Below are 72,089 nucleotides of genomic sequence, written 5' to 3'. Positions count from 1 at the left end.
GTGGCTCTAACTAGTCTGCCCTGTCCTCAGTTGTTGTGTCACTCCTTCAGTGGTTGGGCCCTGCCCTCTTCCCTCCTGTCTCACTCTGATTGGATAATTTTAATTGATCTATCTTCAAGCTTCCTGTTTCTTTCTTCTGTTTGGTCGATTCTGCTATTGAAGCTCTCTATTGAATTTTTTAGTTCAGTCCTTTGTCTCCAAAATTTCTGTTTGGTTCTTTTCTATGCTTTTATCTCTTCGTTGAACTCATTTTGTTCTCATATTTATCCCCTGATATCATTATAGTTTTTAATCTGTTTTCTCTTGAAGCTCTCTGAGCATCTTTTGAATTCTTTTTCAGACAATTCTTGAATCTCCATTTTTTTGGGGACCAGTAACTGGAATTCACTGTATTTATTTGATGGATTATTTGTGATCCCTGTAGCTTTGCGTAGGTGTTCTGCACGTTTGAAGAAGCAGTCACCTCTTCCAGACTTTATGGATTAACTTTGACAAGGGAAGGCTTTTGTCTGTGAGCGGAAGCATGCTAGAACTTACTGTGACTCTGGAATTAGTGGTGCAAGGTGTCAGGTACAAGATTGTGTGGTGGCACCAGGCCCAGGGCGTTGTGATTTCTTTTTGGCTCAGGCCAGTAGGACCCATAGCATCTACAATTGTCTGGTACTTAGTAAGTATTTTGGGTGGGTTTGCAGTGCTTGCAAGGACTGTTGGGGTTCTCAGCAGAGCCTTAAGTTCCAGTGGGTAGGGTCCAGGGCAAGGTCCAGGTTGGGGCCAGAGTAGTGGTATGCATAGATTCAGTTGTAGGGGACAGCTACAGGTACCTGTGTGGTGGCAGTCGCCAGTTACAGACACACATGTAGTGATGGGGGTCAGGGCAGGCACCAGGACCCACTAGCAGCTGCAGGAGCTCTGACGGTCAGTATGCATTACCCTGGTCATTGCGTCTTGCCACAGGAGCATGACAGTGGAGGCTGTTGACAAGGATCAGGCTGGGGGTGGCAGTGGACAGCTGGAGGTGCTGGCTACAGTGGTGCAGCCCAGTGACAGAACACAGGGCTTGGTCCAGGCCCACAATAGCTATGAGGACCCTGGCAATTAATGTGCTGTCCTGTGACCATGCAGCCTCCCCCCAGAGGTGTGCACTGCAGTGGAGAGTGGTGACAAGTATCAGGACAGTGGCATGCAAGTGCACAGCTGGAAAGGCTAACCCCTGGTTAGGCTGATGGGGATCAGCCACAGTGATCTAGGTGGTGTCTTGTACTCATGCGGCTGCAGAGGCCTGGCCTGGATGCCTGTGCAGCTTCTGGGCTCCAGTGGGGCTGGGGGGCAGGGAGTGAGGAGGTCCTCAGATGGTGAATGTTAACACCTGTGGGGCAAAAGCTGGTGAAATCTGCAGAGATTCGTAATAGCTACACTGACCATTGGTTTCCTCGGTGATGAAAGCTGCTGGGTTTGTCTGCAGACCAGGTCACTGTGAACTCCTGCTGAGTGGCTGCTACTTGTAGACCCTGTTTTACTTCCTTGTTTCTAGCTGTCTCTATACATCTCAGCTTTGCCAGTCTGGGTCAGATGAAACCAAGGTAGGACCATCACGTGGTGTCCTGAATGGCTCAGGAAGCTGGTTGCTCACCCCACTTTTCTCTTCCCAGTGAGGAAAACTCTTTCTAACTGGCAAGTTCCCTCTTGGCTCTGAGCAGTGCTGGCTTGGATAATGGGGTGATGCCTTTCCTTCTTATTCAGTTATTTTTAAGGTTTTTGTTGTTGAAATTTCTCAAATGGACTCCCAGAGCCTCCCAGTGCTGTTTTTGTTGTGGACAACTCTCTAATTGTTCATCTTTTGAGGGGGATGCAGGCTGGGGCCTCCTACAGTGCCATTTTGGTGATGTTCAGCTATCTTCCTCTCATTGTATACTTTTTATATCATGCCCTTCTTTTATCTAGGAAGTCTTACTATTTTTATATTACTTTTTAGTGCTGAAAAATATTTTCATAGATCCACGATTAGCTTTGTCCAATGGTGCATATTTGAATATAATTTATTAATCCTTTTGAACAATAAATATATTCCTATTTAAATTATTTTACACGGATTTAATGGAAGGAAAGTTTTGCCACTGCTCCTCATTCAATCATCATTACTAAAGCTGCAAAATCTACATGTGTAGTAAACGTTTTAATTTTTATTATTAAAGTTATAATTATTAGTATTAATTATAATTTTGAGCCATAAAATTGTAGACATTTCAAGCTTCTTGATTTGTTGGCACTTACTGAGTGCGGCCTTAGGCTGGAATGCTCTGTGCAGTGGTGCTTTGCTTGTGTTTTGTCTGTTCCTTCCCTTGCACTCAGTCTGCATGTTGCTAAAATCATCCCCTTCCTTTCTCCCTGAACAATGTTGAAAGTGTCATGTGTTATAAACCAAGAAGAAGTTAACTAAATTCATTAGAAAAATGTATAAAATATGAGTCTGGGGTTCTGCATAAGAACTTGACGGCCTATTCTTAAATAAGGTATGTAACTTTCAGCAAATGAACATTGTCACACTTAGTGATTCTGTTCAGGAACCTTATTTTCTTATTTATTCATTCTCTGCTACACTTTAGATGATTGGGATTTCCAGATAAATATAATGTTACTATACTGTTTTTCAAACGTGTTCTCTCTGGCTTGTAAAGTGACTTCTCTGTTGATTTCATTACACAAAGAGACACATCTTCTTTGACAGAGAAGCTGAATCTTCCTTTTAACATCTTGAAAGTTGAAGGGATAATAATGTTGCATTTAATGCTAATTCATCCTGACAGTCTTACTCAAAATTTGGAGATGAACATTTCCCAGGGGGCAAGGTGGTTCTGTGCCCCATGAAATATGCTGGGACTTCTGGACGTTCACTTGATACATCAAAATCACTCAGCTAGGTATTTATAAGGAATGTTTGCTGTCTTCTGGATGAAAATCATATGTCCAATACTTGAAGAAATCTTGTGTAAGGCCCAAGAGAAACTGATAGTAAATCATCAGCTAGTTTTAATGGAAAAAAAGAGTGAAGAAACCCAAGGCCACTTAAAAAAAATTCCAGGGCTAATGCAAAGAATATCTCAGATGGTTTCTCCTAAGGGAGTGCCTTCCTTTGGAGGCATTTTTTTTCCCCCTGGGCTACATTTAGCATATGAAGAAAGGTCCTGTTGAATAAAATGCCAATTGTTCTAGTAGCTACTAGTTAATGAGGTCATTAAAGATCAATGATGTGGTTTTTCTAACACAAAATGGAAAAAGCTAATAAATATGTTAATAGTGGAAAATGACAGCTGGTTATGGATATTATATATCCCATTGGTTTAACTAATTTTACCTGGTGTCATTAATATAAAAAATTTCAAGGATACAAGGTACATATAGGAAAAAAGAATGACAAGATTACTGGTCAGGCTAAGAGGTTGAGGATGGTGGGAAAACACTAAGACGCAAAGGAAGGTGAAAATGTGGACAATCCTGGTTAGTCAAAAGATCTACTTATAAAAACTAAGGGAGATGAAAACATGTGAACTCTTTGCATCACATCTCCTATTAGCAAGTCGATTTAGCATGACATTTAAGAATATGAGTTTTGGAGTTAGACAAAATTATATTTGAATCACAGCTCTTCATTGAAGAGCTTTGTTATGTTAGGGAGTGTTGGGAAGGTTAAATTAAGTCTTTCTCTCTTTTTTTTGTTTTTTTTTTGGTATCAACTAAGATTTAAAAAAATCTGCACACAGAAAAATTCCATCATAAGTGCCTTAAACATTAAAGAAAATTTTACATAACAAGGAATATTGGAGACAGGGTCATTTCAGGGTTGATTAATTCAGTGGCTTACCAGAATCATCAAATTTCTCTGGTTCTTTTCATCTTTCTGTTTTGCCATTATCATCCTTTTGGCTTATTTTCATACACTGTCACCACAATCCCAAGAGGCAACTGCAGATCTGAGAGTTGCATGAAGGTGAAAAATGTCCAGAAAAGGGGGTGGTTCTTACTAAGCGATTGCCAATGAAGACAGTCTTTCCCAGAATTCCCACAGCAGATCCCCTCTGATCTTATTGGCCAGGACTATGTCAAATGCTGATTCCTGGCAAGGTCAATGGGACTGCCTCAATGAGCTGTGACCAGTCATGGTATTGCCCCCATGCTTGGAGAAGAGCCCAGCACCCTATGCACATAGTGACGGCGGGCCAATATTCAAACAGGTCATGTTTCTGTGAAGAGAACAGGCTGTCAGAGAGGCAACAAAGAGTTTCCGTCATGGTGCGTAGGCATGTGATATCCTACTAAAGTGCCTGAAATAATCAGCAGGGAATAACTACTAGATATTATTATAAATTTGGGACATACATGTTTTGGTGTTTTATTTAAGAATATTCAAATCTGCCGTAGGGAGTAAGAAGACAAATGAAACTCAGTATTAATAATTAGTAAGGGAGTAGATTCTGAGGCATTCTACACATAGCTCAATCAAAGGAATGAGTAAAAACAGCATACATGTACTGGACAAAGATACAAAAAAAGGAAAGGACCCAATAAGGTCTTTGAATATTTATGACTTGCAGGTTATATCACCATAGAAATCCATTGGTGGAATCCATTCTGGTCCCAGGTATCTTTCCTGAAACAAACAAACAGAACAAAGCTATCTATGGCTGCTCAGCTAGTTATTGGTGAGTTATGGCTATGGCAAGTGTACTTGTTCATGTGTGCTTCTGCTAGAAAAAGAGTGTGTTTATTCCAGACATCTTTCATTGGCTGAGTTCTCTTGTTCAGTCTCAACTCTAATATTTATAACCACACTGGCTGCTGGAAGGGGAGATGAAGTGGGTAGAAGGTGAGGTAGTCAGAGAGAAGAGTGTATATTGACTAACAAAAGACTCAGGTAATGTGATGCTTTTACTCCACATGCACTCTGTTTCTGTGTGTGCGTGTGTGCGTGTGTGCGTGCGTGCGTGCGTGCGTGTGTGTTTATTGAGGTATAACTGACATATAACAATTATATTAATTTGCAGTGTACAACATAATGATTTAATATTTGTATACAATGTGAAATAATCACCACAATGTCTAGTTAACATCTGGTCCCAAGTGTTTTAACCTACCCCATTGCTTTCTCCTTGCTTCTCACTATGTGTTTTAAATTGATTCAGTAAGCTGTGATTTGAGCATCTGAATTTGGTTAGTGAATCTTTCAGAACAGTTTGTCCTAGCTAGTAGTAGTAAACTCAAAGGCTACAATACATCAGGGTAATTTTCTGTTGAGACAATAGTTTTATACAGAGAACAAGGAGGTCGGGGAGGGGACAGTAGAGATTACCTACCTCAGCTCCATTATTTTATATGTAGCAGTGGAGGTATTTAAAAATGTATGCCTGCCCATGTCGAGCATAAGCCATATGATAGTAATTCTAACTAATACATCACTTTTTCACTGATATTTCATTGTGGGCATAGAAAGGAAGGAGACAAATTTAACAAAGTGATAGTGTTTTGGGATTTAAAACCTTTTTGGTAACAATTTATACAATGATTCTGTTCCTTTTATAAGTACAGGGTATTACTTTCTGATAGGGATATGCTATTTAATGATTTATTATTCTTTCTGGTTTTATAAAATCAGAATTTTTAGTCTAGTTCATGTTTAAATTATGGGAATTTCAGAGAAAGAAGTCTGATTGGTCATTAGGGATGTATTCTGGTCAAGGTGGCTCAGTGACTTCATGCTTTGCTCCAAATACAGAGCAATAAAAGATGAAGTATGAAAGAGTTAACCAAACACTAGAGAAACCTTAGAAAAATGATGGGAAGGGCTGACCCTATTGGGCTTCAAATACTCAAGTATGCAGTAGTAGCTCTGAGTTCTATTCACTGCAAAGGGGACTAAAGTGTTTGTGGGGACAGTGATGAGGGCTCTACACACTGTTTCAGTTCTGAAAATGCGATGACTGTAAGGTGCCTACGAAGACCCTTGTGATCATGCATGAAGCAAGGTACCCACATGTTCTGTGTCTAGATCTGAGATATCGCTGCAGGACAGATAACCCAAAATATCACTACAAGAGCTAGTACTGGAAAGACAGCCCTTGGGCTGAGTGGAAGAGGCACAGAGGAAACAAAAGTGAGATCAAAGTAATAAAAACTCTGACTCACAATAGCCTATTAACAGAATTTTAAAAATGTACAAAGAAACTTAATACTAAGCAAATGGTAAACAAAAAATATAGTCAATATGTAGATTCATTTTAGCTAAAATTAATTTTAAAGAACAATTTACAATAAGTCAATTTAGATGTTTTCCATAATAGACTAATTGGTCCCAGACTAAGCACCCAACAAAAAAAGATTATTAAACAGGACAAGTTATATGAAATTAATTTTTTTTGGACCCTAGATAAAAGGCTCAAGAATATAATCCCTCAGTTGTGGGTAACACACGAAGTGAGCTCTGTGATGGCCCTGGCTTTCTGTTTGGAGACACTTTCTCATCCACTGTGCAAGGAAAGGAAACCTAACTAGAGGACAGTGGTCTTGCTGAGCTGATATAGCAGAAATTAGAGTTTGGGAGAGTAAAGAAGCTGGATTGTGTGAGAAGAGTTGCCATGGAGGACACTGCAAAGAGGAGTTCATGAAATCTATATTGAGCATGCTCAGGGCAAAACTCCACAAGAATAAGCAAAAAAAACACAAACAAACAAAAAAAAAAAACGATGAAGATGGAGAGGGAGAAGGAGAAGAAGAAAAACTGCTGGGAGCTGAGAAGGCAACAATTTCTGTAGTTTGTAAAAGGTTGGGGAATATTCAATTCCTAGCTACCCAGAGAGGAGAGATCTCAGCGAGTGCTCAGGATTTCAGTAGCGTTCCCAGGTAGGCCGCCCCTTAGGAGTAGAGCTAATTTCTCCTTAGAGTAAAGAAAACTCGAGACCACCCTAACAAAGTTTGAAAAGAAGACTTGAAAGTATTGAGAAAAGTTACAAACAAATTAACTACCTGGCAGAACAAACCTTAAAATTCAAGGAAGACATGTAACAATGTGTGCCCATATGTCTAACATAAAGTAAAAGTTACTAGATATGTGAAGAAGAGAAAAATTTGTGACCCACAGGTAGGGAAAAAGTGAGCAAAAAATCAAAATATATGCAGCAATATGGATATAATGTAGTTAGCATACAAGGACTTTAAAATAGCTATTATAAAGATACTCGAGGAATTAAAAGCAAAGATAAATATAATCAGGGAACAAAAAGGAATCTCAACCAAAAAATCGAAACCATAGAAAAGAACCAAATGGAAATTTCTGAACTGAAAAATATAATATGTACAATGGACAATACCATCAGTTCTATAGCTGTAAACTTTAGTGTCCTTTTGGTTCTAAATAAACAATTACATAATCCCTTCTAAGTGCACTTAAAAATGAAAAGGAAATATAAGAATCCAGGAGTTAATCATACCATGAAGGACTTGGGATCAGGAACTGAAAAATCAGAGGCAGCCATTCACTTAATTTCTCTAACTGTGGCCAAATGATCTTGTATCTCAATTTCTTTCTGTATATGTCTTCAAAACTCACTTTCTCTGTGTAGCATGGTTTTCTCTGCCAACATGGCTGTCCCATACCACCTACGTTTAAATACTTAGATCCACCTACAGACTAAGGAACCTGTTTTCTCTTAGTCTCAATTAATTCCTGTAAAAGAGAATCTAAGTCAGGTGTCTACCCCTGGTTTCATCTTCCACGGCTACGGGAGCCAATTAGTGCTGCCGGAACAAACCTGATTACCATGGCCACCCAGAAGTACCTTTCTGTGAAGAGGAACATTTGTTGAATGAGCCCACTGCAAAACCAGCATTTTGAGGATATCAAATATATTCTGGTAATGAGTTATAAGAAAAATATGCATTTCACAACTTTAAAAAATGACATTTACTAAATGCCATATTATTAGTGAATTTTGAAATCTTTTACAAAATACAGTGAAGTCCTTTTTTCCTGTGAGTTCTTTGAAAAGTTTAAAAATAATTTATGCAATTGATAAAAATCAACAGCCAACCTCTGTGTTGATTAAGAAGATAGAAAGCGCTTCCTTCTCTTGGGAATAATGACCATGTTAAATCATTTACTACAACTTCATGTCAAATGACTCTGCTTTTTAGGGTCTAATCATCAAATGTAGTAAGAACAACAGCAAACTAAGGATTATATTTCTAAATCAGACTAGTTTGGGACAATGCAATTTTCTTGAACAAGTATAACTGTCTACATTTTGTCTACAAGGCTGAGAACTGAACTGCCATCCTCTGTTGTATGAGTTTTGGACCAATAGTAAGAGCCATTAAGTACCCTGTGTTACCAAAGAAAGAATGATTCTGAAACATGGAGAAATAAAGGAGACAGGCTGTTGACTTCCTGATTTTCTTCTTTGTTCTTATTTCACTGATTTGGGGAGAAAATGCAGGAGTTCAGACAAAAGCCGAAAACTATTCATGGCTGTGTAGAGCAACCCGCAAGAGGAAATCATAGGAATTAGGGTCTAGAGATAATACGTAGATATTTAAGTAACTAGTCATAGTAAGTAACTAGTAACATATGGCGTGATGAACAAAGGATGCCAACTGGATTAATTTAAGTGAAACACAAGTAGTTCAGGTGAGAAAAGAGCATATTCTTCAGATGTCTGCTGGTTGGAAAGATGTGCTGTGGTAGAATTAGAAGAGAATGAACATGATTCAGTTGTGGGTTCAGATGCCCAGATGAGTAAAGACTCAGGGCGACAGTGTTAAAGGAGAGATGAGATTCAGTTATTTAGGCCTCACTGTTTTGTCATGCTTACCATGTGAGATCACTTCCCCTTTTAAAAATGTCTTATTTAGCTCTGCCTTGCTTGGTTTGCACGTTCAGTAATGCTGCGCATTGTCGCTTCATTTGGCACTAAGAGCGACCATCAACTGTAAGCTGAAGATGAACTGCCCTTTTGTGAAGAGGTTTGGGCTGCCCTTATTTTGCGAATAGAAAGAGTATTGACTTCTAGTAAAACTTGGGAAGCCCTTAGTAAGGGCTTTATCGTCTCATTAAAACTTCAGTAATTAGGGAAATCGGTCAGCCATCGTCTCACTTTTGTGTGTGTGCTCTCTCACTATGCCAATTTGTCCATTCGCTCATGCGTTTGACGTGTTCACAGGAACTTCTGCCTAAAGCAGTGAGGAGGTTGAAGCATAGATTCTTATTAGGCTGATAAAATTAGACAGGACAAACCGTGCAGAAAAATTCATTCGAAAAAAGTAGGTAGTTATTCTATAGTCATTCTGTTACTCTATAGCAGGCTTTTGAGAAAAGTTAATTGACTTGTTTGGGTGTCAAAGCATTTATTTTCAAATAAACTGTTCTCTCTGCTAAGTTAATTTGCTTATATATTAATGTAAACTATGGCCACTTTTTCACAACAAAGGATAATACCCAAATTGCACTATAATCTTCCTGGGACTATTGCAATGGTAATCATGATAATTCATATTTATACCCTTGATCTACAGTTTTCAAAGTATTTTCAAATAACCCAAATGGCTAACAGTAAAAGAAAAAAATTAAATTATAGTGTCTAGTTAAAAATTATTTTAAAAATGTGATCAGAAGAAGTGAGACCTTTATTTCATTTTGACTTCTTTTTTATATTGAAGTATAGTTAATTTTAAATGTGGTGTGAATTCCTGGTATACAGTATAGTGATTCAGTTGTACATATATATATTCCTAGAAAAATCATTTCTAAAGAATTTTTATTGACAGAAAAAATGTTTCTTATGGAATTTTAGTTTAAATGAATATATAATTCTAAATATTGTATGGTGCTAATTATATACATGAATATGCATATTACCATCTTATCCTAGTTTCTATGTATATATTTATTTCTATAAATACATCTATATAGCCTAGAAGTACATATACCAAGATGTTAAAGATTAACTCAATACAGTTTTTATTATATTTTTTATACTTTCCTAAATTTCTCATTTGCTACAATCAATGAGTATTTATATTTTATAAAAGTGTTATTTATAACTAACTTAACTCTTGTACTTAGCTAATGTAATGGTTGAAAAGAGTAAGGGAGTCTTGATATCTGCCACCAACCCAGGAGAGTGGGCGCCTGAGAGGACCTGCACTTGCTTTAGGCAGTAAGATGTGTGACATTCACACTCCTCACGCGTGGAGCACCAGAAGAGTGCACAGTGAAAGCTCACTGCAGAAATAGAGAACTGGGTAATGTCATTAAGATGGCAGCATAGGTCATTTCCAACCTCAGTCCCCCTCACAAGGATGCCAGCTAGCAACTATCCATGGATAAGACACCACTGTGAAAATCCCAGAACCCAGGGGTAAGGCGGAAGCACCCTCTTGGATCACAGGGACAGACAAGGACATCATTAGAAGGGTAAGAGAGGCAATTTCACTTTCGCCATATTGTCCCTCCCCGAGGCTGGCACAGCACTGCACTGACAGGGCAGCCATGGGTCTGCAGTTTCTCCAGTGGCAAAAGAGCCTGAGATGGACATTTAGTTACCTCAGCATTAGGGGATGCTTCCAGCGAGGCCCACCTGAGATAGGGATTACTCATGGGAACCACTGGGGGAGTCTATGAGGCTTGACCACTGGGGATCAAAGAGAAATGGAGCAGGGGGCCAGGGCTTACATCAGCCAGCACTCAGGTCTTGGCAGACTGAGTTCCTGCTCACAGTGGTGTCTGAGCAGAGACCCCATCCAGCAGCTCAGGCCATCTACAAAGCCAAATTGGTGATCCTGTCTGGCCAGAGAGCTCACCTGGTGGCACTGCCTGATTTGGTCCCCAACCAATGGCCATACTGGCCATGGAGCCAATTCTAGACCCCCACTTGGGCAGAGGAGCAAATTTAAAGTCACACTCAACTGCTAAACAAATTGTCCAGTCCTGCCCCTTGGAAAGTGTGGCCACAGATGATACTGAGCACCCATGGAGCACATCGTACAGCCTCCTTGATCCTGAAGACCAGCCTACAGCCCTGCTCAACTCTGGAACATAGCCTATGCTCTGCCTGATACCAGACCGCAACCTGAGGCCCCATCCATCTGAACATGACGTGCAGCCGAAAACACCATCTGGTTGGGGAACACAGCCTGAGAACCCACCCACCCAGGAGCAACTGCAGAGCTCAGCCACAGCTCTGCCCAATCAGGGGGTCCTAGCAGGGCCACCGCCCTGCCAGGGAACACAGCCTGCAAAACCTCATCAAAGAGATGACTGCAGAGAGAAATTGAAGAATACACAAATAAATGGAAAATGTTCATGGATTGGAAGATTTAATATTGTTAAAATGTCCATACTACCCAAAGCAATCTAGATTCAATGTAATCCCTATCAAAATTCCAATGGCATTTTTACAGAAATGGAAAAAAAAATTCTGAAATTTGTATGGAACCAAAAAGACCCCAAATAGCCAAAAGAATCTTGAGAAAGAAGAACAAATCTGGAGGCATCCCACTTCTTGATTTCAAACTATATAGTAATCAAACAGTATGGGTACTGCCAAAAAGAAAAAAAAAAAAAAGAAAAAGCCCAAGCCAAACCAAACAAACAAAAAACAGACACATAGGCCAATGAAATAGAATAGAGAGCCAAGAAATAAATCCATGCATATATAGTCAAAAAATGTTTGACAAGTATTCTCAATACTTAATGGGGAAAGAATAGTTTCTTTAGTAAATGATGCTGGGGAAACTAAACATGCACGTGAAAAGAATCTAAGTGGACCTCTATCTTACACCACACACAAAAATTAGCTCAAATGGTTAAAGATTTAAATTTAAAATCTGAAACTATGAAACTCCTAAAACAAAGTTCCTTGACATTGGTCTTGCCAATTATCTTTTGGCACTTAAAGCACAAACAACAAAAGCAAAAATAAAGTGGGAGTATAGCACACTAAAAATCTTCTGTGCAGCAAAAGAAAAAAGAAAATCAACAGCGCGAAAAAGCCATAGAATGGAAGAAATAATTTGCAAACCGTATATCTCATAAGGGATTAAAATCCAAAATACATAAGGAACTCACACAACTTAAGAGCACAAAAATAAATAATCTAATTAAAAATGGGCAGAGGACCTGAATGGACATTTTTCCAAAGAAGACATCCAAAGGGCCAATGTTACATGAAAAGGTGCTCAACATCACTAATTATCAGGGAAATTCAAATCAAAACCACAACGAGATATCACTTATATGTGGAATGCAAAAAACAAAAACTAAAACAAAGACAAAAAGACACCAGACTTATAGAAACAGAAAATAGATTAGTGGTTACCAGGGTGGAGGTTAGGGGAAATGGTTCAAGGTGGTCACAAGGTACAAACTTCCCGTTATAAGATGAGTCACTTCTGGCAAGGTACTGCACAGAGTCGTGACCAGTTAACAATACTGTATAGTATAACTTGAAAATCGCTAAGAGAGTGGAACATAAAATTTCTCACCACACACACACGGTAACTGAGATGATGGGTGTGTTAACTAACCATATTGTGTCATCATTTCATGATATGTATGTATATCAAGTCAACATGTTGTGTACCTTAAACCTATGCAATATTATATGTCAATTACATTTCATTAAAGCTGGGAGAAAAAGAATAAGAAGAGTCTTAGGAAAAGTTAGCTGGATTTCAATATTAAGCAATGTGAGGCTTACTCAAAACTCTGTCTGTGGTGCTTAGAACAATAATCTCCCTTTCATTTTTTACCAATGATTTACTCTTAGATTTAAACCAGCACTATCTTATTTGGATTTGGCAAATGTAGAGCTCATTCTCCTTAGGAATGCTATCACAGGACTGCTGGTTTTGAGAACTATAGATAATTGAAATTTGGAAGATGTTACTTAGGATTTAATCAAATTCAGTCTTATTATAAACTTCTCATTATCCTGAAAAAACAGGTATAATAAATTTGAGTAGGAATACCTGAATTGAACAATTACTGATCAGGTGGATGTCCTGTAGCATAAATTTGGAGGATAAGACTAAGGGAACCCAGATTCCAGTTGAGATAGGCAAGCATTTTACTGCTCAGCTGTGAAATCCCTTGGTGCTTTCCCCTACTGAATCCTAGAAATAGTCCTTTATCTAGAAAAATTAATTTAAAAATAAGCGAAAGTGTTGTTTGAAGATGTTCTGACTTGGAGCTGTTGTAGACTTATAAAGACACAGTAAGTTAGATATATACCTCCAGCTCAATGTCTATCTCAGCTGACAGAACTAAGAGGTTCTTCAGTTCTTTGAGGATGCCATTGGACTACTGTGAACTTAAAAGTGGCTCAAAGACAATTTACTTCCTGTTAAAAATGGGTTAAGTTCAACTATTCCAAAATCAAAATTATAATTTTTAAGAGCTGTCTCCAGACACTTGCTTGGCATATATCTAGTAGTTCTGTATACCATATTTCTAGTAGGTCTTCATCCTGAGACCAAAATGTTTGAGAATGCCTCCTCTAGGTAAATACATTTACAATATGCCCATACCTACCAGTAAAGAGCTGGTACCTGCCCCACTACTTCTATTTGACATAACAAGAAGTTGCTTCTACTGAACTGTGATTCGACTTTGTAACCCTATGTTGGCCTATGCTAAGATTCATGACAAGAAACAGTCCTATGGAATTCATCATTTTATGGATCCAAGGAAGTATTTGGAAAGAGGTTGACAATTTTTATTTGTAAAAGTGCACACACATTTTTTGAGGTCAACTAGAGAAATTTCTCTAATTGTTCAATATCATAAAAAACTTTGATCTCATCCCAGCAACTGGTTTGTTTTTATAGACACCATGAATCTTGCCATTTCTCCTGTTTCTCTCTCTCTTGGCTTTATCTTTACACCAAATGTTCAGCCCTCTTCTAGCCACAGTTTTGTATTTTTTGTCATGCATTTTCACACATTGATCATCCAGCTTTTTCTGACTTTGGTACTTTCATTTTGTCCCAATTTCTACATTTATTTCCCTCACACGTATACACACAAATTCTTTCAAGGCAATAGAAATGTCTATTGCTTGGTTGCCCTAGGAGAACATTGCTGAGATTTATGTAGGATAATGTTTTGCCTAAAGCAAAAATAAACAAATGGGACCTAATTAAATTTATAAGCTTTTGCACAGCAAAGGAAACCATAAGCAAAACAAAAAGACAACTTACAGAATTGGAGAATATTTGCAAAAGATTAAACTGTGAAGGTCTTAATTTCCAGAACATACAAACAGCTCATACAACTTAATAAGAAAAAAACAAAAACAAAAACCCAATCCAAAAATGCGCAGAAGACCTAAACAAGCAATTCTCCAATAAAGACATACAAATGGCTAATAGGCACAAGAAAAAATGCTCAATATTGCTAATTGAGAAATGAAAATCAAAACTACAATGAGATATCACCTCACACCAGTCAGACTGGTCATTATTAAAAAGTTCATGAGCGATAAATGCTGGAGAGGTTGTGGAGAAAAGGGAACTCTCCTACACTGTTGGTGGGAACGTAGTTTGGTGCAGCCATTATGGAAAACAGTATGGAGATTCCTCAAAAAATTAAAAACAGACTTACCATATGATCCAGCAATCCCACGCATGGGCATATATCCAGAGGAAAATCTTAATTCAAAAGACACATGCACCCCAATGTTCATAACAGCACTATTTACAAAAGCCAAGACATGCAAACAACCTAAATGTCCATCAATAGATGACTGGATAAAAATATGATATATTTATACAATGGAATACTACTCAGCCATAAAAAAGAATAAAATACTGCCATTTGCAGCAACATGGATGACCCTGGAAAATGTCATTGTAAGTGAAGTTAGCCAGAAAGAGAAATAAAAATACCATATGATATTACTTATAAGTGGAATCTAAAAAAAAAAAAAGACAACTTATTTACAAAACAGAAACAGACTCACAGACATAGAAAACAAACTTATAGTTACCAGTGGGGGAAGAGGGTGGGAAAGGATAAATTGGGAGTTTGAGATTTTCAGATACTACTATATATATATATAATAGAAACAACAAGTTTATACTGTATAGCACAGGGAACTATATTCAAAATCTTGTAGTAACTTATGGTTAAAAACAATGTGAAAACAAATATATATATGTTCCTATATGACTGAAGTATTGTGCTGTACACCAGAAATTGATACATGGTAAACTGATTACTTCAATAAAAATATATATGAAAAATAAAAATTGAAAAATGAGAGAAAAAAAAAAGAAACGTCTAAATAGACTTTTGATTTGATTCTCATAATCCTGTGAGAGAATTGCAGTTGATAGTGTCCCGAATTTGCTGAAAGAAACTAAGTACTGATTGGTTTAACCAAGGTCACCTGGCTGGTAAAAGTAGCTAAGGTGAGAACAGATTCTAGATCTTCCAATTTCAATTCCACATTCTTAAAACTACCAATTACTTTTTTCTGAAGCCACTTTTGAAGGAACCATCCAGTGAGGTCTCTAAACTCTTTATGATGACTAAGGAGCATCTCTGTAGTAAAATGGACACTACTAACTCAACTGAGTTAATCCAGCTCCCTGAATTGCTGAAATTTGAGGAATGAGAAGTTCCAACATTTTGTGGTTCAGATTATATTTACATCTATTCAGCATTAGAAAAATCCTAAATTTTACATTTATTTTAAAGTTAAATAAAAGAGGGCATAAAATTCTTAAAAAAAAAAAAATCCTTAGGAGACTTTAAAATTCTCCAGTAGCATAGTTATTGTTACTAAGAGTAAATTGCTTTCATGGTATCAATATGTCCTGTATCAGTTTACTGTTTGCTGTTTGGCAGATTGAAATACAGGGTCTAAGACGTATTTTTATCACTAAAAAAAGTAAAGTGGGCACCTTGTAGATTTGTTTTATTTAAAATACGTATTTAGTTAAGATCATTTCTCTTCCAGTTACTTTTTTCTTTGACATGAGCTAGTATACCTAAGATTTTTTTTCTTAATCTATAGCTTATTAAGCACATAAATAGTTTGTTGTAAACAATATTAAAACTCTTCCCTATTGGTAGCCACAAATAGAAAAAAGAGAAGGGCGAAGCAGTCTGAAATTGAATTAATAAAGAGAAGGAAAGTGAGCTCACTATAGAAAACTATGTGGTAGCTTTTTTGCTACCACTTGGTAGGTGGTCTGATAGCTTTCCTAAAATAGTAATACATCACAGCTTTCCCTAGAACTACCACCCAGGCAACGTTCACTGAAAGTTTAATTTATTTTCTTTGATGGGATTTGAACCGTCTCAAACCTTCCACAAGGAATTTATAATTCTTATCACAGAGAGCCCAAATGATTCAGTTTGGATCTTTTATATCATGTGTGGGTGGTAAGTCGGATACAAACCAGATGCCTTCCTTTTGAGTTTGGATACCCATTGATAAATTTGTGTCTGAGGAACCAGTAAAATTCACCCAAGTCTGACTATACTGGGTTAAATCGTAGATATGTTTCCATGAAGTGCGGAGACCAGTCACTAGAGGGTCAGTCAGGTCTTCCCAGCACAGAACGTTTTCTGTATTTGCATTGCTTTGGCTTTGTCACTTTGGATATTGGCATGGGAACCTGTTCTTTGTGGTTTAAGAGTTTTTAGTTGCTTATTTCTCAACTTAAGTAATAATCCTCTTTAGCTGACAGCTCTTTAGTTACTGTAGAAAAGATTGTGTTGTCATAAACACAGCTTTAGAATTTCAAGTTGGGTGGGGGAGGATCAGAGAGTTTTTTTTAAAAAGCTCATGTTTCCACCCAAACACACCCACCTAAGTACTTACAAAAGGCACAGGAAAACAGAAGCAGAGTCTCTTCCCGGCTCTGCTTTTCAAAGTTCCTTATGTGGAATCAGATGCTTTTAATACATGTTTCAAAAGAGTATTCCATTTAACCTCTAAAAAGAAACAAACCACACAGTTCTGCTCCTCATTTTTTTCCCCTCAATTTAATCATTTGTTCCAATTTTCCTACCTTTGAAATCAGATGATTCAGCTCTCCTTTCTGCCTTAAAAATTTGGCTTGATTCAAATTTCAGAAGCTAATACTTGATTCCTCAATTTTCCTTATTTTTCTATCTTGATAGTTTTCATATGTTTTCTATCATTTAATTTCTCTTCTGATTTGGATCTCTTCTCCTTAAGTTTCTATTAGGTTTACTCTCTCTTTTGTCTGTTTTCTTTTTTTGTGTAAATCTCGTTCTCCATTCCTCCTCCAAGGAAATGAATCTTCTCTCCCATGAGTTCACGCTGTTTTAAACTTCCACCACCTGTGTTCCATTTTATACTCCTGAGTCTGCAATGAGATCTTATTTAAAGCACGGTTCAGATCTCATCTTTTAAGTATTCCTCCACCTAAGCAGGTTTCTAACTGCCTCTACTCTGGTGATATCTCGGTTCTGCCCATTCTAATCTACCTGTTTGAGTCACTTCTTTCATCCTCTGTCTGATTTTTATGGTTTCCCAATATACTGCAGCCGGCAGAGAATGGGCTTTGGGTCCACACCACTATGGATTTGAAGCTCAGCCCTGTCACGCTGTATGGCCTTAAGCAAATTACTTTGCGTCTGAATTTCTTCCCTGCAAAATGGTGGTCATAATAACTACATCACAAAATTTTGAGGATGATTAAATACAAGCATACAGGACAGAGTCATACTGAGTGTTTGATATTAGCATTTTTTTCAGCCTTCAGAAAAATTTGCTGATGCAGAGATTACTAGGAAATCAGAGTGTGTGTAATAAGCTGCCAGTTTCCAAGAGAACATACGTTGGTAGCATGCTATTTCTTTTTTTTCCCCATCATGCACACCCATTATTTTTTAAAATTAAAATTATGAAATATTTCAACATAAAAGTATAACAATTAATAAAAACATGTGCATATGATTATCCATACTTAGTTTGAACAAAAGTTAGTATTTGCCATAGTTAAATCAGATCTTGATTATAAAGAAATAAAATATCTTAGATTTGGTTTAAACCCTCTGTGTCCCTTCCCTGATGTCATTTGTGTCTCACTCTTTCCAGAGATACAGCCATGGTAAATTTGCTCTTGGTCATTCTTATTTATATCTTTATACTTTCATTATATATGTATATATCCATATGAAATATAATGTTCTGCATATTTTAAATAACATGTACTTAAAATACTATATATATTCTGCCACTTGCCATTTTGTTCAACAGTTTTTGTTGAGTGTACCACATGGGCTGTGTTGTATTGCTCTGTTCTGTTCATTTCTGTTGCATCTCTAGTCACACTGTGGCTCAGCAATACTGCAGTGGTGATTCTCAGTGGAGTGGGTGATTCTAGTCCTACCTGAGGATAAAACCTGATTCAACTCTGGGGATGGGCTCAGCCCAGTTGCTTGATCTAGAGACACCTTGGGACCTTAGGCAAATTTGGGTCTCTTCTCCAGGGAGGCACGTTGCTTAGACAAGGAAGAACCTAGGAAGTCACACAGCATCCTGACACCAAGGCCTAGGACCTCTCTAGTGAGGGGTGGTTTGGTCATAACTCTGGATGATATTTATTCTCCTTTAGAAACTTTCTCCTTAAGGGTTTTGCTAAGTGAGTAAAAATATATGCAAAATAGTCTAGCTGTTTAGAAAACGGTTTATAAATGGCTCTTGTGGATTTTAATCAAAGAATTTTAAGATGAATCTGGCATGGCTCACTACCTAAGACAAATGTATAAATGTGATTCTCTACACTAATTTTTCCCTCACTTTATTTGCAGTAAATTAAGGGTAAATAACATTACTATTGTATATTGCTTAACAGGTTACACAATCCTTTACATGTCTTTATTGGGCAAATAGTAGCTAATTGAAATTAACCGTTTTTTGAAATCAAATTGGGCCCACACAGTAACTCTAGGTGATAAGAGTTATTATCTCCCATTTTATACAGTATTGTATTAAAAATTAGTTACATATGCAAAACAATCTCCAGGTTAGTCTTTTAATTAGATCTTAGCAACGTTAGGACAGCAGTTGAACAACTGGGAAAAGTGGTGAAAACATTTTCAGTAGAAGGGTCTGTCCTATTTCGAAGTTAGAACTGGATTTAGAGAAAGCCTGGGGCATAATTGATTGTTACGCTTTAAAAAGCATAACATTTTGCCTCAAGGGTTTTCCCTGTACAAATTTGGACCAAACATATGTAACTTTCTTATGGAATTAATTGGGAATGCTTTGAAGATTTTCACCTCTTAAGTATAAAATGTCATTTAATAGGGATTTTCAAAAGTTAAGTATAATTGACATATATTAGTTTCAGGTGTACAACACAATGATTTGGTATTTATATATATTGTAAAATGATCACAATATGTCTAGTTAACATCTCTCATACATAATTACATTTTTTTTCTTGTGATGAAAACTTTTAAGATCTACTCTCTTAGCAACTTTCAAATATACAATGTTATTAATTATATATATATTTATAAAACAGTGTTATTAATTATAATCCCCATGCTATATACCCTTGTGAGTTACTTATATTATAGCTGAGATATTTATATTTATATTATAGCTGAGATTTTATACTTTTTAACTTTTAAAATGTTATTTAATAAGAATTGGGTTTCGATCAGTACTCTGGATAGGCATGGGGTACTACCCTAGTTCTTTTTCTTTTTTTTTCAATCAGCCCTGTTACTGATTTAGAAATTAAGTTTAAAAATCTCATTTTTGGAGACTCTTTGGGAAATGTCAAGTGAGCTTAAACATGTAGTGTTTTGTTATTCATTTTTAAGAATTGTTTAACTCTGAAGAATCTTCCAGGATTCTACATTTTTTTCTGTTACAAGTAGTGATGAAAGAAAAACCTTTGTAATCAAAATTATGGCAACAATTACAGTGACACAATTAGAATGGTTGCCATTTACTTACTAATTTAATTCAATTATTGACCTTGTAAATGTATGGGTAATAGTTGCTGAGTATGGCTATAGAAAGGCTATCATTTTTGTTTCTGGTGATAAACAATTTATGCAGCCATAAAAATAGTATTTTTAGAACTCTGGAAAGGAATGGCATTTTATGTAAGCACTATCTGTGGCAAATTATTTCATCATGTAGAATTGTGCTTTATAAGTAAAATGGCCTAGATCTCTGTTTATTTAGAGAGAGAGAAGGAAGAAAGGAAGGAAAGAAAGGAGGAAGATATTACCTCCTTGAGTTTCAAATTGGATAACAATAATAATAATACAACAACTGAAAAACACATGCTTAATGTTGACCATATGCCACATACTGTGCTGTGTCTCAGTGCTCTACATATACAGGACTGCAATTTCTGATTCTAAAGTTCAAAAAGTTTGTGTTTTGCTCAGTTAGCAGCAAGACCAGATATGATCTGAACGCACTTGGTGGCCAGAACTGTCCTGAATGGATAGCGTTTAATTTATAATCTTTACTTATCCCACTTAAGGCAAATAAAATATTGTGTTTGAATGCAGCATTATATAACACATGCCATAGGTACCATATTATCTCCCTAAAAGAAGAATCATAGCTCTAAATTTTGAGACACATCTGAGGACTAGCAGTCCTGTGCTAACACAGTTAGTCTTTGTGATAACCTTATAAATTTGGCATCATTATTGTCTTCATTTCACACAGAAAGGCTTTGAAACAGAGAAATCAGTAGAGAAATATTTACCAATAATGGCTGTTTTAAAGCCTGCAATTCTCTGGTTAGAAAATTCTTTGAAAAAAAAAAAAACATTTTAAAAGTGTCATCACTCTTCATGACACCTTTTAGATTCACCAGAAGAAAAGGGAGATTACCATGAATACTTACATGTAAAACCTTTTGGGATTTATTACGATACTACTCCTACTGTTTCCAGGAAGTTACAAATGGATTAGAATGAAAATGTAGAAATCTGTTTCTTTTGGGTGGTTCCTGCTGCCAGGGTATAATGGTTCCCTGCCATGTGGAGCTCCGTAACGTAGTCCCAGGGAAATAGCTAGGGAGGAGACAGCTCACACTGGGATCATTTCACTGACATCTGGCTTTATTTTTGCTACACATCCAGTAACTATTACGAGCTTTTAAATGTAGGTATTTATTGAGATTCAAGTTTAGACTGCAGTGTAGTCATGTTTTTACATCAATTTCAAACATCTTTCCGTGTGTAATGAATACCATATTTAAGTTTTACCAAGTTTCAGATTTTCAACGTAACTCAGTAATTAATTCCCCATAAACTCTTATGATTTGCTGTGATTTATTGATCTCTGTGCCCTGATATATTTCATAGATGATGGCAGTGCACTCCTAACTGTATTGAAGAGGAACTGTCAATACAAACCTAGGCTGTTCTATGGTCCTTGTCAAAGTTGCTGCCTTGGGCACTTTACTAATTGTGAATGCAGCAGGATCCTGTCATAGCCTCGAGAGGGCATGCATGCAAAGGTTAATGCAGAACATCTTACCAATTACTGGAGCAGAGGGTCGTCTCAAATCACACCGCTGCTTGGGAGGAAGCCAGCTGCCCAGCTGAAGGGTGATACTGTTTATAATGCACATGATTGCTGTTGTGATAAGCTTCCCAGAAATGTGTGGAGGAAGGATAATGTATTCTAATTCAGATTGCTTTGGAAAGTTGCAATTTTCCCTTGGCTATCATTGGTATTTAGCATGTTTTGATTTGTAAAAAGTTTAGTAAACAGAAACCTCAATGAAAGAGAGTTGGGAGAACAGAATTGGGAGCTCTCATATCCTGTGATGATAGCTGAGTCCAAGAGGAAGAAGACAGACTCCTTTCCTGGAAAGGACGCAGCCAATGAGACGCCATGGACTCTGCTCACTCATGCCCTCCCGACTTTTCCTCTTTACAAAAGTGTTCTCTCCTCTTACCGTGTGGGAACTTGCACGGGGCTTACCATGGTGACAGACCCCAAACTGCAATTCTCTGCTGATCCCAAGTAAATCCATCTTTGCTGGAGGGTGGTTGTTTCAGGTCAACAGACTGAATCACTTTAGATCCATCTGAAAGCTGCCAATGATTTGAGAAAATCTTTTGACCTACTACAACTGTTTGGCTCACACTTTGAACGACGATTCCTACTTCCTCCCTGTCTACCTACACTCATTTTTGCCATCTTCACATTGTCACAATAGGTTCACATTCACATACCTGTAAGGAATATGAATCTCTGTCTTTCCTTTCTCTTTCCTATCTCTCCCTCAGTTCTCTCTCCTGTGCATGTGTGTGTGCAGCTACCATGCACGCGCGCGCACACACACACACACACACAGATTTTTCCTTTACTAGCATACAGGATTCTTTTCTTATTAAATAATGTTATTGGATGCTTATCCTTATATTTTGCAGAGAAAAAAATTTTATCCTTTGAAAATAATCTATTTAAGTTTTGTTTTTGTTTTTTTAGCAAGAGTCTAATTTGATGAAGAATCAGAGGCTAAAGGAAGCTGTTATCTCTCTGTCAGTCAGGGTTGTTAAAATCTCACAACATGTTTTAAACATATGAAGAAATCACGTGTGAATGGCAAGCTACTTGTGTGGTGAGGGATTATTAATTAAAATTTTTCTCGATCAATTAAATTTAGTCCTTGAGATTCTTCAGTCAAGGAATATATTCAGAATGGAGAAAATATTTTGCACCTGCTTCTTCAGCTTTGCCTCTGGGGAAACATGAGAAATATTAAGTGTGACCTTAAAAGGGCCAATGCAGCTTTTTCCCAGATAAATTGTGTCTAGTCATTTGGGACTCTCCCACTGAAGAAGAAAGATGGTTAAACGGATAGTGTCTAAGAGAACAGTGGGTTCTGTTTGATGCCTCAAATTAAAGTCAATTTCAAGTTGATCTCTTTATTAAACCTGAGGAAATGGTCAGTTTAAGATTGAGCAGAGACTGAGACAATTGAAATGCTAGGTTCTAGTGTTGTGTGGCTGATTAGATACAAAAATAGTTCCTAGATTTGCTTTAAATCTGTGGTTTCTGAACTATGTGCTGAGGCAGCCCAGGTCTCTGCATCAAACTGAGAGCAATGCCAGGACATGCATACATTTTCAGGGGGAACACAGCAATACTCTGCCCCACTGGATCACCACGTGATGCTCGTGGTAGTTCACAGTTTCAGCGTTGGATCACGCTACCTTTCTTGTGCAGATCTTTATGAAGCTGGCTTTTTATTGATTCCTAACTTGTTATAAATGGAACTATCTGGCATTTCTTTCCATCCCGGGGTGCCATGGACAATTTACTGAAACACTAAGAACTGCCATGAACAGAGACAGTTTGGGAATCTTTGCTTTCATTCTCTCTCTGTACGTATATAATATGTGTATGTATGAATATACATATGTATGTAAAATGCACATATGTTAATGGCAGTTTATATTTATGTATTTATTCTAATACATAGGTTTATCGAACATTACTGATAATTTGGGGCATTAGGACTACATTCTCCTTGAATCCATACTTCGTGTTTAAAGAAAGTGATTCTGTTTAGACCATAAGACTAAGTGTTACCATTCACTTGGTGCACTTAACCAAAGTACACATCTAGTGTTTTGGATAGAAGTTACAGAGCCTTCCCTGCTATCGTGGCTCTGAAGTGAGACCATATCAGCATTCCTTTGATTTTCTCATTCAGTTCTTGAGATTAAAAGAAGCTTCCACTGGTTCAGTTGAGAAGAATTCTCTCCATTTTCAGGGGGTCATATTTAGAGACTGCTCTACTTCAAGATGTCATGTTTTGACTCCTCTTACAAGATAAACAAGCATTAGGTTAGTGAATGGGATACTAGAATCAAAGATGAACAGACTCTGAAAGTGATAAATTTGTGTCATAATGTTGCAGAAAAACGTGTTACAGCTCAGTGTTACAGAAACTTGGATCCGGGCGAGAGACCAAGCAGCACCTGGAGTTGGAGAACTCAAATTTATTACGCCAGCAGGCCCAGAGGAGTTAACACCCCAAGCTCTGGACCCCCTTTGTAGGTTTACACAAGCTTTTATAGGCTGCCAGTTTACACTTTGCAACATCATATGCAAATAAGGTATAACAAAAGTTGACTAATTAGGAACAAGCTTTGTAGAAATGGACCAATCAAGAGGGAGAGAAATAATCAGTCAGGAGTGAGGGAAATGGACCAATCAGTAGTGAGAGAAATAATCAATTAGGAGTAAGCTCCATGCAAATAAAGTACTACAAATGGACCAATCAGAAGTTAGGGAAATGGACCAATCAGGAGTGAAGGAAATAACCAATCAGAAGTGAGCTCAGGGAACCAATAGAATTTTAAGGATAAGTTCCACTTTCCTAGAAGTAAGCTGTTTCAGAGGCAAAAAGTGAGATAGAGCCTCTGGGCCAGGGAACTGGATGGTGCTGGCAGGAGAGTAGTGGCCCTGCCTGGGGGTCCTGCTGGTCTTTTTTATGGGGCTTCCCACCTCAATAACATTGTGTTTACCCAGGGTATGAGTTTTGTAATTCTTTTCCAAAATCCCTGAGTCTTAGGGCTGTTAAGTGAGTGAACAATTTTACGTGTGATCTAATTAAAGTATCTTGTTTGCCTGCCATTCTACCAAATAGATCAATTCATTTGGTATATCAATTCCCTCTAAAAGGAAAATTTAGGTCCTGAATTCTTGATGTGTTATGGCCTTTGGACAATGGCCACCATTTGCAGACCTATCAAAATTATAATAGTAGCTTCCGTCTCAAATCAGAAGGATGCTTGAAACTCAATTTACTCCTACCAGTTTTACATAACTTTCAGTGAGAATTATCTCCAAGTACTTGTTCAGCTCTCCCTCTGTCTGCATGGCCCATTACACTCTTTTCAGCACCCTCTTTGTCTGCTTAGTTTTGGCTGTCACATGTGATCTGAGCACTGCTTAAAAGCTACAGCCTTGGCTCCATGATGCAATTAAACTCTGATGGGGGGAGGGGAGATGTGTTATCTATGGATGCTCTCACTACATGGCAGAGTTTAGAAAAGACTGGATACCTCACAGAGCCTAAAATATTTACTATCTGACCATATAAATAAAAACAATTTTGCCAGAAAAGTATTCCTTGGGAGCCATACACTTAGCACTCTATAAGTAAATAGTATATATTAACCTACAACTTATGAGTTACAAATAAGAAATTAAAGCTCCTCGAGCAACTGTTATGGTTTAAATTCAGTTGTCACTATTTGCACTCTAGAATACATTGGCACTTAAAGTTGATATTAAATTTTATTTTTATTTTATTTTATTTTTGTTCTGATAAAGCTTTGTCACTATATTTCCAGTTTATACCTCAAAAAAGGTGAAAAATTTCCACTGACATTCTCCATTTATAAAGGGCTTTCTTTGAAGCTTTTGAATGTATTAATATGATATAAAAGTTACTCTGTAAGAAGGAAGGAAATTCTCTCTTCTCCAATCCAGTCTTTGAATAACTACAGATCAATGTGTACATGCAGTGTCCTTGCTTTTATCTAATATGAAGAAAGCCAGTGTGCTGATGGCCTCTGAAAGGTTTTCCAAATTCGCCCCAGATGAAATAAACTCTCCTTAAGGCAAAATAAATGGGATCCTACAATGCTATTGATACAGTATGTGCCATTAACTATGTCTTTCCATTTTTAATAATACATTATAGCAGACAGAGGTAAATAGAAGAATCAGCTTTTACTACTGAGAAAGATATGAAGATTTTACTCCATCTATTATTTCTCTTTTAAAGGAATGCTCCCTCTAGAGTCTATTCTTTAAAAAAAAATGCCAGTAATAGATAATCTAAGAAAAGGTGAAGTCGTTTGCTGACTTTCTTCAAAGTAAAGTGTTTATTTAGTTGATTCAGCAAAATATTCCAAACTGACTAAAGGCTTGAACAAATGTTTGATTTTTTTTTTTTTGGATCAATGATAATTTCTATTCTGTGAACGTCAGCCTATAAAAGCTCTTAAGTCACAAAATGCTGTGAAAATTTGGATTCATTTTTTTAAAATATTGTATGGCTTAGGAGAAGCTATAGTGGACAATAAAAAATTTGAAGGGAAGAACATTTTCAAATGTCAAAGGAGAAATAGACCGGTTGTCCAATGAGTGGGCATTATTGGAGGAAATTCAAGCATTATGTTGTTGTTGATCTGTCAGTTATGCTTGTTGGATAAATAGCTCCATGTAGAACTCTCTGTTAAGCTACATTAGGGCAATACTATGAGATGTGTGTATCGGTGTGTGTGAATTCACACATATAATGCATAATGGTCACATGTTTGACACACTCATTGAGTGTAGCCAGTCATGTGATTGATTTCAGGCTATTTGGAGGTTATATACATACATATATATACACACATACATATATATATACACAGAGTATAAACATATGTATATATGTAAACAGTCTTATACAGTCTTTAGAACTGATGATCTCAGAGGAAAAAGAAATCCTCCTTCAATCCCCAGCATTTAATTCAAACCTGCAAATGGCTCTCCATGACCTTTCACCAATTATCCATCTGGACTAATTAATGTGTCCAGGCATTTTGAGTACTCTGCACAGCTCAAGTTATGTGCCCATTTCTGTGGAAGGAGAGAACAAATTCTTTTATGGATAACAGACCCAAACACCGAAGAAGGTAATACATACAATGCAAAGAAGGATTTTGCAGTAGAAGAATGGGGAGGGGTGGTCGCAGGCAGAAAACAGATTATTTCTCCAACTTCTGTACTTGAACTCTTGATCAAAATAGAATGTTTGTGGCACCCCCAGTGTTTGACCAGGGCACATCAATTAGTCTTGACACTACCTCTGAAGATAGCTATTTGAGTGGGCTTTAATGCAAGTGCCTGCCCATAAAAGTCATTGGACAATTCTTAGAACAAGTCTCCAGATTATTCTTCACATTCTTCTCTAGTGAATTAGAAATGTCAAGGAGGGAAAGAGAATTTAGATCATACATGGAATCCAATAACTCCTGTGTTTTGGACAGCAATATTTTTTTTAAACTTTTTTATTGAGTTATAGTCATTTTACAAAGTTGTGTCAAATTCCAGTGTAGAGCACAATTTTTCAGTTATACATGAACATCATATATTCATCGTTACGTTTTTTTGCTGTGAGCTCCCACAAGACCTTGTATATATTTCCCTGTGCTATACCGTATAATCTTGTTTATTGGACAGCAATATTTAAATTGCAGGATGTCCTGTATGTAACATTAGTAAACACTGACTTTTTATGAAAGTTGATGAAATTACTGCAGTTATCTTTTCTTTTTCCTATACTTTCTAAACTACTAAATGGTTAGAGTATGATTTTGTTGGAAGATGCTGTGTTAGAGATGTGACATGTTGGAAGCTTCTTATGTAAATATCATACAACTGAATTATTTGCTTTTTGAGCATGTGAACCAGAATTAGCCAACAATGACCCAAAAGACGCATCTCAAGACTTTTTATATAATTTATACCCATATGCAAATGAATATTTTATATACCATATAATTTAAATCCCTCTAAAGTCCAGGTACCTGGGAACTATAAAGGTATGTGTTTTCACAAGAAAGAAAAAAGTAATTAAATTATTTTTATTAAATCAAGGCTTCCAAATTTTTCTGATCGTGCATTTATATAAAAAAAATAGTATGAGTTAGCATATCAATATATACTTTTTAATTTATAAATGATAGACACTACTCTATATTTTAAATATAAGTAAAGCTTGATTTCTTCATATTTTAAAATTAAAAATAAGTATAAACAGATGTTCTTTTTTCATCCCAGGAGATGCTCTTCCATACCCTCCTTTAGAGACCACTGATTTGAATGAAAACTAGGAAATAAGAAAAAAAATAGATGCTATGTACTTTATTCCACTTGAAATTCTGTTAAATTGTCCACATAGTAAATTTTCTTTTGTTTATTGAATTATATTTCCTTATGGGATGACTTTGGTCAGTATTATTACTTCATGGAGTTGGCCTTCAAAGACTTGCCAGTACTGGTCATACAGGTTATAAAGCTGTGTGTGCATATATGTACCTGTGCTTTTTTTTTTTTTTCCCTTGGTTTTTCCTGATTTTAACCCTAAAATTCAAAAATTTTGTGAGATGATCTTTTGAGTACCTTACCATCAGAAGTATTTCCAAATGCTCCAAATGGTAGAGAACAAGTTCCAAAGATGAACCTGGAGGCACCATAAAGTAAAAGTTAACCACAGTTTCCTGCATCCCTCTTTTCTTCCACAATTATGTTCATCATTTGAATCTCCTCACTGTTGAGTCTTTCAATTACATTTCTGTCAGAGTATTTAGGAAATAAAGCTTACCTCCCAGGTTATATGGGCTTAAAATACGAACTCTACACAAAAACAGATACAGATCAGTGGAACAGGATAGAACGTCCAGAAATAAACCATGCACTTATGGTCAATTAATCTATGAAAAAGGAGACAAGAATATACAATGGAGAAAAGACAGTCTCTTCAATAAGTGGTGCTGGGAAAACTGGACAGCTACCTGTGAAAGAATGAAATTAGAACATTCTCTAGCACAATACACAAAAATAAACTCAAAATGGATTAAAGACTTGAATGTAAGACCAGATACTATAAAACTCCTAGAGGAAAACATAGGCAAAACACTCTCAGACATAATTCACAGCAATATATATTTTTGAACCAGCTCCTGGTGTAATGAAAATAAAAGCAAAAATAAACCAATGGGATCTAATTAAGAGTAAAAGCCTTTGCACAGCTAAGGATACCATCAACAAAACAAAAAGACAACCTACAGAATGGGAGAAAATATCTGCAAATGATGAGACTGACAAGGGACTAATTTCCAAAATATACAAAATATAAAAAAAGAAAAACCTAATTCAAAAATGGGCAGAAGACCTAAACAAGCAATTCTCCAGTGAAGACATACAAATGGCCAATAGGCACGTGAAAAAATTCTCAGCATCACTTAATTGTCAGAGAAATGCAGATCAAAACTACAATGAGATATCACCTCACACCAGCCAGAATGGCCATTCTGAAAAAGTCTACAAAGGATAAATGTTGGAGAGGCTGTGGAGAAAAGGGAACCTTCCTACACTTTTGGTGGGAGTATAGATTGGTACAGCCATTATGGAGGACAGTATGGAGATTCCTTAAAAAACTAAAAATAGACTTACTATGTGATCCAGCAATCTCACTCCTGAGCATATACCTAGAGGAAAATATAATTTAAAAAGACACATTCACCCCAATGTTCATAGCAGCAGTATTTACAATAGCCAAGACATGGAAACAACACAAATGTCTATCAACAGATGACTGGATTAAGAAAATGTGATATATACATATACACACAATAGAATACTACTGAGCCATGAAAAAGAATAAAATAATGCCATCTGCAGCATACACATATAAAATGGAATACTACTCAGTCACAAAAAAGAATGAAATAATGCCATTTGCAGCAACATACCAAAGGAGAAAGTAGTAGGGAGAGATAAATTAAGAGTTTGTGATTAACAGATATATACCACTATATGTAAAATAGATAAACAACAAGGTCCTACTGTATAGCACAGGGAACTATATTCAGTATCTTGTAATAGCCTATAATAAAAAATATGAAAAAGAATATATATGTATAACTGAATCACTATGCTGTGCACCAGCAACTAACACAACAGTGTAAACCAACTATCCTTCAACAAAAAATAAGCATAATTCAGGCTATAATTTGGCTCATCTTTGAGATTCACATCATTTAATAAATCAATAAATGTTAAAAAATTTTCATTGTTCAAAATTGAGTATGAAAATATATTGTTGCCCTTCAAAATAAAACATTTTTGTGAATTTAAATATTTGAAAATAAAATAAGTTGTGTTTAATTTACTCATGATAGGTTTGCTTAGAATTCTTTTTCTCCTTTTTAGTCATGGTTTTAGGAACACGAACTCTGATGTAATTATACAATTATAGAATTAAAACGATTGGGAATGGCCTTGAACAGTAATTTAATCTACTCCCCTTCAGGTAACACTACACCCAATTCATTTCAGACAGGTGAAAATCTACTCTGCTTTTAAATTCCTTCTCCTCTGCTTAGGTTAAATGGTAGCCCTTGAAAAGCTATGTCCATATCATAATTCCCAGAACCTGTGAATGTGACCTGATTTGGAAAGAGGACCTTTGCAGATCTAGAGAAACTGGATTTTAGCCTCTTCTTTATATTACATTTCCCCCCCTGAATTTGCTTTCTGGTTTCTACAAGCTAAGCTGGCTCTTTCTTCATTCTTGTATTATACTCAGAACTAATCACAACCTTGCACTTCATGTTTCTCTAAAAAATATTAGTTGCCTAAAAATGTTGGTCAAGTCTCTCCAATTTTCAAACTGTAGTATAAATAAGAATCATTGGTAGATTATTATAAAATGCAAATTGTTTGAGACCTATATCTAGGAATTCATTTGGTCTGATGCAAGGCTCACAAATTGGCATTTATTTTTATTCTTTTTAGCAACTCCCTATAATTCTAATGCCGGGGGTTTGTGTGCCACACTTTGGGAGAAAAGTTCTTGTCCACCCTGGCTCATCTGATGGCAGTAAGCTCTAGTGAAAAACCAGAGTGTCTAGGCTTTATGTCTCAATTATAATTCAAATTCCGTTTTTTTCTCAAACTAATTTCTATGCAATTAAACCTAATTTTTTTTCTGTGACTGTGAGAACTAATGCTTATTCCTAAAGTTTTCAGGGCTCCTCAGCACTTTGTTCTGCTTGCTTGACAGTTTAATTCATTTTCCCTGTTAGGGATTTAGGAGAAATGGGTGGGGAGCCCCCTCCCCATGTAGCATTCCCCATGACCTGCACACCCTCTCCATCATCTCCCCTCCTACCTCCTGCACCTCCCAGTGCTGGGGCATATGTTCTCATTCTTCCAAGTCAGGATTTTGTACGTGAACGTCACAAATAAATAACGAGCATATTTGCTATTATTAGCTCAATGTATAGAAATCAGAAGGTAAGCTATTGTATTAGAATTGTATTTACTTTTTCATCCTCAGTGTTCTAGGAGCTGGATGGATCACTCTGGCAAAGAGCAGGTTCATAGTTTCACTAGTACTTACAGTTTCTTGACTCTTACTGGGAATCCTGAACTCCATTTTGATTTCCAGTTTTTAAATGAAGATGAATTTTTATTTAGATGCACTGGGAGATACTGTTTCAGCTGGCTAACATCTGGATGCTTTCTCAGTGCATGCCGAAGTCAGCATTTCTAGCGCTGGGTAGTTTGTTCCGGGAACACAAAGTGCTTGTTATTTGCCATTTTTATTTTCTCTGACTTTTGAGAACGATTCATGCTTCAAAAGTGCAAACTTAAAGGGAAAAATGAATTAAAGCTGATAGAGTTCAAAATGTTGGTATTCTTGATTGTTGTCTCCAGGGTTCATCCTAAAATTATTCTTTTTCAGAAGATATCCATAAAAGAACGACCAGGCTAGATTATTCTTACTTCTTTTTATATAGACTACAACTAGTCATTCATGACTCTAAAGTTTCCACTTTATGGGAATCTCTTGGAATCATAGAATGCATCACTCAATCTTGAAAGGATTTTAGAGATTATGAGTTTAGACTTCCTATGCAGTTCAGAAGCATTCTCTGCCAAATCTTTGGCAAAGTTCACACAGGCTTTCTGCTCAGTGGGCACTATTCACAGTGTGCTCTCTTTGGGTGAAAATTAGCTCCTTCATTGATTTAACTTGCAAGCATATTATTAAATTTCATTAATAATATGGGAAATAGCTTCAATTATTCATTCATTTACTCATTAATTCACTCCACCACTTGATCCAAGAGATTCAGTATTATGGTGGAAGTGGGCTAGGGTGGTAAGCTTGGTAGTTAGACAAACCTGACTCTTTCACAAATTTATTTTATGTGACAAGTTAGTTAAATTTCTAAGCCTAATGTTCTTTATCTGTTAATGGGAATTTAATAATGGTACCTACTTCACCAAGTTGTTGTGAGGACTGAGTGTGTGTTGGGAAATTAATAAATAACTCATGTCAATTACTAGTATGAGTTACTAGTTTTCAATCACATTATAACAGGGAGAGAAAATGTCTCTATATTTTAACAATATACAGGGATGGTAGTAAGATTCATCAGCATATCTGCAGGGAGTGGGACTCTATCAAAGTTCCCTTTGTTTATGCAAAGGAAATCAGAGAGGCTAGTCCATCTTTTTACAGGAAAGCTGATTTGAAAATTTGAGAATGGGTGAGGGTCATGGCTTCTCCGACAGACAGAGGTAGTCAGAGGGAGCTCCACCCCAGCAATGAGGTGAAAAAAGGGAAAATAGCAGAAAAAAAGCTCAGGAATTCCTGCCTGCCTCCCATGCATTGATTCTTCTGGACTTTGTAAAAACATTTCAGCAGTGACTCATGTTTATGCTGCAATGATGGCGGAAATGGTGATCCAAGAAAAATGGAGAACATGAGAATATTAAAATTGTTATATATAAGATGCAAAATAACAAAAATTAGACATAAGTTATTCAATAAATATTTATCGAGCTCCTATTCTATTGTGGTTTCTGGAGATAATTCAGAAAAGAAAGATACAAAAGAAAGAAATTTTCATAACATTTATGTTCTAGAGAGTGGATGCAGAAATGGTAAATACATAAATATCTCATAGTCAGTAAGTACAATGTCAGGAGACAAAGAGTGATGGAGGACAAGACAGAGTCCTCTTTGAAAGGTGAGCACAAATCTGAAAGGTGTAAGAGAAAGCTGTGGGGAGATTAAGAGATAGTGCATTTGGGGCAGAGGGAAGAGTAACTGCACGCGTTCCTGAGCTAGGATTATGCCAGGGTAAGTGAGTGGAATAAGATGCTGGGAGTGTGGAGGAAATGAGTTCAAAGAGGCAGACTAAGGCTGCAGAGAAAGAAAAGGAAAAATAAGGGTAGGAACCGAAATTGAAGTCAGGAATGGTGCTTAATGAAGGTAACATTTAAATAAGTGAGGTGGACTAAAATCTAGGAGACTTCTCTAGAGAGCTCTTGTGCAACAGTTTCTAGATGTTAGAAGATGAAGGTGAGCACTGGGATGTCATGAGGGGAAGAGAGATGAAGTAATGAATCTGAAACTATTCAGGGAAAGAATGGAAGGCTTGGTAAACTGGACCTAGAAGAAGAAGGAGAGGGCTGACCCAAAGACCATCCTGACGTCTAGAGTCTTGTTAACTGGGACAACTCTGTGTGGGTACCGCTGACAGAGAAGGCAGCTAGAGAACAATCAGATGATAATGAGCATCAGTGTTGCATATGCTTGGGGAGAGCTGGTGGCAAAATACGCCAGTGGAAATTTCCAACGAAAAGTTAAGCCATTTATTCAAAGAATCTGGCAACAGAAGAGAGAAAGAGCACAGTACTTAGAGGATCCACAAAAATGGCATAAAAAACAGAGCTATTGGAGATGGATAAATGCAAGGCAAAATCTTTTGGAAGTTAGAGAAGAATAAAATCTAGGATTCCATGCTGTGAATGAATGGGTAGGTTATAGGATTTTTAAAAAAAATTGGAGTATACTCAGTTACAATGTAACAATTTCTGGCATACAGCACAATGCCTTAGTAATACATATACATACATATATTTGTTTTCATATTCTTTTTCTTTATAGATTATTAGAAGATATTGAATATACTTCCCTGCGCTACACAGAAGAAACTTGTTCTTTATCTATTTTGTATACAGTAGTCAGTATTTGCACATCTCAAACTCCCAACTTATCCCTTCCAAACTCCCCTCCCCCCAGCAACCACAAGTTTGTTTACTATGTCTATGAGTCTGTTTCTGTTTTGTAAGTAAGTTCATTAGTGTCTTCTTTTTTCTTTTCATCTTACTTTAAAAATTATTTTTTTTTAGATTCCAGGTATGAGTGATATCATATGGCATTTTTGTTTCTCTTTCTGGCTTAGTTCACTTAGAATGAGGATCTCCAGATCCACCCATGTCCCTGGCATTATTTTATTCTTTTTTTAATGTCTGAGTAGTATTCCATTGTATAAATATACCACAGCTTCTTTAACCAGTCATCTGTTGATGGACGTTTAGGCTGTTTCCATGTCTTAGCTATTGTATATAGTGCTGCTATGAACACTGAGTGCATGTGTCTTTTCAAATTAGAGTTCCTTCCAGATATATGCCCAGGAGTGGAATTGCTGGATCATATGGTAAGTCTATTCTTAGTTTCTTGGGGAATGTCCATACTGTTTTCCATAATGGTTGCACCAAACTGCATTCCCACCAACAGTGTAGGAGGGTTCCATTTTCTCCACAGCCTCTCCAGCGTTTATAATTCATGGACTTTTTAATGATGGCCATTCTGACTGGTGTGAGATGACACCTCATTGTAGTTTTGATTTGCATTTCTCTGATAATTAGTGATACTGAACATTTTTTCATATGCCTGTTGGCCATTTGTATGTCTTCACTGGAGAATTGTTTAGTTCTTGTGCCCATTTTTGGATTGGGTTGTTTGGTTTTTGTATTATTAAGTCATTTGAGCTGTTTATACATTCTGGAAATTGAACCTTCATCAGCTGCATCACTTGAAAATATTTTCTCCCATTCCATAGGTTGTCATTTTATTTTGCTTGTGGTTTCCTTTGCTGTGCAAAAGCTTATAAATTTGACTAGGTCCCATTTGTTTATTTTTGCTTTATTTTCATTGCCTGAGTAGATTGCCCTAGGAGAGAACATTGTTAAGATTTATGTCCAAAAATATTTTGCCTATATTTTCTTCTAGGAATTTTATACTGTCTTGTCTTATACTTAAGTCTTTAAGCCATTTTGAGTTTATTTTTGTGTATGTGTGAGGGACTGTCCTAATTTCATTAATTTACATGTGGTTGTCCATTTTTCGTAGCATCACTTGCTGAAGAGACTGTCTTTTATCCATTGTAAATTCTTTCCTCCTTTTTGAAGATTAATTGGCCATAAGCCTGTGGGTTTATTTCTGGGCTCTTTATTCTGTTCCATTGATCCATATGTCTGTTTTTCTGCCAATACCACACTGTTTTGATGACTGCAACATTATTGTCTGAAGTCTGGGAGGGTTATTCCTCCAGCTTCGTTCTTTTTCTTCAGTATTGCTTTGGCAATTCTGGGTCCTTTGTGATTCCATATAAATTTTAGGATTATTTATTCTAGTTCTGTGAAAATGTGCTGGGTAATTTGATAGGGATTGCATTAAATCTGTAAATTGCTTTGGGTAGTATGGCCATTTTAACAATATTAATTCTTCCAATCCAAGAGCATGGGATATCTTTCCATTTCTTTAAGTCATCTTTAATTTCTTTAATCAATATTGTATATTTCTCCATATTTAAGTCTTTCACATCCTTGGTCAGATTTATTACTAAGTATTTTATTGTTCTGAATATGGTTTTAATGAGATTATTTCTTTACTTTCTTTTTTGTGATTTTTCATTGTTAGTGTAAAGGAATGCAACTGACCTCTGTATGTTAATCTTGTATCTTGCTACATTGCTGAATTCATTTATCAGCTCTAGTAGTTTTTGTGTGGAGATTTTAGGGGTTTTTGTATATAGTATCATGTCATCTGCATATAGTGACAATTTTACAACTTCTCTTCCAATTTAGATCCCTTTTATTTCTTTTTCTTGTCTGATTGTTATGGCTAGGACTTCAAATACTATATTGAGTAGAAGTGGTGAGAGTGGGCATCCTTGTCTTTTTCCAGAATTTAGCAGGAAGATTTTCAACCTTTGAATAATATGTTGGCTATGCGTTTGTCATGAAGTTGCAAGGCCCTAGGTTATGGATTGAGGTTTCAGCCATGCCTCCTCCTGGGAGCTGCACACAAGCAATTGTGATGGCTAAGACTGAGCTCTGCCTCTTTTCTCGCAAGAATGCATCAACAATGGTGCTGAGAAAGTCCTCTGGGCTAGCAGAGATAGCAGCTATGGCCCAGCTCTGTTGTACCCCTACCCTTCATACAAAAGCAGAGTTGCTTTTTTATGGGGATCCTAAGCTGTTTTCTTCTGTACGCACTCTCAGCCATAAGCCATACGACACTCCAGCCCCCTCTATGCAGTCGGCCCCAACTCTGTCCTCGTGCTTATCACTGAGCTCCAGCAGCCAATCCTGGCCCACCCTTGCTGGCTCACGTCTACAGCTGGGGACAGTAGAGACCCTCTGTGTTGGATTCTCTCAGTTCTTTCTGCCACGTGGTTGCTGTTTTCTCCTCTGGGCCTCAGAAGCTCCCTCTCTATCTCCACTGACCTCCTGGATGGAGACGGGGCTTCCCTGGGTAAGAGCGCTTTTTCTCTTTAGCCACTCCCCAGGCAAGACAGGTCCCTCACTGATTTCCTTTTTCCTTTTTATTCTCCTACCAATTTTTCTGAGGAGTTTTCTTCTATTTTGAAGTAAAAGATGTTCTGCCAAAGTCCAGTAGGTGTTCTGCATGAATGGACGGGTCTGTAGATGTAACTCTTGGTGTATTTATAAGAGAGGGTGAACTGTGTGTCCTTCTACTCTGCCATCTTGTCACTCCCCTCTAGGATTTTATTTTATTTTATTGAGTTATAGTCATTTTACAATGTTGTGTCAAATTCCAGTGTAGAGCACAATTTTTCAGTTATACATGAACATATATATATTCATTGTCGCATTTTTTTCTCTATGAGCTACCACAAGATCTTGTATATATTTCACTGTACAAGTATAATCTTGTTTATCTATTCTACATTTTGAAATCCCAGTCTGTCCCTTCCCACCCCCTGCCCTCTTGGCAACCACAAGTTTATATTCTATGTCTATGAGTCTGTTTCTGTTTTATATTTATGTTTTGTTTTATTTTGTTTTGTTTTGTTTTGTTTTAGATTCCACATATGAGCGATCTCATATGGTATTTTTCTTTCTCTTTCTGGCTTACTTCACTTAGAATGACATTCTCCAGGAACAACCATGTTGCTGCAAATGGCGTTATGTTGTTGGTTTTTATGGCTGAATAGTATTCCATTGTATAAATATACCACCTCTTCTTTATCCAGCCCTCTGTCGATGGACATTTAGGCTGTTTCTATTTCTTGGCTATTGTAAATAGTGTTGCTATGAACATTGGGGTGCAGGTGTCATTTTGAAGTAGGGTTCCTTCTGGATATATGCCCAGGAGTGGGATTCCCGGGTCATATGGTAAGTCTATTTCTAGTATTTTGAGGAATCTCCATACTGTTTTCCACAGTGGCTGCACCAACCTGCATTCCCACCAGCAGTGTAGGAGGGTTCCCTTTTCTCCACAGCCTGTCCAGCATTTGTCATTTGTGGACTTTTGAATGACGGCCATTCTGACTGATGTGAGGTGATACCTCATTGTAGTTTTGATTTGCATTTCTCTGATAACTAGTGATACTGAGCATTTTTTCATGTGCTTATAGATCATTTGTATTTCTTCCTTGGAGAATTGCTTGTTTAGGTCTTTTGCCCACTTTTTGATTGGGTTGTTTGTTTTTTCTTATTAAGTCGTATGAGCTGCTTATATATTCTGGAGATCAAGTCTTTGTCAGTTTCATTTGCAAAAATTTTCTCCCATTCTGTAGGTTGTCATTTTGTTTAACTTATGGTTTCCTTTGCTGTGCAGATACTTGTCAGTTTCATTAGGTCCCATTTGTTTATTCTTGCTTTTATTTCTATTGCTTGGGTAGACTTTCCTAGGAGAACATTTTCGAGATGTATGTCATCTAATGTTTTGCCTATATTTTCTAATAGGAGGTTTATTGTATCTTGTCTTATGTTTAAGTCTTTGATCCATTTTGAATTTATTTTTGTGTATGGTGTAAGGGAGTGTTCTAGCTTCATTGTTTTACATGCTGCTGTTCAGTTTTCCCAACACCATTTGCTGAAGAGACTGTCTTTATTTCATTGTATGTTCTTGCCTCCTTTGTTGAAGATTAGTTGACCAAAAGTTTGTGGGTTCATTTCTGGACTCTCTATTCTTTTCCATTGGTCCATATGTCTGTTTTTGTACCAATACCATGCTGTTTTGATGACTGTAGCTCTATAGTATTGTCTGAATTCTGGGAGAGTTATTCCTCCAGCCTCTTTCTTTTTCTTCAGTAATGCTTTGGCAATTCTAGGTCTTTGATGGTTTCATATAAATTGTATTATGATTTGTTCTAGTTCTGTGAAATATGTATGGGGTAATTTGATAGGGATTGCATTAAATCTGTAGATTGCCTTTGGGCAGTATGATCACTTTAACAATATTGATTCTTCCAATCCAAGAGCATCGGATATCTTTCTATTTTTTTAAGTCTTCTTTAATTTCCTTAATCAGTGTTTTATAGTTTTCCATGTATAAGTCTTTCACCTCCTTGGTTAGATTTACTCCTAGGTATTTTATTACTTTGGGTGCTATTAGGATTTTAAATAAGATTAATTTTGCTAATGCAATATGGGTTTCTTAAATGTATTCATCCTTATGAAGAATTGACACATATTAATCCAGAAGCAAAAATTCCTTTGAGTTTAATTTTAAGAACTCAAGAAGGTAGGAATGAAGTTCATTGATAACTAGCTATATTCCCACAAATATGAATCAAAGGACATATAATTTTATAAAACCAAACCAAAACCAAAAAATGAGGTTGGTGAGAGGACTGGAGTGATACAGAGAAGATAAAGGAGGGTGTAGGCTACGCAAGGCTCTGTGCGTTTCTGAGATCCAACTTCATTTATTTCTTTACTCAACAAGTATTTGTTAATTACCTATTATGTGATGTCACTGTGCTAGTCCTGAGGATAGTGGGAAGAAGCAGGGAAATATGGCCCTGCTGTCATGAAGCTTTAGTCTAAAGCAGAAAGAAGTTATTAGACAGTCACATACTTAACACTAAGTATGTTAGCATTGTAATGCATGCCATGAAGAAGTATAACAGAAAAAGAGGAACCACTATGTTTAGTTTCATAACTTTTTCTACAGGATTATGAGAACCTCTTCATATCTCTGATCTCTTCAGTACATTGTCTGCTACTTTAATCTTTCTTTTAAAGGAAGATATCAGTCCAATTAGTGTTTTAAAATTAAGGTAGTTATGTTATTTATCATTCAAACCAGTTCCCTGGTGTTAATAGTTATGCTGGGATGATGAGCATAAAACAAAACCAGTGGATACTGTCTTTAAAGGGCAGGGCGAGAGGATTCAAAGTTTAAAAAGTGATGAGAAGGAAAATTTGTCAGACAAGTAAACAGTGTTTTTCCTGTGATGAATCAGGGGGTAAAGAAAAGAATTGTTTAGAGAAGTCCAGTGGGATGTAGTTAAGATTAATAGCATGAACCTAAACAAAGAAAAAGTTAAGCTAAGTAAATACCAAGAAAAAATTTCTAACAACCAAGACTGATTGTAAAAGAGACTCCCAGAGGAAGGTTTTTTGTTTGTTTGTTTGGCTCTTGTGATTTGAATTTCTAACTGTTTTTTAAAGTTTATTTTTTTATTAAGGTGTAGTTGATTTACAATATTAGTTTCAAGTGTACAGCAAAGCAATTCAGTTATACATATACATACATACTTTTTTTTCAGATTCTTTTTCATTATAAATTATTATAAGAAATTGAAACTATTTCCTTGTGCTATACAGTAGGACCTTGTTATTTATCAATTTTATATATAGTAGTGTGTATATGTTAATCCCAAACTCCTAATTTATCCCCTTTGGTAACCAGTTATTTCTGGCTTGTAAATAAAATTTGTACTTTTTTTTAAGATTCCAAATATGATATCATATGATATTTGTCTTCCTCTGTCTGACTTACTTTACTTAACATGATAATCTCTAGATCCATGTTGCTGCAAATGGCATTATTTCTTTCTTTTTATGGCTGAATAGTATTCCATTGTATTTCTTCTTTATCTAATCATCTGTTGATGGACATTTAGGTTGTTTCCATGTCTTGGCTATTGTAAATAGTGCTGCCATGAACACTGGGGCACATGTGTCTTTTCAAATTATAGTTTTCTTCAGATATATGCCCAGGAGTGGAATTGCTGGATTATATGGTAAGTCTATTTTTAGTTTTTTGAGGAATCTCCATACTTTTCCATAATGGCTGAACCAATTTACATTCCCACTAACAGCATAGGAGGGTTCCCTTTTCTCCAAACCCTCTCCAGCATTTATTATTTGTAGACTTTTTAATTATGGCCATTCTGACTGGTGTGAGGTGATACTTCATTGTAGTTTTGATTTGCATTTCTCTAATAATTAGTGATATTGAGCACCTTTTCATGTGTCTGTTGGACATCTGGCTGTCTTCTTTGAAGAAATGTCTATTTAGGTCCTCTGTCCATTTTTTTGATTGGGTTGCTTGTTTTTTTTTGCTATGAGGCTGCATAAGCTGTTCATATATTTCGGAAATTAGTCCATTGTCAGTTGCATCATTTGCAAATATTATCTCCCAGGGGAAGGTATTTTAGGCAGTGTGAACTGAGATTTTGAAAATTAAATCTGGAGAATATGTATTTTATATTTATGTACACATTTATCATATATATAGTAAGAAATATGCCTTCACCATGAAAAGATAATTGAACTGAGAAATCTTTTCTACCTCTAATTCTTAATAGCCTTGAATGTTCCAAAATTTGTTTGTTTCTTTTTTTTTTTTTTAAGGTAAAAAGACTATCTTAGTGATTGTGATCACTAATCTCATTTGAGATACTGAAAATACAGAGACCAATTATTAGCATGGCTCGGACCATATCCTAGTTATAATGAATTCACTTTGTTTGGCTATGGCTAAAAGGCCCAAGAATACTTTCTTAAAAGATTAACTCACAAAAGACGTAATTGAAATGAATGTCTTCACTGGGCACAGCGAAAAGACCATCTGAGATATCTTATCTCTAAGTGTATATTTTAAAAAGCATGGAAAACTGTTTTTCTTCTGGAATGTGAAGGAGAGCAAGGCAGAATTCTCACTTCTATGAACGTTACGTTAAATCCTTTTAATTTGAAAAGAATCAAAATTCATTGGGCCTAAAATATTTGGACGCGTGTCCCAAGTTACTCTGTTAGTATAAACCTGGTTCTCCTCAGCGTTCGCAAGAGGAACTGGCAGCCAAATTAAGTAGTGCTAGTGACCAAGTGTAAGGTGTTCTCTCTACCTTGGGGAGGGGGAGATGGGGAGCAGAGGATGCTGAAGCCGGGAGCTCTGACTTAAAATGGGACACCTGATCCCTAAAAACCCCCTGGTATTTGTTGTCAGAGATGTCGGCTGGACTTCAGTTCAGATAATTACCTTTTGCTTGTCTAATGCCCCTAGCAGTTTCAAGTGGGCTCTTCATTTCCTGTCAGAAGTTACTCTGCATGTGCTGCTGTGCTAATTACACAGCTTCTGTGTGGTGGTCCACAGGTGGTGGTGTTTCCGTGGTCAGTGAAGTGATCTCTCGAAAGGCCCGTGCCAGCCACACTGCCCAGGCTTGAATTCTCTCCAGGGAAGTGTCTGGTCCAAGATCCTCAGGAAAGAAAATAAATCTATCCTCAGGAAAGAAAGGTGAGTTTAGAAATGTAAGAAAGCCTGGCAGTTTTTGGTGGGTCTTTGTGTTTGTTTCAGCAGGCTGAATTTCACGGTGGCTGCTCCGTGTGTGTTCCGGGGGACCAGTGTTGCCTGGGCTGTCTGAACTTAGTCCTTTCACAAGAGTCTTGGATCAGTTTTAGTTTCTTGGTAGAAAATGTGAATGATACGAAAGTCTCAGGCAATTCATTGACCTTCATTCCAAGGATGTAGGCGAACTTGGATGGCTGAATGGCCCGGGAATCCTCAGACACATTTTCCTTATTTTACACTTAGCAAAAATATTCTCAACAGAACAATTTAGTTAGATGAAAATATGGTTAAGAATCCAGATGCAAACCACCCAAAGTAAAAATTACTGTACAAAATTCAAGATCAATATCTCACTCCGGAAGTTTTATTGTTCTTTTAAATTGATTCAGTTGAGAACATTTTCTGTAGGTATAATTCTATCTCAGAAAACTGTCTGTTTAAAAAAAAAATCACTTTTATGTTTTTAATCAAACATAAATACAATACATTCTTTTGAAGGGATATATTCTGATCAACACAATATATTTTACACTTATTTACATTTGTTTAACATTTAACAATATGTTAAAATGCCAACTCTTTATAAATTGAAGTTACAGAGAGGATATTGTGATTGTCAAAAAAGCAGAATATATGGAGATTTTGTAATTTTACCTATTTCTAAAAAACATCATAAGAGAAATATATTCAGAGAAGAGGGAGAAAAACTTAGTAAATTTTAGACCTTATTTTCTTACTGGTCTACAGAGATACACTATCTTTTAATGATTTTAATGGTAATATTATAGAGTATATTTAAATAAAAAGTCTTTGATCATTGGTTATTTATTTGTGTGGTCTTTTTTTGTTGTAATGATAACAGTATTTACAATAACAGTAACTTGTAATTTCATATTGTTGGTGATTTCAAAATATCAAATGTGGTTATCATTGAAATGGTCAGTAAAGGAATCACTTTTTTTACAGGAGAAATATTGCCCTGTTTTGTTTTGCTGAGGACGAGGAAGGAGAAACAGAAGCATTTCTGGGGTTTTCTGCAATTGCATTTTTTCTTTTAAATAGAAGGGTAATTCAAGTATTCACTTACATGCTAACCTATGAAATATACTCCAATTTGAAGCTTTAGAGAAAAAAAAAATGTGCCTAGTCATTCTGTTTTGCACAATGAAGGAAAAACTCAGAAAACCTGAGCAACCTGTTCTCTTATCAACGCTCCCTCATCCTCACCACTGAGCTTCAGGTTTATGCTTTCCAGGCAGTTTCAGAAGAAAAGCTAAGGTGGAAGTGTTCAAGTTGTTGCTGAGATGGCACAGCTCTTTTGGGAAAAATTGAGATGCTACCATCTGAGAGAGGAATCCTACCAGCAGCATGCCAAGTCCCTCAAAATAAATTCTTCCTTTGACAGTTGTGATTTACCCACTGTGCCAGTGATCTAAAATAATCTTTTCATCATAGGGTGACATCTTTTCTGTAATAATATCTTCCACACTTCTAGACTCTTATCATCCCAGTTTTATGTGTTTATCTATTTATCTCCTTTCTGTTTCAGGAAAAAAAAAACTTTCAGATATCTATTATGGGCACAGAAAATAAAACAAGATGAAATGAAACACAAATTGCACAAATGAAGAAAATGGGCTCACGGGAAAATGAGAATAGGAAAAAAATGAAGATGTCAGGAAAAACTAGGTAAATGCTTTAAGATTTTTTTTTTTTCACTGCTTCAAGAGGGCTGTGAATTTGGCTGTACGTTTTTTAGTAGGCAATGTAAGGATAAGAATAATCATTTGCTTGGGAGAAGCTCAATTATTCTTGGTACTGAAACCCATAGTGGTTTTTCTTATGAGTATTTGAAAAGAGAAATGGCAGTGTATTGAGTAATATCTTTGCAGCATCCTTACCTGTGATGGGGAGAGAGAAATAAAGCTATGGTTTGTCTAGACCCAGAAATGGAATTCAGGCTCTCTACTTTAATGGCCAGCCATATGACCTCAGGAAACTTACTTAACTTAGTTACTAAGTCCTGCTTTTAGCCTTTGTAAAGTGTGTCCTCTTCATAGGCTGAGGTGAGAATTAAGTGAGCCGATGCACGTGAAACGCCAGCACAACACGTGGCATGCGGCAAGTGCTCAGCAAACGTGAGCTCTTCCTAGTCTGTGGTTACCTGGGGGATACAAAGGCACTTAATTCAGCATTAACTCAAGTAACTATGGTTACGGGTAGTTTAATGTAAGAATAAGTAATTGAAGGACTGCTATCTTGAATGTATGTTTTTAAACACACCACACCCACCCACACGAGCACTTCTGATTTTTATCTGTTTCTTGGATCCTTTCTACATAGTAATTTTAGCCCAAGCATCTGACATATGTTGAAGAAACTTTAGCATTTATTTAATTAATTCATTTATTTTTTTTTGCCAACTCCCAGGTTGGTTATGAGAACAAAACCTTGCAAAATAGCTGGCTCTGTCAAGTGCTGAGAGTGGACTTGAGGACTTCCCAAAGTCAGCAAAGATGTGAATTAGGAGATAATTCAGACCAGCTAAGTAGACAATAAATGAATCCTTTTATTGTTTTTTTTTTCCCTTTCTACAAATCATTTCCTCATTTTAAGTAAAGAAGGAAATAGAAGGCTGAGAACTTTGGCTGGAAATGGCTTTTTCAAAGCATTTCTCACAAGTGAGGAAAGGCACTGGGGGTTGCCAGCTTCTGTAGGAAGAGCTGTGTGTCCACTACCACACAGAGATGAAAGAACCACCTTTTCCTAAGTATTTTTCTGTGACTGGAGTTACAAAGAGTGATGAATTTAAAAGGTCAGGAGTTGATGCTTGTTTTTTAGTGTAGTTCTGGCTGGGAAATGGTATGTTCAGAGAAGGGGACTTACAAGTGAATTCTAAGTCTTCCACAGAAATTACTTCAATCGGGGCAAAAAGTTTAGGTGATCCATTGAGTTTACTTAATCATCAGTTTGGCATAACAAAATCTTCTCATCCATTTGGTAATCTCTCAAATGGTTTTCATTTTAACTCCTGAAACACTGTAACATAAGAAACTGTCTTAATTTTCTTCCTTTTCTCAGAGCATGAAGTAGCATAAAATTATTCCATAAATATATCTTCCCTCTACCTTGCTCAGGACAGAAGTTTTACTGAGTATAATTCTTGTTACTTACTTTTGCATAACCCTCAGACCTTCTTTCTATAATTTCAGTAGCTTTTTGCTGTAAACCTAATATCTTTGCAGAATTCTTACCTGTGACAGGGACAGTGAAATACAATTATGATCTGCCTAGTTAGACCCAGAAGTGGAATTCAGGCTTCATAGTTTAATGGCTAGCTACGTGACCTCCTCTAGTTTGAAGGAGAGAAAGTGACATGTGAAATGACCACTCTTGAGTTACAAGACCTTGGTTTCTTACTCTGACTGCACCACTAGCTAATAGTATGATATCATTCAAATAATTTATCTTTAATTTTTTCATATTTTCTGTTCTAGACAAATTTAGCAATTGTGCTTTTTAAACATAAAAAAAATTCTTGAAGTAGAAACATCTCTTAAAGTAAAAATTTTCCTTAGAAACTCAATATGTAAATTAGATAAAAGCTGAACTGTGTTCTTGAAATGAGGGGTCATCTGCTCTGCCAGCCACTCCTTCCTCTTGCCGTTTGTTGAATTCCCTGAGGGACCTGCAACAAACCCCAGGACGGTGCTTCTCAAAGCACAGTCAATGGGACACTGGTAGCCACTGATGGTCTATGGGTGGTTCGTAGTTTGGGTGATTTTAGGACAAGAAAGTGAAATATTTGCTCACATGTATTTCATAAATTTGACATATAAAAATAATAATGCATAATATAACATATTAATGAATAATGTAAGTATAATATAGAAATGCTTTCATGTTCTGAATAGTCATTATGTTTTAAGGATTGTGTACGTGCTAAGGCTCTGTATTAGACTGTTTGTTTCACACCATCTGTGCATTTTTATTTTTGTGTATTGATAACCCTATTTTTGTTGTTATTGTGACCATAGAGCTGTGTATATTCTGAATTCACAAAATGGATCAATAATTCAAATATCGTTCACTGAAACATTTAACTACAATTATATAGCAGTGTAAATTATGTAATTCAAAGTAATTCTATAATCATTAAGACTGATGAAGACTCCAGCATCATTATAACTGTTTAAGTCTTTTTCTGCTAGGACAAGTGAAATTGTAAGTCTGGTGATTTTTAAGAATATCTGAACAGCAAAAGCTGGACTAGGAAACATGTTCATGAGTATTTGAAAGTCAGACTTATTTAACTCAGTGGGCCATTTGACCCTGGTCCCTAGTGTGTTGTCTGTTATGGGAATTTTCCAAATAGTAGGAGGGAACCATGGGAAGGTTTTATGTAATTTTCAGAATTACATAGTGAAATCTCTGACAAATGAATTGAGAATATTCTAGAAAGAAAAAAATACCAAAAGTAATGTATTGTCATCAAAATGAAGAATTAGGCTAAAGGTAGATTCAAATTTTTATTTCTTATATGAAAAACATGTAAAGATATATTCTAGCTGAAAAATCTATGAAATCATACTCAGAGTTAATGACAATATCACACTTGGAAAGAAAGCATAATAAACATTTACAATATTATTTTATTACATGTCAGTGGAGTACTCTAAAGAAAAATAAATACTCCATGTCTGTGAAAGCAGGGATTTGCTTTAAATTGGATGCGGTAACTAACATGCAGATTATGAATCAGTTTTGAGTGTGTTCATATATATAGCGTGTGTATGAAGGAGAAGTGTTTGACAATCTTTTTTGTTTATAATTTAAACTTCTTTGTGATAGTTAATCTTATGTGTCAACTTGACTGGGCCACCATATACCCAGGTATTTGGTCAGATGTTATTTTGGGTGTGTCTGTGAGGGGTTTATTTTTGGATACTAACATTTAAACCAATAGACTAGCTTGATCAAGATGGTGGAGTTAGGGGACATGGGCCTCACCTCCCCCATGAACACATCAAAAGTACAGTTATGTGTGGAACAATTCTCAGTGAAAACCAGCGGGAGACCAGTAGGGAGACTGTTGTACAAGCAAAGCTGTAAGAAAGATCCACACAGATCTGGGTAAGAGGGGAAGAGAAGCTTTATTAGGTCAGGAGCTATTCCCCTGGGAGAGGACTCAGGAAGAGGGAGGTTACATGGGCGGACATCCTCCTTGAGGTGTGAGCAGTTTGAGTCACATATTCGACACCTCAGCCCTGGGATCCAACACAGGAAAGACAGACTAACAGGAGGGCTGCGGGAAGCCTGAGCTCTGCTCATGAGGAGCGTGTGTACTGGCTGGCACCCAAGGCAGGGTGGGGAGAGTGGACTGAAAACTGCAGAGCGGCCCCCCAGGTTCTCATGCCACCCTGGTGTGTGCCCGTTCTGGTCTGGATGAGTGCTCCAGCCCCACTTCGCATCACAGCGCCACACTGCAGCGAGGGCTGCCGTAACCAAGGCAAGGGCTTGACCATGGAATGCAGAGGTGACTCAGACATGAGGGGGCATCTGAACAGGGCAGGGGCAGCCACCACTGACACTTACACAGGGGGCACGTCAGGGGTGGTCCGAATCTCTGACAGCGGCTGGACTGCAGCCCATGCCCAACATACACCAGGAGGCCACTATGGGCTCCACCTGCCCTGTGGCACATCGCCACACCAGGGCAGGGGTGGCTGAAGCTGAGGGGACAGATTGGCTGTGAAGGACAAAAGAAACTCAGACCTGAACTGGTGTCTGAGCAGGGTGGGGGCAACCACTGCTGGTGCTTACACGGGTGGCATATGAGAAGCAGCTTGGACCTCTGTCTCTGGAGGACCACTGTAGCCCATCACAAGCTGACAGCCTGCACAGTCCCAGCACTGCTACCCTCTGGGTTAGCACAGGGCGCTGAAACTGGGAGATGGGAGAGCACACACCTGAAGGAAATTGAGCCAACTCAGGCCTGAACCTCAGGACTTCTGCTCCAGCAACTTGGGATCTGACCCCAACCCTGATAGGGTGCTGAGAGCCACAGAGCGGAGGGGGAGCCCTGGCCCACACCTGGCTTTGGCTCTAGTTCCTCCATCTCCAGCCTCGCTTCCTACCAAGGTGATAGCTGCCAGCACACCCTAGAGAAAGGTGCAACCTATGTTCGTGTCAAATCTACCTCTTCCATCAAAGCCACTGAGCACATGCAGACTGTAGAGGGATGCTCTCACACAAGGACACCCCTTCAAGACCACAATTGGTAACCGTTTCACCTAATTTTGTAGAGAAAGAAAATGTTAAGCAAAATGAGAAGACAGAGGAATTTATTCCAATTGGAAGAACAAGAGCAAACCCATAAAAGTCTAATGAAACAGAAGTAAATAATTTACCAGATAAAGAGTTCAGAGCATTAGTAATAAGAATACTAACTGATGCCAAGACGGTGGAGTAGTAGGATGCACAGCTCACCTGATCCCACGAACACACTGAGAATTACATCTACAGACCCATTAATTTGCACAGAACACCTACTGAATTTTGACAGAATATCTTTTACTTTGAAATTCAAGAAGATTCCTCACAAAAACTGGTAGAAAGGAAAAAGAAACAGGAAATTGGTGCAGAACCCGTCCTGTGGGGAGGGAGCGGCAAAGGAGGAATAGTGCCCTCGTGCTGGGACACTCTCTCTCCGGCCGAGAGTTTACCAGGGACAGAAATGGAGCTTCTGGGGCTCAGAGGAGAAAACAACACCTGTTTGGCAGACAGAACTAAGAGAAACCAGCACAGAGGGTCCCTATGATCCCCAGCGCTAGACAAGAGCCAGTGGGGTGGGCCAGGACTGGCTGCTGGAGGTTAGTGACTAGCCTGGGCAGAGGGCTGGGGCCCACGGCACAGAGGCAGCCTCAGGGGGCTGTGGGGTAGTGCAGGCTGTAGCTGGGAGTGTCTGCAGAACAGAGCAGCCTGGGGCTCCCATGAAAAAGCACCAGTACTGGTGCACATGGGGAGGAAGGGCACAAGGCAGCTGGGCCATAGCTGCCATCCCTGCTGGTCAGTGTAGACATGCACTTGTTGGTGTCTTCTCACCAGAAGAGGGGGGGGGGGCTCTGTCATAGCCATTACAACCTCTGGAGCATGGCTCCTGGGTGGAGGCAGGGCTGAAAGCTGAATTCACACCTGGCAGGGCCCCCCCCCCCCCATTCACAGGCAGGACTGGTGGAGATTTGTTTACAGCCCCAGGCAGAGGGGGCAGATTTGCTCCGCTGGTGCCTTTGTGGACCCATGCCTCTCAGATTCCGCACGGAGTTCTGGCCAACAGCAGGGGCAGGTATGGCTTTACAATGGGCATGTGTACCATACCATACCTGGAGGCGGGCCGGGGTCTGTGCTGGCCCTGTGGCGCAGCATGGATCCAGCTGTGCGACTGTACACTCACGGTGGCAGGTCTTGGTGCCTGACATCCGTGACTCTGCACTGGTTAGCTCTGCAGGTCGAGAGCCTGGGGACACCAGAGCAGGTGGCCGACATTCCCACAGCTAAGGCAGGGACAAGGGCAGTGGCAAAAAGAGTACCTTGTAAGCCTACATAACAAGTGACAGACAGCACCACAGAGGGCACCGCCTGGTGGACGTCTCCTGTAGAGGTGCACTCAGTGGCTCTTCTCCGAGCTGAAACACTCCAACCCCACCTACCACACACCACAGCTCAGAAATGGATGTGGAAGCCTCTATTCCTACAACGGGGGGGGGGAGGGGGCAGACCCAGCCCCTGTCAGGGCTGTGACAACCACAGAACAAGGAAGAAGGCCCCACTCCACAGCAAAAAGCAGGTTGGCTCTGACCAGTACAAAACCAACCACACCCCCAGTCAAAGGGATGACGGGCAACACACGTGGAAGGAAGGCATGACAGCCACCCATACTAAGAACAGCCCTCATTACAGGACTATTAGATGCATGCAGTCTACACAAAGACACTCCCATTTTAAATAAATAAAAGAAAAAACCACAGCCCTTCAAGACCACAGTAGATAACTGATACTCCTAAATCCACAGAACCAGAGAAATATAAGTAAAGTAAAGAAGCAAAGGAACCACTCCCAGTTAAAAGAGCAGAAGTCCCCTGAAAGCATAAGCAATGAGATAGACCTCAACAGTCTATGAGAATATGACATCAAAAAGGGGGTGACAAAAACACTTCAGGAAATAAGAGAGACTTTGAACAGAAATTCAGGATACTATAAAAAGGAAATAGAAACTATAAGGAGGAGCCAACTAAAAACAGAAAACTCAATGGCTGAGATAAGAGCTGAGCTAAAGGCAGTCAGAGCAGATCAGGTAATGCAGAGGAATGAATAAGTGATGTAGAAGACAGGATGACCAAACTCACCTAATCAGGACAGCAGACAGAAAAGCCAGTAAAAACCAATGACAGCAATATAAAGGAACTATGGGATAATATAAAGGAACCAGCCTATGGATACTAGGGGTTCCAGAAGGAGAAGGAAGAGAAAAAGGCATTGAAAAGGTATTTGAAGAAATCATGACTGAAAAATTCCCAAACTTAAAGAAGAAATATCCAAGTACAGGAAGCTCAGAGGGTCCCAAACAAGAAGAACCCAAAACAGACCTACACTAGAACATACTATCATTAAGATGGCCAAAGTTCAAGATAAAGAAATGATTCTAAAGTCAGCAAGTGAAAAACAAAGAGTTAGTTACAAGGGAACCCCCATAAGACTTTCAGCTGATTTCTCTACACAAACCCTGCTGGCCAGAAGGGAGTGGCAAGATACATTCAAAGTCCTGAATGAGAAAAAGCTGCAACCTAGGATACTCTATCTGGCAAAACTATCCTTTAGAATAGAAAGAGAGAGAAAGAATTTCACAGACAAGCAAAAGCTGCAAGAATTCTGCAATACTAAACCAATCCTAAAAGAAATATTGAAAGCTCTACTCTAAATAGAAAAGAAGTAGGAAGCTATAGAAATGAGAAAACCATAACTGGAAATGTGATAACTACAATGAATTGCAAGAGAATAAACATGAAGATGTAAAAGAGGACATCAAAATTAAAAGGTGGGAGATGGAAGCAAGAAAATACAGATTTTTTTCTCTCTCTCTTTTTTTTTTCTTTTTTCTGTTCTTTTTAGGATGTGTTTGAACCTATATGAGAATCTAAAGCAAGCAGGGTTGGTAATGGATTAACATACATGAAAAACAGGGTAACCACAAATCAAAAACTTACAATAGAGTCACAAAAAACAAAAACAAACAAACAAACAAAAAGAACCCAAGATAATACAAAAAAAAATTTATGAGGGGAGCACCTGCATCCAGTACAAATTATGGGACTGCCCTCCTCCTCAAGACAGATCTTACTCACTGAGGACACTGAATTGGGAAACCTAAATGCAATGGAAGTAATCGGATCCCTGGGTGATGGAGGCCAAGTGGTGGCATGCAACCACCAAAGGCCAGGTGCGTGTGGTTACTGGGGTAGACAGCAGAGTTAAAGGGATTGCAGAGATCAGTACCACAAGCAAGGACTTGGAAGATGTGAGGGTGGTGATTCCCGCCACATCCCCATTCAATTTGCCTATCTGGCCTGTGCAGAAGACCGATGGATCTTGGAGAATGACAGTGGGTTATCACAAACTTAGCCAGGTGGTGACTCCAATTGCAGTTGCTGTCCCAGATGTGGTTCTACTGCTTCAGCAAATTAATACATCTCCTGGTATCTAATATGCAGATACTGAGCTGATAAATCCTTTTTTTCTTTTCATCTGTTCATAAGGACCACTAGAAGCACTTTGCTTTCAGCTGGCAAGGCCAAAACTACCAGCTCACTGTTCTAACTCTGGGATATTGTCAGCTCTCTAGCCCTGCATCATAATTTAGTTCTTAGGGATCTTGGTCCCCCTTTCCTTTCACAAGGAATCACACTGGTCCATTACATTGATGCCATTATGTTGATTGGATCTAGTAAGCAAGAAGTAGCAACTACTCTAGACTTATTGGTAAGACCTTCGTGTGTCAGAGGTGTAGAAACAAATCTAACAAAAATTCAGGGAACTTCTACCTCAGTGAAATGTCTAGGGGTCCAGGGGTGGGGGGCATGCTGAGATATCCTTTTCAAGGTGAAGGATGAGTTGTTAGATCTGGCCCTCCTTTGACCTCAAAAGGTACAATCTCTAATGTGCCTTTTGGATTTTGGAGGCAACACTTTCCTTTCGGTGTATTACTCCTGCCCATTTAACAGGTGATCTGAAAGGTTCTGAGTGGGGCCCAGAATAAGAGAAGCCTCTGCAACAGATCCGGCTGCTGTGCGTGCCTCTGCACCACTTGGGCCACATGATCCAGCACATCCAACAGTGCCTGAAGTGTGGACAGCAGATGAGGATGCTATTTGGGGCCCTTCTAGGTGAACTGCAGCATGGGCTCTTAGGCATTGGAGCAAACCCCTGACATCTTCACAGATAATTACTCTCCTTTTGAGAAACAACTCTTGGATTGCTACTGGGCCTTAGTAGAAACTGAACACTAAGCTTGCCATGTGACCTGAACTTCCCATCATGAATTAGGTGTTATCTGACCCACCAAGCCATAAAGTTGGGTGTGCACATTAGTGCTCCATCATCCAATGGAAGTGGTTTATACATGATTGGGACTGAGCAGACCCTGAAGACATAAGCAATTTACATAAAGAAGTGGCCCAAATGCCCACGGTCCCCCTCCTGCTACTCTGTCTTCCCTCCCTTAGCCTCACCTGTGACGCCATAGGGCGCTCCCTGTGATCAGGGGACAGAGGAAGAGAAGACCGGGGTCTGGTTTACAGAAGGAGCTGCATGAGTTGCAGGCACCACCGGAAAGTGGACAGCTGCAGCACCACTGCCCGTTCCTGGGACGTCCCTGAAGGACGGTGGTGAAGGGCAGTCCTCCCACTGGGAGCTTCGAGCAGAGCACCTGGCTGCTCATTTTACTTGGAAGAAGAAATGGTTAGACATGTGATTATATACACCAATTTATGGGTTATAGCTAATGATTTATTTAGAAGGTCAGAGACTTAGAAGGAGCATAATTAGAAAATTAGTGAAGGAAATTTAGGAAGAAGTATATAGATAACCCTTTGTATGGGCAAAACATGTGAAGATATTTGTGCCTCGTGTGAACTCTCACCAAAGGCTCACCTCAGTGGGGTAGGATTTTAATAATCAAGAGGATGGGATGACCCATTCTGTACATACCAGTCAGCCTCCTGGCCCAACCACCCCATCCATCACCCAACATAGCGCTGTTTCTGACCAAGAAACTCACTTCACAGCAAGTGTACGGGGCCTAAGCTGACGAGACTCCCTGGTCTCACCACGTTTCCCACCGTCCTCAAAGCAGCTGGCTTGATGGAACAGGGGAATGGCCTCTGGAAGACTCGGCCACACTGCCAGCTTGACGGCAACATCTTGCAGGCCTGGGACAACATTTTCCAGAGGGTGTTCTTTCTGAATCATCGTCTGACGTGTGGTGCTATTTCTCCCACAGCCAGAAGTCATGGATTCAGGAAACAAGGGGTGGGGACGGCAGTGACCACTCACTATTGCCTCTAGTGACCCACTAGCAAAATTCGTGCTTCCTGTTCCCATGACCTTATGCTCTGCTGGCCTAAAAGTCTCCGTTCCAGAGGGAGAAATGCTTCCACCAGGAGACGTAATGATGATTTCATTGAACTGAAAGTTGAGACTGCCACTTGGCTATTTGGGGCTCCTCGGGCCTCTGGCTTTATAGTTAAAGAAGGCCGTCACGGCGCTGGCTGAGGCGACTGATCCTGACCACCAAGGGGAAATTGGGGGGCTCCTCCCTGTGGAGGTGAGGAAGAGCATGTCTGGAATACAAGAGGTCCCCTAGGGCATCTCTTAATGTTACCATGCCCCATGGTTGATTTAAGGTTAATGGAAAACTGCGACCCAATCCAGGCAAGACTGCTGATGGCTCAGACTCTTCAGGAATGAAGGTTTGAGTTGCCCCATTGGGTAAATGAATATGACCCGCTGAGCGGCTTGTCAAAGGCACAGGGGATACAGAATAGATGGTAGAAAACGGCAGTTCTTCATACCGGCTACAACCATGTGAGCAGCCACAGAAACGACTGCCATTGTCATGAGTGTCTTCTCCTTATTTTATCATGAATAAAGCTCCTTTCTAATGGGAAGGAGGCCAATACCCTCAATCAAGTCTGGCTGATGAAAACATGAGGACGCAGACTGACTGTACGGAGAAGTGCGCGGACCCGGCCCTGACATCGCGAGGAGCAGCTGCGCTTGGTGGAGAGGGCCGCCACTGACGTCTCCCAGCTCCGGTGCCGGCTCCCCTCCAGCCAGCAGCTGGAGACTCTGCTGCCCTGAGCTGCTGCAAGTGCCTGTGATAGGCAAAAACCTGGGTGTCCCGAGTCTTTTGGGCCCCAGATCAAGGGTGCCTGCTGCTTGGAAGGAAAGATCCGCCAGTTGCTGGAACCCCTGGGCTTCCCATGCACCTTTGTTAATGACTTGGCTGCTCCCTGACTGAGATTGGAGACTTCTGCTCCTGTGCCAACATCTCCTGGGTGCACTTTGCCTTCAAATGGTGGAGGACAGTGCCCAGTGCCCTAGACCCACCAGTGCCTAGCACTGCCAGCCCTGCCCAGCACGGATGGCCCATTATCACCATTCAACAGCCTTCTGACCCCTGCCCTGATTGGAGGGCCGGACAGTCAAGAACTACACCCCTCTTTACCCTGCTCACCTCTGTCCCTTAGTGTCCAGTGGGGTGGCAGATGCTGCCAGCTTGAACCCCTTGGAAAAAGACAGAAGACTATCTTCAGCTGAGAAATGTTCCCTAAATATCCATTAGAGCGCTAGCTGTTCTGGGGGAAAAAAAAGTGTTGGCCAAGTTGACAAAAGTCTCCTTGTGATGGTTAATTTTGGGTCACCTTGACCGGGCCCAGGGTGCCTAGATATTTGATCAAACATTATTCCAGGGGTTTCCATGAAGGTGTTTTGGATAAAATTAACATTTAAATTGGCAGACTGAGTAAGGAGAGGGCCCTCCCTAATGTAACTGGGCTTCACCCAATCAGTTGAAGCCTCGAATAGAACAAAAGGCCGACCCTCCCTGGAGGAGAGGAAGATTCTCCCTGCCTGAGTGCCTTTGAACCGGGACACTGGCTTCTTTCCTGCCTTTGGATACAAGCGGAAATACTGGCTCTCCCTGAGTCTCTAGCAGGCCGACTCACCCCGTAGATATTGGAATTTGTCAGACTGCATAATCAGGTATATACGCTCCTGTTGGTTCTGTTTCTCTGCCTGACAAATACACTGTTGTTCCACGAAAACAATTTTTCACAGTTATTTAGCAGTTATCTTGTGAGTTGCTTTCCAAATACCAGCATTAGTGGGGCTCTTGACTCCTTCATTCTCTTCCTAACACACACCTAGAGAAGTTCTTTTTTTGTCTTGTTTCACTTTAATTTATTGAACTACAGTCAGTTACAATGTGTCGATTTCTGGAGTGCAGCATAATGTTTCATAGAGCAGTCCTCTTAAAGGTCATTCAGATCATGGCACCCTATGCTCAGAGCCCCCACTGCTCGCATTTCACTCAAAAAGCCCAAGTCCTTTTTGTCACCTACCAAGCCCTGCAGAGCCTTCTGCCCAGCCTGGCCTGTTACCTCTGCTGTCCCACCATCTCCTACTCTCCCCCCACCTCCAGCTTTCACCTTGTGCTGGCCACTCAGATGGTCCGCTGGCCCTCGAGCTGGCCGGGCAGTCTTCCACCTCAGCACCTTTGTTCTCCATCTCTCTGCTTAGAGTGGTCTTCCCCGAGGCTGCATGGCTTCCTCCCCACTTTTTCTTCAGGTTTTCACTCATATGTCTCCAGCTCAGCAAAGTCTTCCTTTCTCTCTTACCTAAAGTTGCAAAACCCACTACCCTAAAACGCCTACACCTTCCCTGCTTTGTCTCCTTAGCGTTTACCACCATCCAACAGACATACAATGTCATTTGTCTTGTTTACGATCTCTCTCTCCTAGTAGAATGAGAGCCCCAGGGAGAGAGGTTTTGCATCTCCAGCACCAAAATAAGGAATCTTAGCACATATGGAGATACCTAACAGATCTTGATTGAACAGGTGGATTAATAAACACTTTCAAATTTTAAAGGAATTTTGTAGACTGCACTTCGCTTTGATGGGCTAAACTCTGTGGGTTTTGGTCTCAAAGCCATGTCACTGCTGTCTTGACTCTTAGTGGGTGACAAGGGCTGTGCTTGTGAACACACTTCACATCATTTTACCCAGATTCTACACAGAGAAGCTTGCAGTTCTTCAAATAAGGAAATAAAATGCGTTTTATGTAGCCTTCAGTGGAATACCACTGAGTACACATTTTTGTTTAACTATTTGATCTCTTCAGTTCCACCTCTATGAAAGCAGAATAATTAATATGAAATATAAGAAATTAAGCTAAATTGCCCATGCCTAGCAGTTAGTGTTCTGTGTTAAATAAAAGTGAGCTATAGCATAATAAGGGGGTGAAAAATAGGGGCACTGAGCTGGAGTAAAAAGTGTAGTTTCCATATATGGTTAGCTGATTTCTCCTTTATATTTCAACAGCTGCGTGTGTCATTACAAATGTCCATACAAGGTCACAACCAAAAATAATTTTATTCTCAGATCAAGTTTTTCTCTACTTAGAAAGTCATAGAAACACTTCACAAAGATGCCACATAGATCTTTGAGCATAACATATTAAAAAAAAAAAAAAAACCTAAACTTACTGTATTATGTTACAATTAGTCAAATTCTACTGTATTAACAAATGAAGACATGTTAGTTTTAAAACTAAACGTGGTGAATTAGTTTTCTTAGAACATTTTTCGTCTAGTTTAATCTAGCCACTCAGTATCTGCTGTTTTTGACAACTTACTGCACAAAATAAAATACAGTTAATTGCTTTTTTCTTCTTTACCTGAGGCTAAGGATACTTCATAGCAGTTTTTGATAGATTAAGGGTAAAATAAATATGAGTGAGGTGTTTTCCATTGAATTTCAGAGGAGACCTTTGAACAGTGAGGGCAGCACCTGAAGGAGACTCTGGTTCTTCCCCCATTGCTTTTCAGGGTGGTCGCTCCCCGAGTTGGTCTGTGATTACCTTGGGCTTGGCCCTCAGCTTTCCAGACTCAGCAGGCTGGCTATCAGCTCTCTGAGAGCGGTTTTGCCTCTCAGGGAGAGACTTGCACTGCCAACTCAAAACCCCAGTGTATAAAGACAATGGCCAATTATTAACCTACAGCTATATTTTAGCTTCTTGCAGGCAAGCACGTGGAAAGCCAGAGTCTGCGCAGGGGCTGGTAATCGTGAGTACAAACACGCAGTTGTGCTTAGAAACTGTGGGGTCAGGTTTGTGATTTGAATGTTTCAAGATGCCAACTACGGGAGCTTGAAGCACCTGGTACCCAGCAGGTTGAGACCTTAAGGATAATGGACCGTTTCAGCTGCACATACTCCAGTAAGGACTCAAAACTTCTGTCTTTGAAAACCTCTTTATTTCTTTGCTGCATACCTAATATTTTCTTTCTTTAAATGTGTTATACGTCCCCTTAAATGACTTGTGCACAATTTCTGCTTTAAATAATTATGGATTGAGCTTAACATTTATTTTCCACAGGTCAGTATTATCTTCTTCATTTTTATGTTCTGGTAGGCAGACGGTATGCAGCTATAGGGACCAACATTTTTCGTTATATACATTTTTTTTTTTTTTGAAGATGAGCCAATTAAGTTGCCTCCCCATTAATTAACTTACGGATCTGGTTAATATCAGCTTGCTATTCTGAAGGGTTTTAGGGAAATCGCCTTCTGGATTATTTTTGCTTGTGGTTCCTGAATGATCACGTATTTTCTAATGGATCAGAGATTACTCAGCTGCTATTTTAAGCTATGCTTTTGTTTGCAGGTGGGCGGAGAGATGCAGCGGTACACTTTTAAGGTAAACACTACTAAAATAGTTCCAGAATAACTATACGTACCCCTCTGTGTCTCTTTCGTGAGTTACTGAATACTGACTGGACTTGGCACCCTAATGCTAATTGCTTTAGGTTGCAGCCAGCTGCCAGCTGCCTGGACTTCTTCAAGTCTCAGCCTGTGGAGGACGTGCGATCCCCTGATATGTAAATAAAAGGGGCTTGAACTCCCAGTGTGTTCCCTAGGAAACTGATGGCAATTTCTCCTACTCATCTTTTCCTCTAACTTTTTTTCAATGAAGTTTTAAGTTTTCGTGGGTCTTGCCACTACCTGCTGTGGCCTCCTCTCTTCTCCATGTCATGGGAGTGCAGCCACTCTTCATTTCCTCCAACACTTTCATATGATGTGGTAAGAGGTACATTCTTGATGATTTGTGGGTCATTTACAGGTTGGGAAGGGGCTACCTCTAAGAAAGTTATTTCCTTGGCTGTTTAAGTTACACAGCATAGCCCAACATTTAAAAAAATCTCAACAGTAAATATTAAACATCTTTGTTTCTAAAATTCTGTCAGCCACCCCTTTTTCCAGGTGGCACTGCTCTAAGACTGTTCTCTCCCCTTGAACCCCTGCTGTGTCCTTTGCCCTCTGCTGGTCTGACTTCTTCCCCTCTTCAGTCCTCTGCCTCCTCTCTATTCTGCCCCTAACCCTTTCCTTCTTGAGCTACTGTTGGAAATCCAAATTTATTTTTATGGAGTAAAATTTAATTATTTTTTCTCAGTCTTCAACCATCCTATATGCAGAGAGGCTGTCTTTTTACAACCAAAGTCAGCAACCATGCTTATAAAAGAGTATTCTCTTTCTGAAGAATTCTGCCAACAGCTCTTCAACTTTGTGCCCTATGTGTGCCCCAACCATACGGTCAGTTAAGTGGCAGAGCCAAGGTGTGACTGTAGGTGTGATAAACCCCTCTGTGGTGGCCCTGGATGTGACTTGCTTCCTCTGGGAGTTTTAAAACTGACCCAGCAGATTCTCCTCGGCTCTCTTGATCAGCACATGCTACTAAGGAGTCATATGATTTCCCTTCATTGTAGAAGACCGTCCAATAGCATTTTCTTCCTCGTACTATTAGTGGATATGTACTTATTTATTTCCACGTGGTAGGATCCATCTATGGCTTTTGATGTGTGTAGGAATAGAAAAATCAGAAAACAGCCCAAATAGCTGTTTGTTCATGTTCCTTAATGCCTTTAATAGTGATGATACGATCCTCTGGCTACTTTTTGACCCTGTTTTCTGCCAAGAAATAAAATAATCTGAGTAATAAAAAATGTCTTAAGTACGTCATGATTGCCATAATAATATAGTGGACAGTGGAGCCAAATCTCCTCTTCGCGTGCAGGGGATCTAGAAACTCTTTCAGTTCCAGGAAAAGGAGAAATATTCCTCTCCTGGTTTTCTAAAGTAAGTGTTGCTCCGTGAGGCAGGATGGTGCTCTCCAGCAACACAACACACGCAGTTCTTTACTAAGCTTGGCGGTTCCGCAGAGTCAGCAGGGATGGCTGGTTACCCAGCGTGAGTTAGAGACATTCTATCCTCAAATTGCTGGGAGGTGAATTGTGAGCCTCAGGAGGTAAGGCTTTGGGATACTGTAATATGATTGGGGAAATAGACACCATTAAATCAATTAATGAAAAGTACCTTGAGATAGGTGAACTTGCCCATATTATGAAAAGAAACAACACAATCCCAAGGAAGGGAATCTGGGGAGAAATTAAGTTTTTATTTGGGGCACATACCATCTCACATCACATCTTGCTATATGCACTCAGATGTTTGCCTCAGGGAACCACTTAGATAGCAAGGGGGTTGGAACAGAAAAAGTCATTTCAGCATTGGCAACCAAAGGGAGTTATTTTTTGCTGTTGAGTTTTGTCTATAATTTGTGGATGGGTATTGAAAGGCCTTTATAATGAATCAAAGTGTAAAACTTTTAGAGAAACATTTGCAAAATACTTTTAGAAAAATGAAGGTGTTCTTTTCCAAGACAATATTTTCCCATAAGTTTCAATAATGTGCATTCATTCAGTTTAGTGGCATACCTTGGGCTAAATTATTACCAGTTTTTATTAAAAACTAATTTTCAGAATTTTATCAATCCAGCATCTGGAATATTGTGCATTTGAACTTGCATTTTTCTGTAGGTAGGTAACCCAATTATAATAATTATATTTTGGAAAATTTATTACATTCTCCTTTGCTGCTCATTTATTTTACCTGCTGTTGTAGCTTAGGGTGAATTGTTGAGAGTCAGAGAGACTAAGAAGGTATTTTCCAATCTCATTGCTATGTGGGTATATAATGTTTTAGAATGTAAATTCTCATCCATTTTTTAATATATAGACAACAAATCAAATTCTATGAAGATATTAGTAAAATGAAAAAAAAAAAACCCACAACACTTAAAATGGAAAAATAAAAAAGGGGTCTTTTGGTATCTATTTCTCTGTTGTCCTTTTTTTGTTATGGTCAACTTAAGTCCCTTTCTTTATTTCTATTTAAAGAGATTTATTAGTAAGGCAAGAAAGTAAAAATTTGGGCATAAACTATATTAAGATATAAAAGAAAGAAAAGGAGGAAAGTGAAAATTTACTGCTCCCCTGGAATAACATTTTGCTGGGGTCGTGGAGCTATGGAATGTTCAGTGTCCCCAGATAAATTCCCAGCACTCAGGAAGAGTGAATTTATGAATCTGGCTCATCTTCAAGAGAATTATTCCATTCTGTATTTTGAGATGCTTCCTTCTATGAAATTAAATTAATTTGGGAGGATTAGTCACAGTTCGTCATGATGCTTACAGGAAACACGAACCGTTAAAAGCAGCTCTCCTCTCAGTTTTATTATCATCCGAACCGTTTTCTAAACACAGGAAACCCCTAAAGCCTTAAAATTAAAGTTTGGACTGAAAGACTCATTACTGAAGAGATGACTTAGGTTGTGTATGGCAGGTATCTGTGCTGATTGACTGGGCACATCCTACTCAGCCTTTACAACTGTGGAACCTGAATTCACAAGCTTAGTCCTGGAGAGACCCATGCAAACGGGAGAGAGAGGCTTGCTCACTTAGAGTTCATTGGTAAATACTTGTCGCCCTACACCTTTTTTTGTTGTTGTTGTCTGTGATTAATGCCTTTGTGCATCCCTTCATATTCATTCTCTCTCTCTGTATATCTGTATCTACTGATTCTATATATCTGTGTAATTTATCCTGTCTACGCAAACACACACATGTGTACACATAAGCACACGTACATATATCTATTTACATATGTACACCCATGTGGGAGGGTGTTTGTTCTCCTCACTCTGTAACATTTAACATTTTTAAAAAACTTACAAAAGACTATTGCATACCAGTGAGAAAATTACGTGATTGACGTACTGAAGTTATTTTTAATAGTGAGAGGCATGTAAGCTGTTCAGTTCATTCTGAGCGTGATTGATTGGCTCATCCCCTCAATGGATGCAGAGCAGGATATTATGGGCTTTCCTCTGCCTCCCTGAGTTATGATTTATACCTTCCTGACAAATTTATTTGGAAAATAATTGAATGACTTCATTTCTGTATTTACGTATAAGTAATAAAGCATAATTGAAGACACTTAGGGTACTGGAGAGCTGGTCTTCACGAGGGGACAGAATTCACTCTTCAGCGGCTTTATCCAGCACTGTGGTGGCCCTGTAGAAGGAGGGGTTAATCCCTACTCATTGGGCTTTAACACAGGCCCTAGCATTTCCACACTCATTTACCAGCCTCAGATTTTTTTTTTCCCAAACATGGTTCTAAAATGTTATCTGTTTCTCCTTACCTTCAATTCAGGAAGAGAATGAAATGTGTCTCAGGTCTGACATCTCTGAATTCTTCAGGAGTACTGGCAATGGGCCACAGAGTTCATAAAAAGTGTGCCGCCTTGTTGTGCAAATGAAATCTGTATCCATATGAATAGATCGTGGGAAAAACTTTTTAGAGGATCACAGGGAGAAAGGGCACTTTTAAAGAGAAGAGTTTTTCTAACATCTATAAGGGATTTAAGTAATGATCAATACCAAGAGATATTTGATCTCCACATATTTTTTGAAGAGCAAAGGAAACGCTGGAGTTAATGGGCAGGGTCACAGCACTAAGAATCTTGTGTCGCCATTAATACCTTGTATGGACATCTACGTTGTTTTATCAGAGCCGGGCAGCGTCAGCGAGTGAGCAGAAATGGAGGTTCAAATCATAAGCAATGCTGACCAGCGTGGTAACTTCAAAATGAGTTTTGCTTTTCTTTTCTCAGTTAGTGCCCACAGCACTCAGCTGACGCGTTCCTTTCTGTTTCTGAAAGTATTGTCTCTCCACAACTCAGGATTGAAAGGTTTTTGTTAAGAATAAAAATAGACCAGTCACTGTCCCAGGCTTCTCACCATGAGTCCGGGGTAAGTCTGATTTATGGCTTCAGCTCTGCTGTTGGACAGAGGCCTCAGCCCATCGGAACACTCCGGAGCTGTGGGAGAGGGGAGGGGCTGTGGTCCACCACACCCGGGGAGTTCCAAGGCCTGGTCTGCTTTCGGCCAGACACAAATGTTAACAGTTTGTTAGGCTGAGAACCTAAGTATGAGTTCCAAATGGTGTCCTGATGAGTTAAGACCATATGAAGAATCAGACCTCCTCAAAAATTCTGTCAGTTACATGCGACTGTTTTGTGGAAAATAAGTCAATTGCAGTGTTCCCCATTTTGCTCCAAAGTAAAACAAAGGACCTCCCCCCCCGCCTCCTTTTACAATATCAATAGAAAATGGAGCATAATGGAAAGCCAAATTGATCATTTGTTATTTTTAGGTAAGACGATTTTACAACTTGGTTTTGGCAGGACTTTTTCAGTTTACTCTGATGTCCTGGCATAGTTATTAATAAGCCCCCTTTGAATCTCAAACATACACAAGTTTAGACAATAAATGCTATAGTCATCCTACTTTTAAATATATATTTTCTTATTTGCAGGTAGGCATAATATCTTAAAATAGAGCTATGCAGCAAACAGGTTAGGATTTCAAAAGATGTAGGAATCAGCTTTTTGAAACTCCTCCCACCAGTTGAAAGCCTCCCTACCAGCCCAGAGAAGCTCACCCTGGAACGGCCACATTCCTAGGAGCTAATATGTCACATAAAAATTATACCAAAGGAGCTTCTGTGGTCTTACTCATATTGTATTCCTAATAAATTAATTCAATGGCAATGCTAAAAATTTTTTTTTTTTGTATAAGAGGAGGACAAGGAATTCTCCTTTTCTATACATTTTTCATTCATATATGAATAGGAAGGCTTCCTGGAAGAAGCGATTCTCAGTGTGAAGTAAGAGGTTCTTTACAACTGAATGAAATACAGACGTAGTTGACATAGGAGACGGGAGGGGGTGGTTGGTAGAAGAGGTAATATCTGCTTGCCTGATATTATTGTAAGGAATAAATGCAAGTAATGGTGTATAAAAAGAACTTTGAAAACTTGGGAGCCCTTTTCAAATACAAAATATGTGGTAGTCATGGTATTTTGTCTTTTACCCCCTAATTTTTCATGAAACACATTTTGTAATTGATTATTCATTTGGTGCTACTTTTGAATGTGAAAATATCTTGTTATAAGAGCACATATTTTAAAAAGTAATAAATGACCTTAAACCACATTTTAAAACCATACATTTTCTTTATTACTTATGACCTCTTACATCAAAAAATGTTTTACTTCTCATTCAAGCAACTTAGAATCGTGACGCTCTTTGTAAACTCAGGTTTTAAACAAGTCTCACTTCCATTAATTACAAACCATGAAATATGTCATCAGAGCATCTGTGTCTTGTGCACCTCTTTTAAATCCATACAACTCTTCAACTCCACTTTCTCAATAAGAGGGAAAGTCAGTTCATTCTTTTAGAAAAGATAATCGACTCGTATCCTAAAGAAACGTAAGTACACATTCCTCAGCTCCACAAATGTCAGAAGTCTAGAATAAAAGTATTGCTTCCCTAAAATAGACTTTAATCCTAAACCGTTCCTTCAAAGTTTGTTTTAATTAGGCTAGAGATACAAATGAGGCAAACTATTATGTCTTCTTCGAATTCCCAAAGGAATCTTTTGCTTGGTTTCAGGTGGTTACATCTTGCTATGAATCATTAAGAAAACTTCCACTGATCTGTGACATAATATTTTAACCCCATGGAGGTTTACAACTATAATTTACAATGTTGAGGTTAAAAGACTCATTTCAATAGAGCATTAAAATTACATATAGATATTCTGCTAATTAAGAAAAAAAACAAGCAGACAAATTTATAACAAGCACTTTGTGTATCCAAGAGAAATTATATAGGGGAAGCAGCCTTCCTGCAGATGATTTAGATACGTCTAGAGAATTAGATAATGTGGATAATGGACCCAGAAAATATTTCTTCTCCACCCCAGAGTATTTCTCTGTTTCTATCATTGTCACTTCATAAATCACTTCTGGCATTTAAGTAAAGTGTATTTCTTACTGCCGCTTTTCCCTTACTTGCGAACTCACATTACCCAGCTTACTGACTTTGCTTCTCCTTCAGTTGCCTGACCTCTTCTCCTGTCCTCTCTGCTTCTTGGGTACTGATAGGTTTATTTGCTTCCCTCCAAATGTTCTGAAAGGTAGCTGTCCTAGGTGTTTTTTGAAAATTCAAAGAATTGTATCCTTAGTCACTTAAAATTATATAATGTATCCAGTGTCCTTTAGTTATTTTTCTAGGCCTCCATCATCTTCTTAATGGTACTTTATATGTCATTTGAATATCATTTATGTTACATAATATGAACAATCATAATGGTTCAGGTGCAGCTACGTGGACATCACCATGGCAAACTACCCAGTTTGCACAATTTCGATACTCATTCTTTTAGTGCTGTCCAATAGAACTTTCTGCCATGATGGAAATATTCTGTAACGGCTCTGCCCAACATGGGAGCCATTGGCCACATATGGCTGTTGAGCCCTTGAAATTTATGTAGTGCAACTGAAGAACCAAATTTTAAGCTTAATTTAACTTTAATTAATTTGAATATGAATATCCACACATGGTGTGGCTGGTGGCCACCATACCGGAGAGTAGCAAGGACTCCTGTTTTTCTAGCTTCATTTAATTAACACCTCTGTCAAGAAGTGTTGACCCTCTTATCTAACACGGCGCTACATTGATGAAACCCATCTTCTGCTCTTTCTCAGCTTTACATGAAGAGACCTCCAGAGCAACCTGGAGAAGGATGTTACAAGATTTATGAATAAGTGAATAAGTCAACCAGTGCATTACCGTATTGAGAAAATGCCATCTCCTCCAGTGAAGCCGTCTCTGACCTTTCTCACGTGTATTCTCCTCTTGGCCCTGCTCAGTGGTCCCTTCCCTCTTCTCAAATCCCACAGCTACGTATGCTCCTTTCCCAGTTCTTGTCAGAGTCTACCCTGGATTACAGTTGTTTGTGTACCTGTTTTACCTCCTCTTCTAGACACTTTGAGGATAAGACTCAGAACATAAGCCTGGAAGATCTTCTCATCTCTCCGAGAACCCAGCATAGCGACTTTCATAGCCAATCTTGCCCAAGTGGTAGATATATGAAATCTCTGCCTTCCTGTGGAGGCTAACAATCTGACAGTGACCATCAGTTGGAGGCCTCTGAGAGTCTGCACTATGTGGTCAGACCTTGGATGAGGTGCATGACCTCAGTCTGGAAAGGTCACCTTTGATTTCTACTCGCAGGTGGCTCTGTGAGCTCTGATCTCACATTCATTTGACACAGCCATCCTCTGTATCCAGCTTGAATATTTCCTCTACTTTGTTCTATTTCTCTCTTTTGCCATTTTTGTTTCTAAAACTCACAGCACTGCGACGAGCCCTTGGCTCCTAAAGCAAATTACCTTTGGTGGGAGGGCTGCTGTCTTCAGATTTACATTTTTACAGGGCGTTACAGTAAACTGGTAGTGACCACTAGGACCCACTGAAGGAAACCCCACTGTATTCTTTTTTACCATTAAATCTTCAGCTAATTCCTTTCCAGACTGATTCTTCAGTGTCTAAAAAGCAATCTGTAGCAGTTATAACTTGGTACAACCATGGTGTAGTTAGAGAAACAACCACACAGTGAATATAACTGTTGCAGGCCAGGTGAACACACATTGTTTAATGGCTTCTCTGGTCGTTAACGGCCACAGTATGGTGGCATCACAAATGCAGTGCTATTTCCATGTTAGTTTCTGAACTGTCTCTGTTGAACATCTGTGTGCTCAGAATTATCCGTGCTCTGTCCCTCTGACCTGTTTCGTTTGATCTTTTCTGGATGTGATATTTTTTTAGCCACTAAATCTAAGTTCAGGGTGTGACTCACACGGGTGATGATAGATAATTGGACAGGGAACTTATCAGAGGCATGAGAGCATCAGAGATCCCATGTTCTCAAAGGAAATCATTTTTTTTTTTTCGAAAAAAAGAAAGTAATATTGGGAAGGGATTTTTTTTTTTTAATTTTCCTGGAGAAAGTAATTAGATTTTGCAAAGAAATTCTGTTTCAAAAATGGGTCAAATGTTTTAACAAAGTGCTTAAGATTACGGAGCTAAACAGTAAAATCATAATATTTTCTCAATACTTCATGGGTCTTTTAAAAGCACATATTAGGGAACTGGATGTGTGAAGGCTGTGTCCGTCCTTCGCTGTGGGACACTCCCCTGGGATGGAACTCACAGTGCTCGGTAGCTACATGCTTTCATGCATAATGGCTCAATACAATTTTAGAAAATGAAATCAGGAAACATATTTTCCAACACCATGGCACTGTCTTTTAGAACTATTACTTTTAGGTTTATAAGTGTAATATGCAATCTCTTGATTGTGGAAAGCAGAGAAGAGGATTTTTTTTTTTGGCCCAACTATAGAAGAGTTTCTTTTCCCACGCACATTATCAAAGCGTTTGCATTTAAAGAACACACCCAAAGTAAAACGTGTATTTGTCCCCAAAGAGCACATGCCAAACATGGTGAGACACGAATGGTTTTTACAGTGTGCTGATAGAGTTTTAAAACACAGTGGACAGAAAGTACTCTCTTAGATTCATTCAACAGTTCGTCCAGCCTTGGCCCTGGTCCTGGTATAGTAACGTTGAATCCAACAAAATAAACAGTATATTGGTGAATGGAAGATATCAGAGTGCCTCACATATGTTTTAGTTTTACTCAATAAATGTCTGTGTAACTATTTCCAATTAAAGTTTCAGATAAATATTATTTAAAAAATAAAGATTTCAGAATTGTTAGCTATAGATTTATTCATACATACTGCAATATTGGTTAGAACTGAAAATACTTTACATAATACCATCTTACTCAACTTTATGATGTTGCCAAATGGAAAAAAAATTGCCTTAAAAATAGGCAGTTTCAAATGGAAATGTATTTTTTCTGAAAATACTATTTTTTCTGAATCTTGCCTACACTAGCTAATTCTTTACCAGTCCTTAAACCTTCTTCCTTATTAGTTTATTACTAGTAGAATTAATCAGCATATGACTTAAGAGCAGACAGTTTGATAAATAGTTGACCTAAGGGTTTCATTTGGCCCCAAACTTAAAATGAGTCAACAGCGTGACATGGATGTTGAGAAAATTGAATCTTACATGGCAGTTAACAGAAGTATCATCTCCAGATGTTCACACAATACTCTGGAAATACTAAAAGGACGTTGACAAAATGATGAGTTTTCCCAGGAGAAGTGACCAAAAGGGTGGGAGATTTATAAGCTTTATTATATGAAGAATGGTTGATGGAATGGCACATGTAGAAGTGGAAAAAGTAGAAATGTTGGTGGCTATAGTTACCTTTTTCAAATATATACTACATCTACCTCCATATCTACATCTTATTACTGGGAGAGTGGACTTAACAATATATATTTTTTTAAATCTCTGAGCCATTTTTGTTATTTGGGCCAGAACCCTGAGCAAGTCTAGACTGGGGCTAAGAAGTTACAAATGAGAGAGTGGTATGGGGGAGTTAGGGCAGGGATCTCGACTAGTTGTGGCCTGGTTTGGGTCCCAGAATATACAAGAGCCAGGCAGGCAAGCAGGAGGCTGAGCAAAACCATCAAAGACAAGGTACAAGGACATGGTCCCAGAGCCCTTACATCAAGAAATCACCCTTTGCCTCCAGGAAGAAAGGTCTTGTTGGAGCCCACACATGGAAGCAGGAAGGCAGGAGCTGGGGCAGTGACGCCAGCAGCTGGCTTCCCCTCCACGCACTGGCAGCACTGGGCTGCAAGGTACTTGACACGTTGTTTAATACCAGGGATTCATACAGCTGTGTCCTTATCCAAACAGTTCACAGTACCAAAGTCCTGCTGAGAATAGCTTTCCACAAGCAGCTGGGCATCATGACTTCCTATAGCTTTCTGTGACACGATACTTCCCTTCAAGTGCCCCACCAGGCTGTTGACAGTAAGCCTTAAACACTGCAGACAACTGGGGTGCCAGGACACCAAATGCTCTTCAATGTGGTCCTGTTTTTTTAATTTGAATCTTGAGTAGTTTTACACCTGACATTTATCAGTACAGTTGGCCCTCTGTATCCAAAGGTTCTGCATCTGTGGATTCAACCAACAGCGGATCAAAGATTTGGTTGAATCCACAGATGCAGGAGCCGAGGGTCCTTAGGGCTGACTGTCCGTGCAACCAGACAGGCAACAGAAATCATTGGATCGAGGTAAAAGGAGTCTAAGACCTTATTTGACCCTCATTAATCAACTGTATTCATTGCTCCAAGTTAGAATTAATTGGTACTTTTCGTATAATTTGCATTCTTGTTGGGTACCTTGAGAGATTTTCCCTCATTTTTTGCTTTTCAATCCATTCTTTACCTTGCCATCAGAGTTAATGTTTTAAAGGCCAGACATAGCTATGCCATCTCTTTGCTAAAAATTACCTGTGGTTCCTCATGGGATCAAGTCAGGCTTCTCAGGAAAGCAGTCAAGCAGCGTGTCTCTCCCACTCTCCTGAGCTTCACATCATCCAGCTTTCATTCTTGTTATACAAATGCAGCCCCTGGGTTTGTTTTGTTCATGCTGTTTTCTATTCATGGAATACCTTTTCCCTCTGGCCACCTTTCTGCTAGATGACATACAACTTATCCTCCCTAACTGAACAAAAAAAAACCTGCCTTCTCTGGGAAGCCGGAACTCATTTTAAAAGACTAATCACGACCTCCTTCCTGCTCCTGTCTGTACCTCTGTCACTGAGCACGGTCATATTGTAGTATAATTTTGTCCCCTGTAACTCTTTCTTCCTCTCAGACTGTGAGCATCCTAAGAGTAGGGGCAATGACACTTAATTTTGTAGTTTCAGGGTCTGGCACATAACAGATAAACACTAAGTAACTTATAAATGTTTATTGAACAGTATCTTTCAATATTACCGTTTTTGGGGTCCCTTTTGGTTCTCATTGGCACTTTGGCTACCTAAATGTTATTATACAGTTCAGATGGAATTGGCACCACTGAACAAAATCTTATAAATGGCAAGTTAAATTGCCTTGTGGCTTGCTAAAAACCTTGGAAAAGCCAAGTTCAGAAACTGTATGATTCTAGGTCAGTTTAACATCAACTGGTTTCCAGAATCTCTGTGGCTTCTGTTGACAGGAGTTGCCAGTCTTGACCTTCTCTGTAGGATCAGCAATGCTCTTTGTGGGGACACCTTGATAGGAACAGCCAGGGGGTCATATAAGGAGAGTGGACATCCATGTCTTTAGCAAGATTTTTCTCCCTCGCTGCCTCCCCATCACATACTTGTGAAAACAAAAGCTGAGTGTGATCAGGGGAGGCCCAGGAGGACGTTTGTCCCCTTTAGCAAAATGAATTCCCCACGAGTGGATGGAGATAGTGTCACAACCATATGAAGTGAGCTTGGCTAATGTTGATAAACATCTGTATGATGTTTTATTATTTCATGTATTTATTATTAAAAAAAAAACATTCTTAACACTAGAATAACTCTGGATAGCAGCCTAGACATGCATGTCACCATTAAAGTAAATACCAGGAAGGGATGATCTTGAGGCAGTTGAGAGGAGCCAGGGACAGTAAGAGCCACTCCGATCGTCAGCGTATATACATCTAGTCTTAGCTGCACAGGGCTTCACTCTTTCCTCCATCCATGTTCTCTCAAAAACAATGGCAAGCTCATATCTGACATCAAGTGTTTCCTCTTGGCTTTTGCCTGAGCTCCAGCTTATTATTTCTGGCACCTTCCTCACCAGTGCCTGGTGGTTACAGCAGCAGGGTTTGGCCAAGAGTGCCTCTGGCCAATGGGCGTAACTGGAATCGGGGCACATACGGAAGAGTTCATCTGTTTATCATTGCAGTGCCCAGCGGTGGGGCTGTTAGCGTTTACTTTCAAAACTGTCTTGCTGAGAAGTTTGAGGTTTGATCTTTTCAATTTTCCATTGGCTTAAAATTCATCACCAGAGATGTTTGGCTTTTTTTTTTTTTTTTTAATACTATTAAAGTGTAGACTAGTCCAAACTTTCAGAGATACTGTTTGGGAAATCATTCTCCACTTGAGATTTCAGGGGGAAAAAATAAATCAAATTTATTTCAACTTCATATTTGTCTTTCATTAAAATGAGTAAGTTTATAAATATTTTGTCACTGTGTCACTTGGAGGGAATGAGTAAGTGACCTGGAGGAGAAGGTCAAACTTCTTAAAAATTTATACCAAAGTCATTCTACGCTCTGCTGGATAGAAGTTTTAAAATACACCCCTTGTTTATAATCTTGACAACATAACCCTAAGTTAACAACAGATCCATTCCTTATTGCCCAAGGACAAAGATTTTTAGGAGGCCTAGAATTCTCATTGATTTCATTGATCTGATTTTCATCAGAGTTCACCAGTGTGGCTTTTGTTCCATGAAGAGGACATAAGATCCAAAAATAAGCAGCCTAGATTCCCAACATCCACCAAAGGGCTCCTGGTCCTCTTTGAAGAGTCCAAAAACCTCCTTTTTTTCTACCTCCTCAATTTTACATGTTCTTAAGGCTTCTGTTAAGAGTAGCCTGCTTGTGCATCTCACTTTGTGAAATGGAAAAGCTCCTGAAATAGTTAATTTACCTTTAAAAAGTGAGAGCTACCATTTATTGAGCACTCTCACAGTCAAGACATGGTACTATACATCGCCTTTCATTACTTTCTTTCGTCCTCCCAGCAGCCCTACAAGATGGGGATATTATCCACATTTAGCAAGTGACAGGAGAGGCTCAGAAATGATAGATATGATTCAAGGTCACATAAGCAGTGAAATGAGCCCCTGAATCAGGATCTCAGTGTCTGACTCCAAGTTCTGTGCTTCACCTTCAATAGCATGGGGCCACCACACCTTGAAATACTTCGAATATGCAAGAGAAATTGACCATTTTAAGAAATCTTAGCCCATTTTTTTTTTTGGGTGAATAATTAACAAAACTTTCTTTGTGTTAAAATAGTGCTTATCTATTTTCATTACTTAAAATGTTGTACACTATATGCTCTAAGAGATAATCTGTCTCTAGGATTTGTAATGTGTTGCCAAAAGGGTTCCTTAACCATGGATGGGCTTCGTAGAATTAACGACGCCCTCTGCAGTTGAAGGCACATTGTACCTGTCTTTGCAAAAATGCGTTTCCTCACGGGGACAAACGTCCACCTTTCACCATATTCCTTGAGAGAACAAGTTTAAGTATTATTGCTCTAAGTAGTTGGGAAATTTACTGCTTAAAAATGAAGAAAGATATTTCAAAAAGATTTCCACTGCTTCAGAGAAGTATTCCTTTTCCTATTGAAACAGATGGAGATTTGGGAAAAGAGGAAAGAGAAGCTGGTAAAAGACATTGAAGAGCTTTTAATATTACAATAGATCATGGGATCATCCAACTTAACCTGTAACTCCTGCACATTAGGCTTTGTCTCTATGACCAATAAAGTTAAATTTGTGTATACTTATTTGTTCATTAGAAAGTTAGTTCCAGGCGCCTCTCTCACTCCCTCGTCTTCGAAGATGGCCCGCACTCTGTCCATGGGGTACGTACCTGCTTTTACTTTAAACTGAGCCGGCGACCCCCACACCTCGTGGCCTTTCTCTCGCCTTCTGAGACAGCCTGCACTCTACACAGCATGTATCTCTCTAAATAAATCTGCCTTTACTCAACTGGGGTTCGCTCTTAAATTCTTTCCCACGTGAAGCCAAGGACCCACACTTGGTGGGCTCATCCCAGGGGCTCACAGAAGACC

The 72,089-nt window shown here is 38.7% G+C and overlaps 2 pseudogenes; both read left to right on the top strand.

Annotated features, from left to right (window-relative positions):
* The first annotated feature begins 51,187 nt into the window (after positions 1–51,187).
* Positions 51,188–54,109, top strand: LOC116659286 (annotated as a pseudogene).
* Positions 53,929–54,533, top strand: LOC116659285 (annotated as a pseudogene).
* Positions 54,534–72,089: the final 17,556 nt, after the last annotated feature.

This window comes from Camelus ferus, chromosome 2 (genome assembly GCF_009834535.1).
Source record: "Camelus ferus isolate YT-003-E chromosome 2, BCGSAC_Cfer_1.0, whole genome shotgun sequence".
Taxonomy (NCBI): domain Eukaryota; kingdom Metazoa; phylum Chordata; class Mammalia; order Artiodactyla; family Camelidae; genus Camelus; species Camelus ferus.
The sequence above is the reverse complement of the archived record's forward strand: the minus strand, read 5'-3'. Positions and strand labels throughout refer to the sequence as shown.